The sequence below is a fragment of the Myodes glareolus genome, chromosome 25 (genome assembly GCF_982192425.1).
Source record: "Myodes glareolus chromosome 25, mMyoGla1.1, whole genome shotgun sequence".
Taxonomy (NCBI): domain Eukaryota; kingdom Metazoa; phylum Chordata; class Mammalia; order Rodentia; family Cricetidae; genus Myodes; species Myodes glareolus.
Genome location: NC_142050.1, coordinates 26,844,938 through 26,915,507, shown reverse-complemented (window position 1 = coordinate 26,915,507; position 70,570 = coordinate 26,844,938). Strand labels below are relative to the sequence as shown.

Genomic DNA, 70,570 nt, shown 5'->3' with positions numbered 1-70,570 from the left:
AGGATTGTAACTCTAGGTGAGGATACCTGATTTTGTCTTTGTTGGATTTTTTTTTTTGGTTTGTTTGTTTTTCTTCCTTGATTCCTGTTAGTTCTCAGAGTGTGATGGCTGTGTGTTGTCTTGTAGGAAATTCTTCTGGGATCATCACTGAGATCCCAGATAAAATGTGTTCCTAGGTATTGGGAGCAGACACTTAGGATTGGGGATGGGTTAGGAGGGGAGGTGCTGAGGAGGTCCCCAAGAGGAAGGAAATCAGGGTGTTCCACCAGGATCTGCTCAGTCCCCTGGGAATGGGGACAGAGAGGAAGGAGAGGCCATAGAAGGTGGTATCCCACAGAACTGGGGATGAGACTCGGGGATCATATTTGAGTGACAGAGAGAGAGGTGAAGATCTCTAGGTAGCCGAGCTGCTTCCCTGGCTGAAGTGGCTGCAGCTTCTCAGGGAATGCCTGCTGGAGCTGGAAAGTATAGGGAGAAGAAGTTTGGAGGGGAAGATCTGGGTGATCTAATGGAGAAGGGACTGGGTGGCAGGAGGCTGAAGCAGACAGTCTGTTACAGAGCTGGGGACATGACTGGAGGGGAGGTGAAGATCTGTGTCTGCCTACCTGCTTTGCTCTCTTTGCTCTCTGAAGTCCTTTGAGCATGCCTAAAATTGGAAGGTGGGGGTGAAAAGCCGATCACAGACTCTGAGCTCGGTTGAGTGTGGTGGCACATGCCTTTAATGCCAGCACTTAAGAGGCAGAGGCAGGTGGATCTCTATGAGTTTGAGGTCAACCTGGTCTGCAGAACAAGTTCCAGGACAGTCAGGGCTACATAGAGAGATCCTGTCTCTAAAATACAAAAGAAAGCAAAAGCCCTCTGAGCTCACAGGTTGAGTTTGGTACTGTATGGTGATCCCTCTGGGCTGGCTTTGAGTCTTTGAAGAACTCTTGGGTCAGCTTCATTGAGTTTTTTTCTTGGCTTGTGGAATGCTCCAGAGTAGAGTTTTCCAGTCTCCAGCCTGAAGAGCGAAAGGGATGCGGTTGTATGAGAAGGTTCAGGATCTCTGCATTCAGCATTCCAATGACACCTGGGCACTAAATCCTTTTCTTTTGGGAATGGTGTCTAAATTCCTAGGGTGCCCAGGGCTCTGCCAGTCCGGTGCATCTTCTCAGAGGAAAACCCCATAGGCCCTACTGGGAAGGATGGACTGTTTCTTGGTGATTTCGAGTTAGGGAAGAGACCCAGGGATCTAATTGTGGTTCGATTGTCTTTCCTTCAGTCCAGGCTCCCACAGCTCCTGAGGGTTTTGGATTGCCCATTTCTGTGCTTTCACAGAAGAATGTGATATAAATCAATCTGACTCTCAGTTTCCTTTCTGCCAGTCAGAGACAGCGTTTTGCTCAGGACGGCTAAGTCAGTAATGCATGACTGCCTGCCATCCTGCCTCAAGAGTTCTGTTGCTTTTGTCTCCTTTCTTGCTCTTTCCATCCTAAAGTCTTCTTATTAAAGTTTTATTATGGTTTTGGGAGGGAGTGAAATTAGAGGAATGAATTCGGTCACCATTTTAACCAAGAGCCCTACCCTCCCTTTTCAATATCTTTGTAAAAATTATAATTCTTGGGACCAACCCTACTTGGTCATGGAGGATTGCAATTTGAATGTACTGGGATATGTTTATTTCTGTCTTTTCACTTAGAAGTCTTTAAGTGAACATGATTAGCAAGAAATGAGGCTTTCTGCAAGGGAAATTTAAAGAAAATGTCTCCAGTGGGACAACTATTATTACGCATATGAAGAAAAGAGAGGCAGAATCTTAATACGTCGCCTCTGGGCAGCCCTTGGTGGACGGGGCAGTGGGGAACAAAGTACTGCCTTCCCATAGGGAAGTAGGGACACCTACACATGCGGCATGTCTTTCCTAGTGTTTTGTTTGGGGACTCAAAATAAATCCCAGACTGCATCATTGGCTGACTGTAAGAGCGTGTTTGGAGGCCTGATCTGATCTTGTATCCATTGATGGGATGAGTTCCGTGATCAGAAAATGAGTCTCAGATGCTTTTCTGAAGTGTGACACAATGCCCACCCCACCCCACCACCCTCCTCACCCTACCACCCTCCTCACCCCACCACCCCTCCCTCATCCCACCACCCTCCTCACCCCACCCCCTCATCACCTCACCACCCTCCTACCCTACCCCTCCTTGCCCACCACCCCCTCACCCCACAACCCTCCTCATCCTACCACCCTCCTCACCCCATGCTCTCCTCACCCCATCACCCCCTCACCTCACCACCCTCCTCCCTCACCCCACCCCCTCCTCCTCACCCCACCCCTCACCCCATCACCCCTCTCACTCCACCCCCTCCTCACCCACACCCTCCTCACCCCACCCCCTCCTCACCCCACTCCCTCCTCACCCACCCCCTCCTCACCCCCCCCCCCCCAAATTACTATGCTAGCTCTCTGCTTCCGAGGGCAGGACTAGCAAATTCTGTCTGACTGTTTTTATTGGGACTGGTTCTCTTGTTCCTTGGGCTGTCCTCAAAATCCCTATGTAGCCAACCAAGGCTAGCCTCAAACTTGGGTCCTTTCATCCTTACCTCCTAAAGGGCAGGGTGACAGGCCTTTATCATCATACCCTGCAGAATGGGGAATTCTTTTGTGGTTTTGTCTGTCTGTCTGGTTAGTTGGTTGGTTTAGTTTTTGAGAGATTCTTGACCTGTAGATCTGGTTAATCTCAAACTTTCAGTCTTTTTGTCTCCCAAGTGACAGAATTACAGGAATTTGCTATCATGTCTGTCTGTCTGTCTGTCTCATTGTGTGTTGTCTGATTTGGTCTTGAACTTGGGTTCCTCCTTCTTTCACTCTCTTGAGTAACTAGGATTACCTAATGTCCATGCAGTTTCTCCTTGCTGCCTAGGTAGTTTCTTAAACACCTCGCCCAGTGTACCTTCTAAAGCAGAGTGAGGGGCAAATGGACAGGAGGTTTGGGGTCACACTCAGGACTGCAACCCCACAGTACTTCTCCCCTCTGTGGCTTGTGATCCCTGATAAGGGAAAAGACTTAACATTCTCCGTGGTGCCTGGCACACAGTAGGACTGATGTGTGCTGTTGTCACAGAAACTTTGGATAATGCATGAAGTCTAGGTTGGCCTGAACATCCTATGTAACTGCGGATATCCTCGAACTATAATCTTCTGCCTCCACCTCATAAAGGCTAGGATCCCAGGCAGGTGCTCAGTCTTCTGACACTTCTGGAAGAAGGAAAACATGAAGGGATTTAGAGACTCCAGACGAATAAACAAGTCGTAATCATTTAGCCAGTGCTACAGCCTTTCCCAGCTTAGTGACAGCTCAGTGTTGGTCCCCACGCTGAGCCAGCCTCCGCCTGGCTTGATGGAGGAGGGTTATCTGTCTATTGTGTTATTTTCATTGGTCAATAAAGAGACTGCCTTGGGCCCTTGATAGGACAGAAAATTAGGTAGGCGGAGTAAACAGAATAGAATGCTGGGAAGAGGGCTATGAGCCAGACGCCATGGAGCCAGCCACCAGGTCAGACATGTTGAATCTTTCCCGGTAAGCCACACCTCGTGGTGCTACCACGAGATTATTAGAAATGGGTTAATATCAAGATATGAGAGTTAGTCAGTAACTAACTCTCTAGAGATAATGGGCCAGGCAGTGCTTAAATGAATACAATTTGTGTGTTGTTATTTCTGGGACTAAGCTAGCCATGCGGGAGCTGGGCAGGATGAAAAGCAGGCCTGCCCGCAGCCCCTCACTACAGATGGAGCCCACGTGGATAACTGAATCCACAGAAAGCTTGAGAAAGCTTGGGAAAGAATAGAGTAAAGCATGTTTTCTTGGTAGCAGCAATTTCTCGGGTCTGCTTGCTAGAGGCAAGCAAATGCTCTCGTCTAAGAGAGGCTTCCTGACTCAGCTTTAGCTGCAAAACTCTGCAGCTCTTTAAGAGGTCCTGCCACGAAACACTTAAACGGTGTTGATCAAAAGCTAAATGCATGCTTTTAGGTTTTCAGCCATAGCAGGAAAAAAGCTGTGCTGTTTTAAAATGCCATCTTTCTGGGCTGCCCTGCCAGGGCAATCTCTGACTGTTTCAGGCAGGCAGTCCGACTGAGTGTGGTCTGTGAGCAGAATGCTGCAGCTTGTTTGCTAGCAGGGACCTTGAAATGCCACAGAGTTGTGGCAATAAAAATGGCTTCAGCAGTACCTCTACCATGAGGCTGGAAAACTAAGAAATGGCCTAGATCCAGCCGTCAAAGCCACGGTTTTAGGCTCATGTGGTCAAAAAAAGGAGAGATATACAGTAAAGAGAGATTCAAAGACGAAGAAAACCTCTAAATGGTTTATAGTGTGTTACAAATAAATGCAGGATAAAAGTTAAAGTTCTTAAAGTAAAAAGAGAGTAGTTATGTGTGGTGGTACATACCTTTAATCCCAATGCATGGGAGGTAGAGGCATATTGACCTCTGTGACTTCAAAGGGTAGAGGTAGATTGACCTCTGTGAGTTCAAGGTGTGGTAGCACACGCCTTTAATCCCAGCACTGGGGAGCAGAGACAGACAGATCTCTGTGAGTTCAAGGACAGCCTGGTCTACAGAGTTATTCCAGGACAAAGATATACAGAGAACCTGTGTCAAAAAGTAAAAGTAAAAATAAAAGAAATAGAGGTTAAAAATAAAGCTGCATAAAGATGGAAAATACACAGAGAATCTTGATACTGTATGCTATTATGCTCTCTTTGAATTGTTTGAATGCTGAGGAAGGAGCAACAGCTACTAAAAGATATTTGTTTATAAATGCTGCTGAACTAATCCAAGATAGATATGTTCAAAATACCTTGACTTCTGAATTTGGATCTAAGGATATGATACTTTGGAAAGGAGGTTCTTCTTTTGTTTTCACAGAGGATGAGACCCTGTGGATTGCTTCTATCCCAATATGGTATGATAGACCACGCCCTCCTGAAAGGTTTCTGTGAACACCCTCAAAAAATTTCTTCACTCAACTGCCGACTGAGATGAACCTGGCAGACAGGTTATACCATGAAAGACCTGATTAACTGTGCCCCTATACAGCAGGAAGAAGTTTGGAGAGAAATAACTACGCCCATATTCCCAAATATTGTTTATAAACGTTCTTTTACATTTAAAGGGGGATATGATATAGATATGAATAATTTGCTTTGTTATGGATTTTAAGGTCAATTTTGTTATATGTATATATATTTCTGATCTTGACTGATGTATTGTGATTGTGTAGTTCATTTTAAAAATGTAATGTATAATTAGAAAATATAGGTTGTTAATGGATAATTATCGATAATAGTCAAGCTTGTAGTAATGTTAGTTTGGTTTTCTAGAGGTGCATAGATATATTTCAGATATGCATTTTTCATATCTTTCAAAGACTACAGAACATGGCATTTAATGTTTTAATAACTTAGGGCTTTTCATGACAATGAGACACGTCTGCTCCTGGCAGCACCAATCTACTTCAAGAGGAAGATGGGCATCAAAGAGGCTCCTTATGGAGTTGGTTAGCCATTTGGGCAAGAAACTGCTCTTGCCTGGACTGTTATATAAACTGGACACAGAGAACCTGCAGAGAGAGGACTGCTGAACTTGCCTAAAGGTGAGATGATATTTCGGAGTTCCTGATTCATGAAAGAGTCTGCGAGACATTCTGCAGGACACAGCAGATAGTGACTGAATTGCCTTTGAAATTTCCTGCTTCATGGAAATGTCTCTGGATATTATGGGCCTGAAGGCTGAAGATGGATGCCCCAACGATACAGAGGAACTTTGGGTGACTGTCCAGGCAGCGAGATGTCTCTGTCATTTCTAGAGTTTTGGAAGTTGCTTACTTCTTGTTTACTTAGGTAATATATCCTTCTGGAGTCTTTGATGGAGTTAAAGAATGGATAGTAGTAGTTATAGTTTTCCATTATTATGATATAGTTATAAATATTGTGACTGTAATTCTTGCTTGATAACTGTTTTGTTATGTGTAATTTTACTATGTTAAAATGAAAGCCTTTCTTTTTGGTTTAAACAGAAAAAGGGGAAATGATGGAGGAGGGTTATCTGTCTATTGTGTTATTTTCATTGGTCAATAAAGAGACTGCCTTGGGCCCTTGATAGGACAGAAAATTAGGTAGGCGGAGTAAACAGAATAGAATGCTGGGAAGAGGGCTATGAGCCAGACGCCATGGAGCCAGCCACCAGGTCAGACATGTTGAATCTTTCCCGGTAAGCCACACCTCGTGGTGCTACCACGAGATTATTAGAAATGGGTTAATATCAAGATATGAGAGTTAGTCAGTAACTAACTCTCTAGAGATAATGGGCCAGGCAGTGCTTAAATGAATACAATTTGTGTGTTGTTATTTCTGGGACTAAGCTAGCCATGCGGGAGCTGGGCAGGATGAAAAGCAGGCCTGCCCGCAGCCCCTCACTACACTGGCTTCTCCTGCGTTCCCCTGAGGCTGGGTGGTCTCTCTCATCTTAGCAGAGACAAGCTGTGACCCACCTCACACTTGTCTCACTATTCTTTCTCACAGTCGTTTCTGAAGCTGAGTATTTTGAAGAGATGAGAGAGAGTGAAAGAGAGAGAGAGAGAGAGAGAGAGAGAGAGAGAGAGAGAGAGAGATGTTATGAATGGGAATTGAATTGACTTTTGGCAGTTGGTCTACGAAGCGTAGGAGGCCCTCCTCGGTGGTTGTATAATGTTTGCAAACCACCAGGTGGTGGAGAAGACAGACACAGAGCTGAGCAATCTTGGTAAATTTGGTAAATTCTGGGGACTTTCTTTATCTGTCTCTAAAATGGGAACATAATGTTGTGATGCGGCGTTTTTACCCATTGTAAGGCTTAGCTGAGTGGATTTTGTTGCCTAGGATTTTATTGCAAGGCTACTGTTGCATGTGTGCATGCATTGCATACGTGTGCATGTGTGTATGTATGTACGTGTGCATGTGGTGTGTCTGTGTGTCTGGTCGCGCGCGCGCGCGCGTGCTCGCCCAGAACCCTCACCGGAGGGTGTTTCCCGGGAATGGCGAGCTTGTGGGTGTGTGTGCTGGGCGGCCCTTGGAGCGTGTGGTTGCCAGCACCAGGCTGAGAACCAGGCGCCGGCTCTCCCGCCGCTGATTGGCAGCACTGGGTGAATGAGTGCGCGTGGGGCCGGGGCAGCAAGGCGGCGGTGGCTCCGCGCTGCTGTGCGCGCCCGCCTGCTGACCGGGGTAGGGGCGGACCTCGGGCGGCGGGCGGCGGACCGCAGGCGAGCTGGGAGGAGGGAGAGGAGGGCGGGCGCGGGAGGCGGCGGGGCGGGCCGTGAAAGCCCGACTGTCGCGGGGCCCCGGCGCGGGTGTTGGGCCGGGAAGCGGGGCTCACAGCCAGGAGGCGGCGCCGCGGGGAGGGACCAGAGTGCGGAGCACGAGCGGAGCCCGGCAGCCCACCGCCTGCTGAGGATCGCTGTGGGTCGTAGACCGGTCGGGGACAGTCCCTGAGCTTCGGGTCGGCTGTGATCGCCCGGCAGTCAGAGGCTCTGGGCTTGAATCCCCGCACTGGACGCAGCGGAGATCAGGCGAGACTTGCAGAGCCTTGCCCAGCTGGGGCCCGCTGAGACAGAACGTCCCTTCTCCCGGGAGTTGGCCCCGAGGACCCGCCGGAGCGAGAGGAGCAGGTCCGTTAGTCCGGACTGGGGGAACGGGAGTGTGGTGTGTGCGCAAGCGCGTGTGCATGTGTGCCTGCAAGGGGTGGGTGTGTAAGGGGCGTGGGGGCTGATGGAGATGATGGTGTGTGGTGTGCCAGTACAGTGTGTTAGGGTTGTTTGTGCTTCTGACAGCAGAGGAGGAGGGAGGGAGAAAGGGAGGGAGGAGAGAGAGAGAGAGAGAGAGAGAGAGAGAGAGAGAGAGAGAGAGAGAGAGAGAGAGAGAACCTACACAGGAGGGAAAGGGGCTCACTCAGTAGGGTGGAGCGTGTGTGTGTGTGTGTGTGTGTGTGTGTAAGAGTGTGTGATGTGAAGGGTGTGTGGGTGAGTGTGTCACGGGTGGTAGGTGCGGCTGTGTGTGTGATGTAAGGGTATTGGGTGCACGTGTGTCCCTGGTTCACCCTCCCTTCCTCCACCAGATGTGTTCTGGGGAGGGGGCGGTAGCCTTCCGCAGCTGCCCCTTGCCCAGCTTGCCTGCCTGATATCCTCTCCCAGTGAGCCTGAAGGGGTTATCTGGTCCCTCCCTCAAGTACTCCTAGGGTCAGGCGGAGGGTAACAGCAGGCTAAGCCCCCAGAAAGAGGGAAGAGGCTCCAGAGATCAAGGCCAGCTTGTCACCCTGCTTCCCTGGTATAGCCTGGGTAGCCTTCCAGCTCAGATCACTCTGGCTTCTGTTCTACCCTTCCCGAGGGCCTTGTGCTCCAGTGGTTTTCTCTCACTGGGACTGGAGATAGGGGACTCAACAGGGAGTGTTTGCTCTTTTTGCTGCTGCCGTATTACTGGAACAGGGGTTGACACGCAGTGGATCTCTGTAGATACTTATTTGATGGAGGAAGAAAGCAGGGCGCTGGGCGCGCAGGGGAGACGGTGGCGGCAGAGGATCTGCATCTGGGATGCCAAGTTGGTTCTCTAGGCTCTGATTAAGAATGAGGCTACTGCCTATAGTCAGACTTCACTTCCCCTTGTGGAAAGGCTGGGTGCATGTAGAGGAGGGGGTGCGGAGAAGAGATTTGTACTGGAGCCTGCGGGTAGTGGATAGGGCTGGCAAGAAGAGCTGCTCCTCTCCAGCAGAACCTTTTGCCTCTTGCTCCTGCGCCTGCTTCTCTGTGATTAGAACCTCTGCCTAGGGCGTCTGATCCTGGGAAAGGAAGAGGGTGGTAGAGACCTGGGCTTACAGGGCTTCTCCTCCCTCTAGGACCCTTGAGCTCACAAAGCGTTCAAAAAGTGAACCTCCTGCCCACCCGGGCTGCTGCGACAGGTGGAGCCATGGCAGGCCGCTGCTACCTGGAGCTGGGGTTGTTCTGCTGGGTCCTGCTTGCCGTTCCTGTGGGTCCCCAGCCTGCTTCCTCTGCGCCAGGTGACCCTCTCATCACTCTAACCCCACCACCTCAGAGTGAGGCCTCCATGCTGTCTCTCAACCTGGGACTGAACTTCAAACTCCATCTTCGGGGACCTGCTGCTGTCTGGGGGAGCCCTGTCACAGAGACCCACCCTCTTTCTCCTGGGCTAGGTCAGGAGTCTGAGGGAGAGGTGGAAGGCGACTTGAGGACCGATCCCCTTTGGGAACTGCTGGTGGGCTCTCCTGGGAACTACCTCCCTGAGTGGGGTTCTGCTGATGGCAGCTCTACACCCTGGGCCTCCTCCCTGCCTCCTGAGTCCACACCCCCCCTCTCAGGGCCCACCAAGCGGCCCACTGCTCCCTCTCAGCCTAGGCTGGGCACTGTGACCTGGGCCACTGCTCTGACAGCTACAGCACCTCCAACCAGTCCTCCCAGGCCTCATCAGAGTGAGCTCGAACTGAAGTTTGGTGTGGCACTGAGAGCAGGTGCAGCCCCCACTCTTGGTCATCGGTCACTGCCCCTACTGCCCAGCCTGCGGGCCAGCCTGGCAGAGATTGCTGGGCGCCTGGGACCCTTTGGTAAGTAGCCACCCCATGTGAGGCGAATCCCTACTGGCATTAGTTGAAAATATCCACTGTCCACTAGTAAACAGGAGGCAGCTTTAGCCCAGACTCTTTTTGCAGGGTTCTTTGGTGCTACTCTGTCTCCACTCCGGAATTTCTCAGGCCACAATTTCCCAGGCTCAACAGCACATCCAAGCTCTGTTTCTCAAGTGTCAGATTCTCCAGGTGAGAATTTTGCTAGTGTTATGAATTGTAATGTAAATATATGTGTTTTCCAATGATCTTAGGTGACCCCTGGGAAGGGGTCGAGACCCGTAGGTTGAGAACCACTACTCTAGGACAAGGGCTAATGCTCCCTGGAGAAGCAATCTTTGCTATATTGACTCTGATTTGGTGCCTGTAGTTTAAGTCATGGTTTGCATGTGGCTACAGTTCCTGGGACAGTGATTTCCTTGGGACAAGCTCTGGAGGAGGATAGAACTTTCTCCAGAGCCCCCAAAGCCACTGCCGGCTGGTAGGATGACACTTGAGCCCTATATGCTCCTGTTACAGGACTCTTTGGTACCACTCGGTCCCTACCCCCTCCTCTTCGGGAGAGAGAGTTGTCAAACTCAAGCCTGCCAGATTCAGAGGCTTCCCCAAGCTCTGCCTCAAACAAGACAACACCCACGCAACATGGTAAGCAGACAAGTCATTTGAAATAGACACGCTACATGTCACACACTCAGCAGTGTCCTGGGACCTTTCTACGTCATTGTCCCCACCGTTCCCTTCGCCATCACTATGGAGAAATTATACCTTAATGATCTAACAAGGATTGGTTGGGAAGGTGCCACATGGCATTAGGTGAGGTTCTCTGAGACATTTGCTGTCATAGGCAGAGCAGGACAGGAAGAGAGGCCAGGGCTGCTAGCGCAAGAGTTGCTTCATGATTTCCACAGCATCTCCATGCATCCCAGCCTCCACGCTGGCTGCCTTTCTTCCTTCCTACCACCATCCCACCCAGCCTTGGGGTTTTCTCCTCTGCCGTTTGATCTGCCATGACATGCTGTCAGACCTGGGCAGAGCTGAACCCTTCACAGAGGAGACGTTAAAGAGGAGACGTGAGCAGACAGATGCCACCTGCGGTCAGGGAGCCTTTTAGAACATGCTCCTAGACAGGGGGATGATGCGGAGGAAGCATTTGCCCTCGTTGAGCCCAAGTCTTCTCAATTATCTAGTGTCTCATAATGGTACACTTTTTTTTTTTTTTTTTTTTTTGTAGAAACCCTGACGTCTTGAGACTGTGTAAACCCTAGCTGGATACCAAGTAGAAACTCATTAAACAGTAGCTTCTTAACTTGTACTGCACCCCAAATACACACTCAGACTCAGCCTTTCAGATACCCTGGCCTTGACCCCACCTGATGATGGGATTAACAGAGTTCCCAGGCAGAGAGGCTCTGATAAATGAAGCCATGGGCACCATGAGGAGGGTCTCCTAGCCCACCTCTGCTCTACTGAAGACTTCCGGTGTCTGTGAAGCATCAAAGCCACCCCGTACTGTGCTCAGTCATGGATGCCCTGGCTTTCCTAACAATGCACTGTATTTTATGGCTTTCTTCAGCCATTGTTATAGTGCTCCCTCTGAGGTGTAGAAGGAACGGTCACTGCCCTATGGAGCTAGTGTGCAGTGATGGCAGGATCTGCTGTGGTGGGGGGCAGTTCTGTGCCTCAGGGGATAGATGCTGGCTGGTGCTCTGTCAGCCTAAGTGACAGTGCTGGCCAGGCAGGTTTAATGAGTCTGGACAGTATCAGAGGCAGTCCAGCCTCACAACCCCCATCTCCCTATCCCCGCCTCACTGGTGGCGGCATGAACCCAGGCTCTTCTTACTGCTACTCTTACATAAACCCAGAAGCCTGTGTCAATCTTGCTGAGAGAGAGAGAGAGAGAGAGAGAGAGAGAGAGAGAGAGAGAGAGAAAGGGGGGGGGAGAGAGAGAGAGAGAGAGAGAGAGAGAGAGAGAGAAAGGGAGAGGAGAGAGAGAGAGAGAGAGAGAGAGAAAGGGAGGGAGAGGAGAGAGAGAGAGAGAAAGGGAGAGAGAGAAAGGAAGAGAGAGAGTAAGGGGAGAGAGAGAAAGAGAGAGGAGAGAGAGAAAGGGAGAGAGAGAGAGAAAGGGAGAGAGAAGGAGAGAGAGAACTTATTTTTGTTTTTTTGTTTGTTTGGTGTGTGTGTGTGTGTGTGTGTGTGTGTGTGTGTGTGTGTGTGCTTTAAGATAGGACCTCATGTAGCCCAGGCTGGCCTCAAACTGGCTTTGTAACTGAGGCTTGCTTTGAACTCCTGATCCTCCGGCCCCTACCTCACAAGTGTGGTGTTTCAGGTGTGTCCTACCATACCAAGCACCCAAGGATCTTTCTAACTGAGGTGACATTTCCATTGTGCCACATAGACATAGGGCTGCTTTGCATTGGGCCCCCTTTTCTTGGACCATAGCTTATATTCAACCCACCTACACATTGACAATCATGGGTTCTACCGTATCCAAGGATTTCAGGCCCATTGATAAGTCCTCCCTGCTCTCCCTCTGCTCCCTGACCATACTAGCAGGCCTGGGCTAATCCCTGGGACATCTACTTATCAGATATTTCCAGTGCCACTGCTAAGAGTGTCAGTCTCCACAATGCCAGAGTTGAGGGTAAGGAGAAAGACGCAGCCAAACCCTTAAATGGGCTGCAGCTTCCAACCTCCAGAGTTGATTCCTCGGTCCTTTGATCTTGGTGCCTGGTGGAAAATCAGACCTGGCTTTTCCAGGACCTAGCTTATCCTTCCCATCCCCCACCTCGGCCAGCCCCATCTCACCGATTACTCATGTTGACATCCCTTCTTTTCTTTTCTCTCACCCCTGAGGTCAAGGGGCCACAAGGACAGGGTGGAACTTCCCCTGAAGGGGTGGGCTGCTTAGGATCCTTCTCCTGGGAATGCAGGGAATATAGGATCACTGAGCTTTTAGGGAAAGCTCAAGGCATTTTGTTTCATAGGGAGAGAAAAGAGATGAGGTTGAGTGGACTCTCCACAGGCAGCAGCTAGGCGATCTCCTACCTGCCTCCATCCACACTTGGCCTAGTGGGCTCTCTGGGCAAACGCTGGTCCTCAGGAATGCTGTTCCAAACTCTTGTTTTTTTACTTTGTTACTTGAGGTGTTCCTTGTACTTTGTGCATTTTCTGTACTGCATTTTATAAACGTTGACCTTTGCCCTATTGACCATCGTACTTGAGGACACAGGTGGGATGTGGGGTTTTGTGTGGCTCACAAGTGAGAAGTGGATACGGTTGTGGGAGCACGTGTCTGTGTCGTAGGCAGGAGAGAGGCTGAGGATGCCAGGCTGGAGCAGACTGTGGGCTCCTGGGCAGGGAAAGGCCAAATGAAACCAAAGTAATCCAGTAACTCAGTGGCAGCTGGTTAGATCAGGGCACGAGAAGGGGCCAGAAAATGAGGAGAGGGGTATATTAGTTTGATGTACTGAAACAAGGCTGAAGCCTTCTCTGACCAGCCAGCTACCTTTCCCAACTGAATGGGTATTGGGGAGAGTTTAGGTTCTCAACCCAGTGTCCTTCAAGCAACTCAAACTGAGATCATAGATTGACACTAACTCCCTGGACTTCTGCCTTTCTAAACACATTTAGGATGTGCTAGGATGTTCCACATAGATCAAAACCTTAAGTTGTTAAACCAAGAACTAATTCGTGGGGCTGGAGACACAACTCAGCAGATTAAAATACATACTGCTTTTGTAAAGGACCCAGGTTGGTTCCCAGCACCCACACTGGATAGTTCATAACCATCCGTAATTTAAACTCCAGGGCATGTAACCCCCTCTTCTGACTTCTGTGGGCATGTGTACTCAGCTGTAAAAACCCCCAACACACGTAATTACAAATAAAACAGATCTCGAGAAAAAGAACTAATTTGAGGCCAGAACTGATCGCATACAAACATAAACTGATGATTGGTCAGAGGTGAACATTAACTAGCTCATGACACTGGCCAGAATTATATATTGATAAAGTTTTCCCTTACGCATCTCATTTACCTTCATGGCTGTTCTGTGTCTTTCCCAGTTCCCATCGGAGGCATGGACTGGAATGGGGACCAGAGTGCCTGCTGCCGCTTGTAGCTGGCAGGGAGGGTTTAATTTGCTGGTTGCTACCTCCATGCCTTTCCTCGCTGCCAATTCTTCTTTCCTTCACTCTTTTGAGCTGCCTGGGACTTCGCTCATTTTTCTTTGGTCTGGTTTTTGCAACTTTCAGCATGAGGGATAAGAGTCTGGGGTGGGTGTTCCTGGTTTCCCTCTATCATTCAGCCTGGGCACGGCTGGGGCAAGAGTGTAACTACCAGAAGCCCCTCCTACTCTTCAGCACACACCTGTCTCCTGCCCCCCATCCCCACCTCACTGTCCCTGTCCTTCACTGCTACCTTTTCTTCCTCTGCTCTTGCCTGCAGCTGCCGTGCTGAAACTTTGAGGTGCAGGAAGAGATCAACTTTTATCGCCTCCCTTTCTGATTGGCCATGGGATGATCTCTGAGTCTAACTTTTTTTTTTTAAGCTCATTTTGCTGTAGGAGAGCAGAACCAAGGGTCTCAATCCTTTCCACTCTTCACCGAATTCCCTTCCCCCAAGAGAGGTGGGAGATGAAGGGGGCATAGGATGAGTCTAGAGCCTGAGTTAGCAGACCCCAGCACGCTCAAGGGGTTCACTTATTTAGATAACATGATACCCCACTATGATCTCCCTAATTGTTCCTTTTGGGGAGCTCAAGGCCACCCTCTGAGGCCCAGAGAAGTTCATCCCAATACTATCTTGTATAAAATGGGAGTAGGGCAAAGAGGTATCCATAGCAAGAGCCTTACACTAGAGGGTATGAATGTGGTTTTGTGGGAGAGCATGGGGATCAGAGGAGAGAGTATTTAGCATGATCCTGGCTTAGTACTTTATACTGCAGCTCCAGCACCCAGCAAGATGCGGCACAATGATTGTTGTGAGTTAAGAGGGCAACCTGGTCTACAAACTGAGACCCTATCTCATAAAAAATAACAAAACAAACAACAAAAAGTTCTGTGGATAAGTCAGGGTGGGAGGGGGGGTTACTGCCCTTCACTGGCTAAGCACTGGGGTGTAGTCTGTGGGAAGGACACTTAGTAAGAAATTGTGTTCTCCTTAGAATACTAGGGCAGGGGAGTCTTCTTCCCATTCTTCATGTGCATGTATGTGTTCATGCATGTTCACTGAACAGGAACAAGAGTGAAGGACTACTCTAGTCCTAGACGTGGTTAGGAGTCAGGTGTGTGTGTGTGTGTGTGTGTGTGTGTGTGTGTGTGTGTGTGTTGGGGGAAGAGCAGCCTATTGGTACTGTAGAAGAGTCTATTGTGGGAAGGGATACAAAGTGATGCTCAGATCTGGGTTCTAGAACTCCGACTGTTTGGGACCTTGGGAAAGTTCTTTTGCAGAACTTCAGTTTCTTCGTTTGGTAGATAGGGGATTCTTTTATTGAATGAAAACTACTCAGTATCTCCCACATGCCACCAACCATTTAAGCATGGAGATTCACATGTGTGCGAAGGAAATGAAAACTCCTTTCCTTGTGTGGGGATTGTTATGGAGGGGGCAACCACACAGTTCCTTCCAGTTGCAAACTTCAGTAACTTCTGAAGGTTTTCTTAAGAAAACCCCTCCCCCAGCCCAGTAAAATCAAGAAGCAATGGGAGGGTGAGCAGTGGATAGATGGGAGGAGAGTGATCGCAGAAAGCTTCAGCCTGGAGGGTGGGTTTCTGGGAGGAGAAGGGGAGAGATGAAAAACAGGCTCCTTAAAGATGCACTCAGATTTCTAGTTGAGGGCTGGCGGCGGGTGTGTTGGGGCGGGGGGGGGGGCGGGGCGGGGAGAGGGAAGCAGGCTACTAATGGCTTCAGTCAAATGTCTTCTGTTCACAGACCCCACTGTCTCCACTTCTGGTCCCTATGAACCCTTTTCTGCCAGTTCCGGGAACCCTTCAGAACAGCCTGAATGTGAGCCAGATTCTTGTAGTGAGCCAGACTTGCCCGATGACTTGGGACATCCTCCTGCCTCCGCTCTTCCTCTTTTCTTCTTGACCCTGGAGGCCAACTGGGCAGAGGCCAAGGCTCGCTGGGGCCTGGCCTGGGAAGCCCATGTATATGGGGCAGGAGCGCTCTTTGGCCTGGTGGCCCTGTTGGCTCTGTTGGCTCTGGCCCTTTTGCCCTGGCGTTGCCCTCCCGGCACCCCATGCCTGGCGTTGCTGGATCTGCTGCTGCTTTCGGCCGGGACCACTCGGGCCTTCCCTCTCTTCTACGACGCCTACGGGCACCGCGACCGGCTGCCGACCGTCGCCTGGCTGCTGCTGCAGGACCTTCCACAGCCCTGCCTAGCCGCAGGCCTGGGGCTGGCTTGCGTGCTGCTGGCCCGGCCGCGCACGCCTCGGTGTCCCGCCGGCTTGGCTGCGCTGCTGCTGCTGGGGCTGGGGCTGGCGGCCGCTGCCACCCTGGGAAGCGCCGTGCACCGGCCACTGCGGCCGCTGCGGCTCGCCTCCCGAGGGCTGCACGCTTTCCTCGCTGCCTTCCTGTCGGCTCTCCTGCTGGCCCTCTCTTGCTGGGGCGGCCGGCGGCGGCGACCCGGAGCACCCCTGGGAGGGTCCGGCTTCAAAGGCGCTACGCCTGTCCCGCAAGTGCGCAGCCCCTTCGCCCCGCGGGAGTCTTGGAGGCGCGCGGCGCGCACAGCCCCGGTGGCCGGTACCTTTGGGCTGCTGAGCGGAGCCCTGCAGGGCTACGAGGTGCTTCACGCCCTGGGCTACGGCGCCCAAGCCGGTTTGGAGGGGCCCTGGCCCTGGTGGGCCTTCCAGCTAGGGCTGCGTCTGGGCGAGGTGGGTGTCGCACTCCCCTTGGCACTGCTGGGCCTCTACCCCGCGCTCTGCAACCCGCGTGTGCCAAGGCGCTGCTGGGCCAAGCTCTTCCAATTGTCGCCGGGACACGCTGCTCCGCTGCTGCCAGGAGGCTGGGTCCCTGGCACCCGGGACAAGGAGCCCCTGGGTAGCGCGATCGCGCGTGGGGACGCGGAGCTACTGCAGCTGTGTGCCCTAGCGGGCCCGGGCCCCGACCTCCTACTCCAGGGTGGCGGCTGCCGGGGCTTCGAAGGTGCAGGGGCCAATGCAACGCAGTCACCAGCCTCTTCCCCTAGCAGCGATTGCACGGTGGACTTCTGCCCGCCCTCACCTATCAACCTGCGGCGCAGCATCGAGGAAGCGCTCTGCAGTGAGGCGCTGTTGGCTCCTGGCCTCTTTCAGGGCACTGCCTTTGGGGAAGCCCTACCTGGACTCGGCCTCTACCGCACCGTCTCACTGGGGAACAAGACAGGAGCCAGACCCGGTGAGAGGTCGGAGAAGGTCACTGGATCCCCAGCGCCTCCTGAGCTCCCTTCTCCGGGGGCCTGGCCCGCAGGCAGCAGCGCCTCATCTGGCTCTCTGTGTGGACTCTCACGGGACAGCTCGTCCATGCTTCTGTGTTCCAGCCCCGACAGGCCTCCACGCTGTCCGCTAGTTTGCGTTCTCAGTCCCCCGCGGCCGTCGGATAGCAGCCCCAGCCTCCCAGCCTCAGGATCCTACCAGGCCCTGTCCCCACCCTCCCGTGACTCCCCTGAACATTCTTCTGAGTTGCAGGCTGAGGAGGCATTGCTGCATGAGCAATTCCTGGATGCCTGCCGACAGATTGATGAGCTGAGCGTGGGTAGCGACACCATAGACCTGTGAAAAGGCGGCTGTCTCACAGCCAACAACCCGTTTGCCCCCGCTTTTTTTTTTTTTTTTTTTTGGCTACTAATCTGCCCAAGACCTGCACACTGTAATCATTCCCCAATTCTGCCTGGTTCAGATACCTCTTTTTGATTCCTCCTCATCCAGGGGCCCCTGGGTGGGTGAGTCAGCAACCAGGCTCTGTGGATTGGGAATCAGTGCCAACTTCTCTGGAGCCGTGGGTGCTGATGCCCCCAGCTGCAATTTTAGGCTGGCAGGGTCTCACTTTCCTTGGCCTTCACCAGCAATAAAGCTCCAAGGTGCTCCACTCCTGACCAATCCCACTCCTACCCCAGTGCTGAGTGAGACAGCTATCCTCAGAAGACCGAGGGCCTTGTCTGGGCTCCGTCCCCACTTGTGCCATCTCCTTCATGGAGTCATCATCCCCTGTAGCTCATCCAAGAGAACTTACAGCAGCTGGGTGGGAAATGGGCATTTTCAGAGTCGATGTATCAATAAAATATTTTCAGAGGAGATTGTTTCCACCTTCTTGGAGGCGCTTAAAGGGGGCTACAACTTCAGCAGCTCTACCAGAAGCGGAAGTGGAGTGGGTCTGCCTCAGACTCCTAGGGACCTTCCCACCAAAGTGAGGATTCTTGTGGTGAGCGAGTCCTGAGAGCAACCCCTGGAAGTGGACCATCTGACTGCCTGGCCAGTGTCTTTTCCTAGAGGATACCGCCCTGAGAGGTGGGGGCAGGGCACTTGAGCCCTCGGTGAAATGCCTTTGCTCCTCATAGCCTGGAGTCAGGAGCCGGCTTCCTGGGAGCTAGCGAGCAATAAAGACCTTCATGGAACATGGCCACACCTGTTAAAGGGCCCGAGTGCCTCAGGTTAAGCCATCCAACAACCTGCCTGACAAGTTCCCCTGAGAATTTACAAAGAGGAAACTGCCTTTTCTCATCAACAGGGCCTCTTAAACTGGGCTCAGGAGAACCCCGGGCCCCCTTTCCCACAGAGTTCTCATCTCTGATCCTCTGAAGAAAATCTGTCTCCACTGCCCATCTCTTGCCACCGCCCTAGGTTAGTCCTCAAAGCAGAGCTCAGGACGCAGAGCCATGAGCACATCCAGCCACCAGAAGGAAGTATCCTTCCCTCCCTGGAGCGATTAGCCTTCAGTCATACTCACTCTGCCTTTGTTGTTTGGTTAAAATGTAATGGCTCATGGTGACACAAAGTAGGGTCTTGGATCAGGTTTGAAAGTGAAAAGCTGGCAGTGTTTGGCAGACATCCTGCATCTCACAGAGAAACCTGCAGGGGCATACACATTAGGCTCCAAGTGGGAAAAAAAACAGGAATCTTAGTGATTGCACACACACACACACACACACACACACCTCAAACTTGGATCATCGGTAATGGGGATTGGAGCAAAAAGGCTAGGAGCCAAAAGAGAAGCAGGAAGGAGATGAGAAGCCTGAGGCCATTGTTCCCTGCAAACAAAGATCTGTCCTGACTGAGGAGAGCATCAGGGTCCCGGACCTCTGTGGAGGTCCTCAGAGGGAGGAGGTCCTCAGAGGGAGGAAGGAAGTCAGGGACGTCTGAGGGAGAGTAAGAGTCCTGGTGGAGAAGAGAAATGGAGGCAGCGGTGCAGATGAGGCTGAGGTATGAACCTGGAGCGCTCGCGACCATGCCTCCTCCATCACCTGGCTCAGCGGGGCTCAGAAGTTCTTGCCGCATCCTCACTCTGGGCTGTGGCCCAGAGAACTGCCAGCTTCCTAATTACAGGCATTTCTCACTGGTGTCATAGTGGCTGCAGTGGGCTCAGAGCGTTGGCACTGCATTGCGTCATGCAAGGAATGCTTGCTGCTCGGGAAAACTGGTCTCCTTCTCACCCCATTTCCCCTACCAGCCACTTGCTTTTCATCTGCATTCGCCCAGCTCCCCTGTCACCTCTTCCTCATGCTCATCCTCCCCAGCTGCTCACTCTTGCTCATCCTCCTCACTGAACCCGACTGGCTTCATGTACTCCCCTCCCCTGAGCACCCAGTCCAAATCTGGAGCTTCCCCATTCAGTCTGTTTGTTTCTCTCTCAGACACTTGGTTTTGCTCTGAAAGCTCTGAATGCAGCTGATGAGAAAGGAGGCTAAAGGAATATTTCTCATTACTCACCAGATCCAACACTTTGTCGGTTTTCCTACATAAGAATTACTACTAGGGTTGGAGAGATGGCTCCGCAATTAAAAGAAATTTCTTTGATTCCAGAGGGCCTGAGTTCCATTCTCAGTGCCCACGGTGGGCTGCTCACAATCGAAAGTAACCAGTTCTAAGTGATCTGATGCTCCCTTCTGTCCTTCATGGGAAGCTCTCTACTACACGTATTGTGCACACACACCCCTACACTCACATGAATAAAAATAAAAATAAATCTTAAAAACATTTCCTTTAGCCCTTTCACTTACAAAGAAGCCAAGGCTTCGATAAGCCCCACCCTTTTATCTCAGGCCTCATGCCTTACCCAAAGCAGGCTTCTCAGGGGGAATACAGGTTGATCCTAATACAGATATCCTGGAGCTCCAAATTTTGGTACTGGGAGGTACTGAGAGACAAACTTTCATTCATTCATTCATGAGTTCATCCACTCCATATCCAAAGATATTTGTCAAGCTGGGCGGTAGTGGCGCATGCCTTTAATCCCAGCACTTGAGAGGCAGAGGTAGGCGTATCTCTGAGTTCGAGACCAGATCTAGGACAGGCTTCAAAGCTTCAGAGAAACCCTGTCTCAAGAAACAAAACAAAACAAACAAACAAAAACTCCAAAACAATCCCCCAAAACCCAACAACAACAACAACAAAAACAACAAAATGCGTTTGTCAAATGTTCGCAATATGTCAGGTAATGAGGACAAAAAAGCAAACAAGGGCAGAAGCCATGTATATGTGACATTTGAGGTCTTGTGGAGGAAAGGCAAGCGTTAGTTACAGGAAGTCATTAATAGCACAAGCAATTATTACAGTTGTGAGAAGTGGAAAGAACAAGAGCTAATATTTTAGAAGGTTTGGCTTATGGGGAGATGGAGGAGTGGAGCCAGAGGGATGGGGCCTGAGAAAGGCTGGCTAAGAACAGCCCAGGCTTCTCTTCCCTCCTTCTCAGGCTTCCACACATTGATGGATGAGGGATAGGCCGGCAGCTTATTTCCCTTGGAAGCCACCTCCCAGGGTCCCATGACTCCTGCTATTTAATAAAGAACCCTGCATGTGTCCTGAGCAGATGGATGAGCAAATATTCCTGACTGAAGAACCATGCGCCCTCCCTGATATGAACGGATAGAAGGGGATGGGGCAGGAAACAGACGGGGGTTCACATCTGAGTAAAGGGGAAGACAGACCGGGTCAGTTTTACTGTGTATTCGCCCAGGGACATAGACCCTGCACTATGGGTGTTTGCTGCCCCCTGATGGACATAGGGAGTTTAGTTTTTGCTCTTTAAGGAAAAATTGAATTTAGGGTATTTAGAACATTTGGGGGAGGGGGTTCAAGTGGATATGAAACTCCCCTATACCTACAGCAGCAATGACTGGTTCCCAAAATTTACAATTTAGTATTTGAGGATAGAATTTCGATTCTTAACGGCGGTGGTGGGATGGGGGAAAGAAAATGGAATCTCAAACCAATTTTATTTAAAAGATTCTACTTACTTCTTTTGCCCATTTTACTATTTATATTGGATAAGGTTGGCTTAGTGGTAGCCTTGACAATCTGTTTTTGTATTTCAGTGCCTTTTCTCTTGATTTATCTATTTAAATTTAACTGTGGTATGGGTTCTTTTTCCAAAAGCACATATTATTTATTGAAGCTAGCTAAGGTTTCATAAATTTCATGCTTAGTGTCCCCCCACCACCACTACCAATAAGTCATCCATTCATCTATCCAAAATATACTGAAAGTGGTGTCTCTGGGGAATTTTCACTGTACCTTCCATTCTTTGTGGTGTTTTCTACCTACCATGTGGCTGTAATTTTAAAGTAAAGTTTTTAAAAGTGCATTGGGTGTTTTTTTGCAGCTAGGTATTTTGCCAGTGCAGCAGTTTTCCATATAGGACAGACAGTGAGCACACCTGAGTGTGCAAATCCTGCAGTTAACCCAGACTCTGTCTGATGAACAGCCACAAAGGAAGATGATGCTCTTTCTCTGGGCAGCAGTATGTTCTAGGTCTGTGCGTGTAGCTGGGTGTTATGTTTGCCTTGGATGTGCTCTGATGTGATTTTTTTTTAAATGTATACAACATTCTGCTTCCATGTATTCCCACATGCCAGAAGAGGGCACAGATCTCATTACAGATGGTTGTGAGCCACCATGTGGTTGTTGGGAATTGAACTCAGGACCTCTGGAAGAGCAGTCAGTGCTCTTAACCACTGAGCCATTTCTCCAGCCCACTCTGATGTGATCTTGCAGACATTTTTTATAGGAGTTAAAAAAAAATCTGTCTCTCGCTCCAGACTATTTTATATGAAAACAGAGGCCCTCCCTCTTTTCAGGCAACCGGTTTTTATCCCTAAAGCCTGGCATATAGTAGGGGCTCAATAAAATTAATTATTGAAAATATAATTTTGTAACATTTGCTCTGTTCGAATTTTAGTAGACACAATTTGTCTCTGAGGCCAGGAGACCTTTTGTCTCATGTTTCTTGAGGACATAAAAATTGTTCAAACAATGCATGTTACATCCTTGTGTCTATGACGTTTTGACTGAGGTTTTTGCGTGTAATTTGGGGAACTGTGGAGACCCTTCAGACAAATTTATTGAACACCCACTCTATGTCAGATGTAGGCAAGGCTTCGAGGGAAAATGACTTCTGTCTGTTTTGGTGAATCTGGGTTCGATCTCCTAAAACAAAGATTTTTTTAAGAGAGGGTAAATTGTTGACGTCACGTTTCACTTAGTGTCAGGGACGGTGCTAGGTTTGCACGTAGAGGGTCGCTCAAAAAGCTCCGCCCCCAAGACGTCATTTCTTGTTTTTCATTCCGGAACTTTTTTCTTCCCCACTGCGCTTTCTCCCCGGACTCTTTTGAGCCACGAGTGCTTCCGGTGTCTCCCGGCAACTTGGCGGGGTCTTCCTGCCGGAGCTCGTCTCTGGACTCGCTTGCGTTGGTGAGCTTCCCTCGTGGCCTCTCACGCTTGTTTCCCGGTCTCATGGCCGGTCTGACTCTGTTTGTGGGCGGTCTCCCGCCCTCGGCTCGCAGTGAGCAGCTGGAAGAGCTGTTTAGTCAGGTGGGTCCGGTGAAGCAGTGCTTTGTGGTGACTGAGAAAGGTAAGGAGTGGGATGGCGGAAAAGGCTTGGTGCTCCTGGGAGCTAGAACACGCCGAATTTCAGGGAGCTATGTAGTTACGGTTTGCTTGTTTTGAGGCAAGGATCTTATTCTGTAGCCCAGACTGGCCTTGAATTCGCTACCAGTAGCTCTCCTGCCTTAGTTTCTGAATCCTCTGAGTAAATGACAGGAGCCAACCCGGCTCTAAGCATGCAGTTCTTGCCCCTCTCCGAAAGTTCGGGACCGGGAACTAGTTCTTCTCTAAACTGACTCTGCAGTACGTTGGCCAGTAAGGTCGATTTATGAAAGGCAAAACACCCACTTAGCGTTTCTGTTGAGTTTGTTACACGCATTCAAATGTTCAAATGCTAACCTGTTTAGCCTGGCATAATTGCTGTACTCCCCGCATTTGGGAGGCTGTGGTAGGAGGATTGCTGGGAATTCCAGGACTGCGTGGTCTGTGTAGCAAGTTCAGGCCAGCGCCAGCTTGGATTACATAGTGAGACCCTGTCTCAACGAACAACCCAAACTAACATTTAATAAAGCGCCAGTATGTCCTATTGAGAATCAGATGATTGGCAGGCAAGGAGGGTGTTTAGTTTGACATAGGTTAACTTATTTGATGTTCTCAACAATCTTATATGGCAGAGAGTCTCAATCCCAATTTTTAAAATACAGGACTATAAGCTTTAAAGGACATTTAGCCATTTGAAGTTTGTATGGTAAGTAGATTTTATTTTTTTATTATTTATTTTATTTTTTATTTTTTGGTTTTCGAGACAGGGTTTCTCTGAGTAACAGCCCTGGCTGTCTTAGAACTCACTTTGTAGACCAGGCTGGCCTAAAACTCACAAGAGAACCGCCTGCCTCTGCCTCTGCCTCCTGAATGCTGGGATTAAAGGAGTGCACCACCAGCACCCTGCTAGAGAACTCAGTTTGATCAGCACATGTGGAGCTCTTAGTATGCTGTTCATTCATCTATTTATTTGGCAAATATTTCTTGAATGCCAACTAGTCCAGACCATTGTTGGCTGTCCTTGGGGTACAGCAAATGTGTGACGCTAAATCATTAAATCAGAAGTCCTGTTCTTATATATTTATGGTTGGGATGACAAATTAAAAAACCAGATTGTATGTTGATAATGGTGATAAATGCTAAGGAGAAAAATAAAGAGGGGGATAGGGAGTGTGTGTGTGTGTGTGTGTGTGTGTGTGTGTGTGTGTGTGTGTGTGTAGGGTGGCTAGGAAAGACCCGTCTGAGGAGAGATTGAACTTAGAATTTATAAGGAATAGAACAGTCTGGATTCAGGAAGCAGCAACCTTGATATTAAAGCAGGTATGTCCTTGTAGGAGAAGAGAGCAGGGGCCAGGTGACACAGGAAGTGAATAAAGGGAGAGAATTAGAAAACGAGGACCAGAGAACCAGGTCAGAGAGGACCTTGCGACCTTTACAGCTTTTTGTTCTCCTCTGGGGAAGTCATTGGTTTTAAGCAGAGAGCAATGGCTGGTCTTTTAGACTTAGATTTTGAAAAACAATGGCTGCTGTGTGGTGAATCAATGTTTAGCGGATAGAAGAGAGAGGACCAGGTGGTAGGCTCTAAGAGTAATTTGGGGAGAAATTGTGCTGTTGGACCAAGATAATAGCAATGGAAATGGGGGGAGTTGTTTTGTATATGGACATTGTTAAGGATCTGCTGAAGCATTAGATGTGGAGTGTGAGCAAAGAGGAGTAAGGGAGTCCGGTCTGATTCCAAGGATTTTGGCTTGAGTCACTGAAGGGGTTCACCAGCTTGCTATATGCTTCCCATTCTGTTTGGCATGCATTGATTACCTAGTACGGGGAGTTGGAATGGCCTAGTGAAGGGATTTTAATGATTTTCATGTAGAAGCATTTTTTTTTCTCAACAAGACTTGCCCGGGACACCTGGATAGATGCCTTGTTACCTGGAACATACATTTACCTCCATTTGAACTCAGCAGGCATCTGTGTAGGTAGCTGTCTTTGCCTTTCAACATAGCAAATGGTAAGAACTGGCATCTGGTGGACTCTCCTTTCCCCTCCATGGTTTCTGAGTATGTGACTAGGGAACCTGGTAGATGCTAATAACCACCCCATGTTTAGCTTCTATTTCAGTAACAGAAGTTACAGTTAGAGTTGTAAATGTGGCTCTGACTGCTGTGTAAACTGCAGCATCTGCCTAATTCTTTGTCACTCTATGTATAGATACAGCAGAAGGAGTGAATAAGAGTGCTGTACATTGACGTTTCGTTTTTTTAAAGAATGAGCCAGATTTCTTGTTTTCCAGATTCCTTTCTTGCCTTTAAGTACTCTTCAATGACACTTTGGCCTGAGATTCTTTGCCATAGTCCTGTAGCCACTGTAGCCAGCTACTTTACACGTCTACCCCTTCCCCTAGTTTCTCCTTGTCATTCTCCTTGCTTAGGTTGAGTTGGTGCTCAGTGTAAAGGGCCTCCACTACTTTGACATACATAGGCTCATCACAGTTGGGTGCAAGCACAGAAAAATGTTAGCTTGGGCTATATAGCAAGACCCGACCTGTCTTTAAAAAATGGAAAGCAAATAAACTGAAGTAAAATTAAAATTCTTACAAATACTCCTCCTTTACCATATATAGATGTACTTTTATATTTTTAAATTCTAGTCAGTTGCTACTGGGTAATAATCTGCAATTTAAGAAACATTCATCTGGGGCTGGGGAGATGGCTCAGTGGTTAAGAGCGCTGGCTGCTCTTCCTGAGGACCTGGGTTCAATTCCCAGCACCACATGGCATTCATAACAGTCTGTAACTCCAGTTGCAGGGAATCTGACGTCCTCACAGACATGTATGCAGGCAAAACACCAATGAACATAAAGTAAAATTAAATTAAAAAAAAAAAGAAGCACTAATGTTGAGCCAGAAGTAGTGGTGTGTGGATAATTCCAGCATTTGTTATTTGGAGGCAGGAGGATCAGGAAACTGAGGCCTACTTGGGTTATATAAGACTCTTGTCTCAAGAAAAACAAAACAAGAACAAGAAAGAAACATAAATGTCTTTTTTCCTGCTGCCATTGCTGAGTTCAGGTGCATTCCAGGTTCTGCAGCACAGCCGAGGAAGGCATGGCTGCTGGAGGTGGAATGGACATCCTTGCTGCTTTCCCAGCTGCACCAAAGCCTTAGACAGGTGCCGAGTCCGAGTCCACTCTCTGGGGGGACTATTAATTTTGTGTACCCTTACCTTAAACCTTGTGCTCTTGGTCTAAATCCTTAACAATCTCTCTTGTCTCGTTTAAGAAAAGTTACGGACTTTCCTATCCAGACAAGTGAAGTGTACTAGAAATGAGTGTTGTACGCCAGTGGTAGAGGAAGAGAGGACGTGGAAGTGGGGTGGGGGACACCATTCCCTAATGGTGTCAGCATGCCACCTCTCATGATTGTCAAGATTCTGTGTGTCAGTTTTTTGTGGAGGTATAATTATTGTTTATGTCTTTACTGGGACATTAAACTCCCCTGCCCCCTTTTGTTTTGTTTTCTTTTGATTTTTGAGACAGGGTTTCTCTGTGTAACTGGCTGTTCTGTAACTAATTCACTGTATAGACCAGGCTGGCATCAAACTCAGAGATCTGCCTGCCTCTGCCTCCTGAGTGCTGGGATTAAAGGCTTACGCCACCACTGCCTGACTGAACTGCACTTTTGAGCAGCTTTGTTTTGGTTGTACTGATTGAGAGGAGGGTCTTTTTTGTTCTAATTTCCTGCAGGATGAGTTTGGACATTTCAGGAGAAAAGAAATCAGTCTCCATGTTGCAATTTGCTTTCCTGGTGCCACCTGTCAGCTGTGCAACCACCTTATATAGATTACCGTCCTGTGTTATATAGGCTCTACAGGAGGTGTGAGAGTGTTTAAAGGGGAGCAGAATGCAGGAGTTATTTCTTCTGCAGGTCATGGGTAGACATCGCTATTGATACTGTTTTCCTTTTTTGTGCAAGAAACTAATTACAGTTTTACTATGATGAATGTTTATCTGTCTTTTTGGTTCTGATATTCTTCTGTGTGGGGTCTCATGAAAGACCATAAGGCTGGCAAAGAGGGATTAGCATAGTTCTTTTAAAAATGATTTCTTAATTTTATGTGCCTTGGTATTTTGCCCGTATGTAATCCTGTGCACCATGTGTATTCCTGGTGTCCTGGTGCCCTTGGAGGCCAAAAGTTGTCGCATCCCCTGGGACTGAAGTTACAGATGGTTATGGGCTACCATTTGGGTAGTGGGAATTGAACCCCAGTCCTATGGAAGAACAGTTCGTGCTCTTAATCACCGAGCCATCTCTCCAGCCCCTTAACTTAGTTCCTTTTTGTTTGTTTGTTTGTTTTTTGTTTTTCCAGGCTGGGTTTCTCTGTGTAGCTTTGGAGCCTCTCCTGGAACTCACTCTGTAGACCAGATTGGCCTTGAACTCACAGAGATCCACCTGCCTCTGCCTCCTGAGTGCTGGGATTAAAGGCATGCACCACCACCATCCTGCTTTAGCTTAGTTCTTACTACTGTTTTGACATTCATTTACTTCTCTCTATCTCAAATTATTCTTTGGAAAGGAGTGGTAATATCCATGTAACCGATCTTGGAGTGTTCTGAAGATAAAATAAGGCCAAGGATTTCTTTGGAAATATTTAATTCAATACTGAAATGTTAAAGTCTTGATGACATTTTTTTTAGGCTCTTACTCATTTATTGCTAATATCTTCTAAGATTGTATTATTATAATCTGATTTTTCAAATCTACATATGTATTATTCCTACCCTTTCTGGTGATCTTTCATTGTTAATATTGAATTCTTTGAGGGCCTAATGTTTTTCAAGGGTCCTCCATATCCCTAAGATTATCAAGTCTGGGGTAAGAAGAGGCAATAACATCAAGATATCAGATTGGTAGAGAGAAGAAGCCTTATAGTTCTAAATAAAGTAGGGAAAGATCCTAGCCTTATTTCTTTTCTTTTTGAGACTGTATCTTTGATAGATTGCTCACAGGCCTTCGCTCTCGTTCCCTTACTTCTTGTCTTGCTCTAGGGAGTAAGGCATGCCGAGGCTTTGGGTATGTCACTTTCTCCATGCTGGAAGATGTTCAGAGGGCGCTCAAGGAGATCACTACCTTTGAAGGTTGCAAGATCAACGTGACTGTTGCCAAGAAAAAACTGAAGAACAAGTCCAAGGAAAAGAAGAAAAATGGTGAGTTTCTAGTAATTCTCCAAGAGTAAGGAAGTCACTGAAAATGAGAGGTGGCCAAAGACCTAGGAGTTTTCTTTTTGTTGTACCCCTCCCCCACACCACCCCAGAATGCTTTGATAGTCATTTACATGCATCTCAGGCTGGGAATCTGGTTATTCCGATATTACATACTTGGCCCATGGCAAATACTGTCTGTATTCATACCTTTGCACTTAGGTCTAGCCTAGAAGTGGGTTTGCAGACTTATCTTGTGTCTCTTACCTTTTAGAAAATTCAGAGTCCCCAAAGAAGGAACCAAAGCTCAAAAAAGCCAAAGTGGCAGATAAGAAAGCCAGATTGATTATCCGGAACCTCAGCTTTAAGGTGAGCGATGGAGCTAAGTGCCTGTTTTAAAGGACATCAGTGGAGCTCTTCACCACAGCGGGAAGTAAACCTTAGCGTGTTGAATTGAAAAAAAGGGGGGGGGGTCTGTTTGTTAAGGGGCAAGCCTGTGGCTCAGTGGTAAAGGTTCTGCTGCCAAGCCGTACGACCTGAGTTTTGTCCCTGGGTCCTACGTGGTGGAAGTAGAAAACTAGCTCTTGCAGGTTGTCCTCTGATTTCCACACACATGAGCTTGTGTTGCCTTCCCCCAAATAAAATAAATCATATAATTTTAAAAGAATGTATTAAGTCCACTAAGTGTGAAGATGCTTTCCTTTGGAGGAAGCTACCACTGAGAAAGAGATCTGTGTGTTCAGCTTCTCCCTTCTTCCCTTTTTGCAACAGGGTCTCTGGTAGCTCATGTCCAGCTCCAACTTTCTAGCTAAGGCTAGCCTTTAGCTCCTGATTCTTCTGACTCTGTATCTTAAGTACTGGGATTGCAGGTGTGGGACACAGTGTCTGGCTTTTTTCTGTTTCTTTCTGTTCATAGTTGTTTGCTGTTCTGGTCTTGAGAGTTAAAAAAAAAAAGGAATAAATTTAAACTCCCTCTAGGAAATGACCTTAGTAGTTGATGTTTCATATTTATTTGTTATAATAATACTTCTTGTTTTCCTTTTGGCTTTAGTGTTCAGAAGATGACTTGAAAACAGTATTTACTCCCTATGGAACTGTTCTGGAAGTGAATATCCCAAGGAAGCCAGGTACTTTGCACCTTCATTTGGTGTGGATTTAATGAAGACAATGTAATGTAAATTTTCCCATAGTCAACCAAAAATAAATCTTTTGTGATGTTCTCTGTGGCCCTTGAGAGTGATATTTGTAAAGTACTTGACAAGTAGTGAAGCCCAAATGCTAGTGTTAGTCCCTTGTTTTTAGGTAGCTCAGACTTAGTTCCTCTGGTATTGACTGATTGCTTTGCTAAAGCTGGAGTTATAGAGAATATAAACTGTTGTTTTGGGACAGGGACCTCTTGGCTGATGGGCAGGCTGTGGACAGCCTGACTATTGAGATCTTCCTGTTCTGTTGTCTACTGTTGGCTACCTCCTGCTACCTTTAACGTTTTTGTACATTTTCTCACAGATGGAAAGATGCGTGGTTTTGCTTTTGTGCAGTTCAAAAATCTCCTTGAAGCAGGAAAAGCTCTCAAAGGCATGAATATGAAAGCAATAAAAGGTGATTCTTCTACACTCATACCGTGACCTAGTTATGTCTGTGCTTGAGTGAATTAGCACAGTGACCGCCTTTTTTTTTTTTTTTGGGTATGTTCAAAAAATGTTTCTATTGCTTAGAATCTCATTGTTAAAATGGTAGCTCATATAGCCCAGGGTAGCCATGAGTTCCCTAACTCACTGAGGAGCAGCTGACCTTTCTGCTTCCACCTCTGAGTTCTGAGATTACAAACATGCATCACCACACAATTTTTGGTGAACATTTTTAGTATTTTATCTTAGGCTAAGCTTGAAAGCACTCATATCAGGAGCCTTCCCCTCATTTTTTTGAGTGTCTTTTGGAATTTCTTAATGACAGTCCTGGGCGGAACTGCTGATAAAATGCATGTTAGTACTTACATTCCTGTTTTGGCTGGACCACGCTTTATCAGTACCCATGGGCTGTTAAACTGACAGTCTGCTCTTGGTGTCACCAGGTTCCAGGCTGATGGAAGGGATCAGTTTAGTTCCTTCCTGACTTCTGAGCAGGATCTCCATTTTCCTGAAAGTCTGCTTTGCTTCTTGTCAGTGTAACTGGAAACACAGTTCTTTGTTTATCTCGTATTATCCAGGGTGTGATGGCTGCGTAAAAAAGCTGAATTTCTGTTGTGAAAGGGTTAAGGAATGAAAAGAGCTGCTGTAGGCAGAGTTTGATTGGGACCACCAGCTCCCAAATGACCCCACAGAGACTTATTAATTGTAAATGCTTGGCTAATAGCTTAGACTTGTTATTAACTAGCTCTTAAATTAACCCATTTCTATTAACTTATGTGCTACTATATGGTTCATGGCTTGTTACCTCATTTTCTACATGTTTTGCACCCTCTGTGTCTGGCTGGTGACCCCACCCTCCTTCGTCCTTGTTCTTTTTGTCCACAAGTCCCACCTAACCTCTACCTGCCTAGCTGTTGACCATTTAGCCCTTTATTAGAAGAATGAAAGCCACAAATATTCATAGTATACAAAAAGATTGGTTTACTGCAAGTTATTGAGAACATTTTTAATTTTGTTTTTGTTTTGAAACATTATCTTACAAGGTAGTCCAGGCTGGTCTGGAAGTCGATCTTCTTGCCTCTCTATCTTTAAGAACCAGTATTCAGGCTGGAGAGATGGCTTAGCAGTTAAAGGCTAGGCTCACATCCAGAAAAACCAGTAGTCTCAGAATTGGCTTTTCTTTTTCTCCACTAATGCTGTAGCTGTCTATTAATGGGTGGAAAGTAGGGATATTAAGTAGAAGAAAGTCTCCCTAATGCCACCTCTCTGTTTGACAGGACGGACTGTGGCTGTGGATTGGGCTGTGGCAAAGGACAAATACAAAGATACCCAGCCTGCTTCTGCCCAAGGTAAGTTGTTAGTGTTAGGTAGGAGGGTTGGGCATGTGGAAACAATTCTCGTGTTGTTTTTTGTTTTTTGATTTTGAGACAGGTTTTCTGTATGTAACCTGGGACTTGCTATGTAGACCAGTCAGCCCTCGAACTCACAGAAATATACCTGCCTCAGCCTCCCAAGTACTGGATTAAAAGTGTGCGCCAACATGCCTGACACATATTGGAGCTTTCATGTGGAGTGGGAGTATTGAGTTGGAGATACCCAAAGCTTAATATTAGCATCCTGGAAAATCTCCAAATTCCTCTGGGCTCAGGGTTGCTTGTCGATTCACATTGGACTGTCTGGTGAGCTGATTCCCAAACACAAAATCTTCTGAACATGAGTGAGGAGGAGCCTGAGTTTGTTTTTCTTCCCTCTGTTTCCTTCCTTCTCATCCCATTATAATGGATTTTTAAGAAGAAAGAGCAGGGCTGGAGGACTCATTGGTTAAGAGCACTGGTTTCTCTTCTAGGGGATCTGAGCACCCACATGGTGGCTCCCAGTCCTGGGGATCTGATCCCTTCTGACCTCTAAGGGCACTGCATGCTCTCGGTACAGTCACATATAAGCAGACAGAACACCCATATGCATAAATTAATACTTTTAATTAAAAATGAGAGAGAAAACTTAGAATGCTTTTAAGTCACCAGAATGTCAGAATATTGCACATTGAAGCTAAAGTTCACGGAGTGCCGGAGAGCAGTGTGTCTGCTGTGGTGTGGAAGTGGTGGCCTGTCTGAAGAGTTTTGGTTGCTGTTTCTCTCTCCCTGGGGCAGGTTAATCTTCAGGTTAACAAGAAAAAGAAGCAACTAATCTAAGTGTGACAGCTTTGCTTTTCTTCTCTCGTATTTGCTGGTATTGTGTGCTGTCATCTTTTGGGGTCTCTGAGGAATTGATTCACAGATGATGCTCAGATATCCTAATCCTTGGGTACACCAATCTTGTATAGAATTAATGCAATCCTTCTGTACATTTTGGTTCCTCTCTAGATTATTATACTAAACTGTCCAGGGAATGTTGACAAAAATAGATATTCTGTAGAGACACAGCTTTTTTAAAAAGTCTTCTTTGATCTGTGGGTGATTGAATCTGAGGATGAAGAACTGATAGAAATGAAAGCCTGCCTGGATGACAAGAAAAAATAGGAAGTCCTGAAAAGCTAAAGGAACCAGGGACTTGAGTTATTAGTCATTCCTGTTAACATAACCTTGTTTTAGATACTAAATAAATTCCTTTCTTTATCTTCCTTCACAGATGAAAAGAAGAACAGTGAGCATAAGGAATCAGATAAAAAGAATGACAGGGTGGAAGAGCAAGAAGAAGATGATGATGATACTAGTGATGAAGATGATGATGACAGTGATGATGAAGAGGAGGAAGGTAGAGAATCAACCGTGACCACACCTGTGAAAGTTCAGAAGAGGTAGGCCCATCCTGAGACACTAGGGGAGGCAGCATTTTCCCTGAGAGGAAAACACTCGCCTCTCCCGCCCCCACTTCACTGTGAACTTGGATAATAAAGCTCAGTCGCTGATGTGTCAGCCCGGATGATGAGATCTGAACTGTGCTGTTGCAGAGCAGTCAAGAGAGCAGCTCCTGAAGAAAGCACTGAAGAAGACCATTCTGATGAGGACAGTGGCCTGGAGGAAGGAGGGAGCGTTGATAGCGAGGGACCGCTGCAGAGTGGGAGCAGTGCTGACGAGCAGGAGGATGGAGGTTTGCTGGACTCTTCATGAATGCCTTTCAGCTTGGAATAAATTACTGAGACGCGCACACCGGTTCTGCCCAGGCCTCTTTTCAAATAGTTTTTCTATCAAATTTTTATTAGCTACTAAAAAAGGAACCTTTATTTTTATTTTTTTCTAATGCTTTTCTCCCCATATCCTCCTTCCCCCTCCCTCTCTCCCTCTCTTTTGAGACAGGATCTCATGTAGCCCAGGCTAATTTGACGATGAGCTTGGACTTGGGATCCTCTTGCCTCCCCCTCCTGAGTAATGGGCATGCACCACCACTCCTAGTTTATGTGGTGCTGTGGATCAGACACAGGAAGGGCCTTGTGCATGCAAGGCAAACACTTTACTAACTGATGCATCCCCGCTTCCCTCTACCCCTCTTTTGAGACAAGTCTCCTATAGCCTGGGCTGGCCTCAAGCTCAGTACGTAGATAAGAATGACCTTGAACCAACCCCTGTGACTTCACTGTGATCCCGAATGCTGGGATGACAGGTGTGTTCCCCCCATCCCCCCCGCACTGTGTCTGGTGTATGCAGTGTTGGGGTTTGAACCCAGGACTTCATTCATGCTAGGCCAACATTTCCCAAATGATCTACATTCTGAGTCTTTTTGTTTCTTAATTATTCACTTTATTTTAAAGATGAATTTGGAATATTTGTGAATTTAGAGTCTTTATTAGGGAATTAAAAACCTAGTTTTAATATTGAGGATGCTGCCACTTCTACTTGTCTAAGTTGAATGAATAACTGGATAAACAGACTATATTACAGTGAGAAATGGCTGGTAACTGCTTTGTCGAGGTGGGTGTTTTTACTTACTTAGCTGTTTGCTTCCATTTCTATAAGTTTGGTGTTTTGGTTTGGCCGGCCACATAAGAGAGAGATGAAATAATTTTTTTTTAGTTCATGAGGATGAAGTCAAGGCTTTTATATTGAAAGCACAATGAGACCTACAATTTGGATTCATCTGCCTTCTGTTGTTTTCTTTTTTGAATCTGAAAACCTAGTGGAACTCAAATAAGAAGTTAAAGAATATAGTACAAAGGAGCTTTTGTTGTTGTTAAATATCTATCTATCTATCTATCTATCTATCTATCATATAATATTATTATTATTTATTTATTATGTAATGTTATGTATGCAATATTCTGTCTGTGTGTATGCCTGCAGGCCAGAAGAGGGCCCCAGACCTCATTACAGATGGGTGTGAGCCACCATGTGGTTGCTGGGAATTGAACCTTTGGCACTGCTCGTAATCACTGAGCCATCTTTCCAGCCCTCAAAGGAGCTTAATGTAGAAATCAAAGGTTCTTTACCGATCCAACAGTTCTCCAAAGTAATCATTTTTTCTAGAAATTTGTTTGTATGTACATAGCATATAAGGGTTTTTTTAAATTTCTCAAGTGCTGGGATTCCTAGCATGTGCTACCACATCTACCTTAATGTTTACTCTTCAAGTGCTGGGATTCCTAGCATGTGCTACCACATCTACCTTAATGTTTACTCTTCAAGTGCTGGGATTCCAAGCATGTGCTACCACATCTACCTTAATGTTTACTCTTCAAGTGCTGGGATTCCTAGCATGTGCTACCACATCTCCCTTAATGTTTACTCTTCAAGTGCTGGGATTCCTAGCATGTGCTACCACATCTACCTTAATGTTTACTCTTCAAGTGCTGGGATTCCTAGCATGTGCTACCACATCTACCTTAATGTTTACTCTTCAAGTGCTGGGATTCCTAGCATGTGCTACCACATCTACCTTAATGTTTACTCTTCAAGTGCTGGGATTCCTAGCATGTGCTACCACATCTACCTTAATGTTTACTCTTCAAGTGCTGGGATTCCTAGCATGTGCTACCACATCTACCTTAATGTTTACTCTTCAAGTGCTGGGATTCCTAGCATGTGCTACCACATCTACCTTAATGTTTACTCTTCAAGTGCTGGGATTCCTAGCATGTGCTACCACATCTACCTTAATGTTTACTCTTCAAGTGCTGGGATTCCTAGCATGTGCTACCACATCTACCTTAATGTTTACTCTTCAAGTGCTGGGATTCCTAGCATGTGCTACCACATCTACCTTAATGTTTACTCTTCAAGTGCTGGGATTCCTAGCATGTGCTACCACATCTCCCTTAATGTTTACTCTTCAAGTGCTGGGATTCCTAGCATGTGCTACCACATCTACCTTAATGTTTACTCTTCAAGTGCTGGGATTCCTAGCATGTGCTACCACATCTACCTTAATGTTTACTCTTCAAGTGCTGGGATTCCTAGCATGTGCTACCACATCTACCTTAATGTTTACTCTTCAAGTGCTGGGATTCCTAGCATGTGCTACCACATCTACCTTAATGTTTACTCTTCAAGTGCTGGGATTCCTAGCATGTGCTACCACATCTACCTTAATGTTTACTCTTCAAGTGCTGGGATTCCTAGCATGTGCTACCACATCTACCTTAATGTTTACTCTTCAAGTGCTGGGATTCCTAGCATGTGCTACCACATCTACCTTAATGTTTACTCTTCAAGTGCTGGGATTCCTAGCATGTGCTACCACATCTACCTTAATGTTTACTCTTCAAGTGCTGGGATTCCTAGCATGTGCTACCACATCTACCTTAATGTTTACTCTTCAAGTGCTGGGATTCCTAGCATGTGCTACCACATCTACCTTAATGTTTACTCTTCAAGTGCTGGGATTCCTAGCATGTGCTACCACATCTCCCTTAATGTTTACTCTTCAAGTGCTGGGATTCCTAGCATGTGCTACCACATCTACCTTAATGTTTACTCTTCAAGTGCTGGGATTCCTAGCATGTGCTACCACATCTACCTTAATGTTTACTCTTCAAGTGCTGGGATTCCTAGCATGTGCTACCACATCTACCTTAATGTTTACTCTTCAAGTGCTGGGATTCCTAGCATGTGCTACCACATCTACCTTAATGTTTACTCTTCAAGTGCTGGGATTCCTAGCATGTGCTACCACATCTACCTTAATGTTTACTCTTCAAGTGCTGGGATTCCTAGCATGTGCTACCACATCTACCTTAATGTTTACTCTTCAAGTGCTGGGATTCCTAGCATGTGCTACCACATCTACCTTAATGTTTACTCTTCAAGTGCTGGGATTCCTAGCATGTGCTACCACATCTCCCTTAATGTTTACTCTTCAAGTGCTGGGATTCCTAGCATGTGCTACCACATCTACCTTAATGTTTACTCTTCAAGTGCTGGGATTCCTAGCATGTGCTACCACATCTACCTTAATGTTTACTCTTCAAGTGCTGGGATTCCTAGCATGTGCTACCACATCTACCTTAATGTTTACTCTTCAAGTGCTGGGATTCCAAGCATGTGCTACCACATCTCCCTTAATGTTTACTCTTCAAGCTCTGAGTTTGCTTTTCACCCAAATCATTAACTCCTAAGTCGTTGTTCTGTTTCTTGTGCACTTAGGGAACGTTTGAACACATTTATAAGCAGAGACACATGCATATCCATGCAGTACAGTACAGTAGTGAGTGTGTGTGTGCATGCTCTCTCCTCAGGGGTTCTCACTTATATGGGAATTTTTCCTCCCATACCTTGAACACATTGGATTCTATTCTTTCTTGTTTTGCTAATTTAGGTAAACATTAGTATCTTTTTTTCTTGAACTATGCCCTCTTCCCCCTTTTCTCTCTCTCTTGCTTCTGGGGATTGAACGTATGTCCTTGTTTTTGTTGGACACACATTCTGCCCCTAAGCTACACCCTTAATGCCTCTGCTTTGCTTTGCTTTGAGTTTGAGTATCTTAATATATTTAGTTGTTACACCCTTTGTCCACTTGAAGTTTTAAAAATCTGTATCAATATTAGCCCTTTGTCATATGACATGCATTTGTCTTTTTGAGTTTGTTGTTTTTGTCTTGTTGTTGTTCTTTACATTAGATGTCCCAGTCTCAAAGAAAAAGAAGAGGAAATTACCCTCCGATGTGAACGAAGGGAAAACTGTTTTCATCAGGTATGCCTGCCTTGTGTGGAACTGTGCATCCTTCGCGGGTCTCATTGCCTACCTTGCCTTTCCCTCGGCCCCTGGTTCTCCTCTCCTCCCCTTCGTCTTGGCTTCCTCTTTTCCTTTCCTCAGCACTGAGTTAAACACCGTGAGACTGTCTAACACATCTGATCTGAGAGACAAACCAGTGAGAAATTTAGAAGCAAGAACTTAAAACAGGAGGTAACTGGTAGTTAGGGTCCTTGTCCTTTTAGAGTTCATGTTTTATAATTGGGTGGCAGCTTTTGAAACATTTCAGCTCTTAACCGGTCCTGACCTCTTTAGGAGACACACTGAGGTGACGCCGTTTGCCTTGGGTAGTTCTCTCTTCATGCCTAACTTCTCTTTTTCTTTCCTCCTTTTTGTTTTTTATATTTTTGAGACAGGGTCTCATGTATCCCAGGCTGGCTCCAAACTTGTTAAGTAGCTAAAGATTACTTGAACTTCTGAGTCTCCTGCCTCCGCCTCCTGAGTACTGGGACTGCAGATGTATACCTCCATGCCTAATTTATGTGGTGCTGGGAATCAAACTCAGGACTGTATATACTAGGTGTGAAGAATGGTTTTTGTCAGCTTGACATAAGCTAGAATCATCTGGGAAGAGAGAACATCAGTTGAGAGATCGCCTCTATCAAATTGGCCCATAGGCAAATCTTTGGAGGGATTTTCTTGATTAATAATCGATGTGGGAGCATCCAGCCTCTGGGCAGGTGGTCCTAGGTGATATTAAGAAAGCAAACTGGTAAGGTTAGAGGGATGACTCATTGGTAAGAACACTAGCAGCTCTTCCAGAGGGTCCAGGTTTGATTCCCAGCACCCACATGGTAGCTCCCAACAGTTTATAGCTCCAATTTCAGGGGATCTAATTTGGATCTCTATAGGCACTTATATACATGGTGCACAGACATACTTGCAAGCAAAACATATGTACAAATAAAACAAATAAATTTAGAAGAAAGAAAGAAAACTGAGCAAGCTATGTCGAATAAACCAGTAAACAGCACTCCTCCATGATCCTTGCTTCAGTTTCTGGCTCCAGGTTCCTGCCACGAGCTTCTGCCATGGCTTCCCTCAATGGGGGACTGCCAGCTGTCCTTTCTCCCTAAGTTGCTTTTGGTTATGGTCTTTATCACAGTAATAGAAAGGAAGTTAGGACACTAGGCAGCACTCTGCCAGCTGAGCTACGTGCCTAGACCCTAACTTCTCTTTTTTTATTGTTTTTGTTGAGCTACACTTTTTTCTCCACTCCCTTTCTTTCCTGTCCCCTTCTGCCCTCTCCCGTGACCCCCATGCTTCTAATTTACTCAGGAGATCTTGACTTTTTAACCTTACTATGTAGGTCCATGTATGTCTCTCTTTGTTGTCCTGTTTCTCTGGGGTTGTGGCCTGTAGGCTGCTTTTTCTTTGCTTCATGTCTAAAAGCCACATATGAATAAATACATAATATATTTGTCTTTCTGGGTCTGGGTTACCACACTCAATATGATGTTTTCTAGATCTATCCATTTCAAGATGTCATTTTTTTTACTGCTGTGTAGTACTCCATTGTGTAAATGTACCACATTTTCTTTATCCATTCTTTGTTTGAGGGGCATCTAGGTTGTTTCCAGGTTCTGGCTATTACAAATAATGCTGCTATGAACATAGTTGAGCACATGTCCTTGTGGTATGAGTGAGTGTCTTTTGGGTATATACCCAACAGTGGTATTGCTGGGTCCTGAGGTAGTTTATTTCCTAATTTTCTGAGAAATCGCCATACTAATTTCCAAAGCGGCTGTACCAGTTTGCACTCTCGCCAGCAATGGAGGAATGTTTCCCTTACCCCATGTACTTTCCAGTGTAGACTGTCATCAGTGTTTTTGATCTTGGCCATTCTGTGACAAGTAAGATGTAATCTCAGAGTTGATTTGATTTGTGTTTCTCTGATGACTAAGGATGTTGAGCATTTCCTCAAGTGTCTTTCAGCCCTTTGATATTCATCTATTGAGAGGTCTTAGCTTAGGTCTGTACCCCATTTTTTTATTGGATTATGTGCATGGCAATAGATATGGATCTATTTTCATTCTTCTACATGTTGATAGCCAGTTATGCCAGCACCATTTGTTGAATATACTTTCTTTTTTAGATCTTATCTTTTTTGCTTCTTTGTCAAAAATCAGGTGTTCGTAGCTATATGATTACTATCCGGGTCTTTGATTTGATTCCATTGGTCCTCCTGTTTGTTCTTATGCCAATACCAGGCTGTTTTCAGTATGGTAGCTCTATAGTAGCATTTGAAATCTGGGATTGTGATGCCTCCAGAAGTTCTATTGTTGTACAGGATTGTTTAGGCTTTCCTAGGTTTTTTGCTTTTCCATATGAAGTTGAGTATTGTTCTTTAGAGGTCTGTGAAGAATTTTGCTGGGATTTTGATGGGCATTGCATTGAATCTGTAGATTACTTTTGGTAAGATTGCCATTTTTACTATGTTAATTTTACCTACCCAAGAACATGGGAGATCTTTCCATTTTCTGGTGTCTTCTTCAGTATTTTTCTTCAAAGATTTAAAGTTCTTGTCATACAGGTCTTCCACTTGTTTGGTTAGAGTTACTCCGAGATATTTTATGTTATGTGGCTATTGTGAAGGATAATATTTCTCTGATTTCTTTTTCAGCCCATTTATCATCTGTGTACAGGAGGGCTTCTAGTTTTTTTGAGTTAATCTTGTATCCTGCTACATTACTGAAGGTATTTATGAGTTGTAGGAGTTCCCTGATAGAATTTTTGGGATCACTTATGTAAACTATCATATCATCAGCAAATAGTGAGAGTTTGACTTCTTTTCTGATTTGTATCCCTTTGATCTCCTTTTCTTGTCTTACTGTTCTAGCTAGAACTTCAAGTACTATATTGAATAGATATGGAGTGGACAAACTTGTCTTGTTGTTCCTGATTTCAGTGGGATAACTTTGAGTTTCTCTATTCCATGACAGAACCAGATTTAAACAAAACCTAGCCACAAATCCAGCCCTATACAAAGTACTAGAAGGAAAACTCCAACCCAAGGAAGTCTGTTACACCCACAAAAACACAGACAGTAGATGATCTCACAGCAGAAAACCCCAAAGAAGGGAAAAGCACACACAATAACATCAGTTACAACAAAATCTAAAATGAAAGGAACTGGAAATCACTGGTCATTATGTCCCTTAATATAAATGGATTCAACTCACCTATAAAAAGACACAAGTTAACAGATTGAATATGAAAACAGAATCCATCTTTCTGCTGCGTACAAGAAACATACCTCAACCTCAGAGACAGACATCACCTCAGAGTAAAGGACTGGAAAAATTTTTTCCAATCAAATAGACCTAAGAAACAAGCTGGGCTAGCTAACCTGATATCTAACAAAATAGACTTTAAACTAAGATCAATCAAAAGACACAAAAAAGGGCATTTCACATTTATCACAAGAAAAATCCACCAAGAGGAAATCTCAGTACTGAACATCTATGTCCCAAATACAAGGGCACCTACATATGTAAAAGAAGCATTACTGAAGCTTAAATCACACATTAAGCTCCACACACTAAGAGTGGAGCTTACCACTGGACAGGTCTGCCAGATAGAAACTTAACAGAGAAATAAGGGAACTAACAGATGTTATGACTTTAATGGACATTTATAGAGCATTCCATCCAAACATAAAAGAATATACCTTCTCAGCGCCTCATGGAACCTTCTTAAAAATTGATCACATACTTGGTAACAAAGAAACCTCAAGGAAATTGGAATAACCCCCTGTATCTTATCGGATCTCCATGGCTTAAAGTTAGAATTTAACACCAACACTAATTTCAGAAAGCCCACAAACACGGAAATTGAACAATGCTCACCTGAATCACCAGTGGGTTAAAGAAGAAATAAATTAAAGACTTCTTAAGATTCAATGAAAATGACCACACAACATACCCAAACTTATGGGACACAATGAAAGCAGTGTTAAGAGGAAAGTTCGTAGCACTAAATGCCTACATAAAGATGCTGGAAGCATCCCACACTAGCAAGTTAACAGAATACCTGAAAGTTCTGAAACAAAAAGAAGCAGACTCACCCAGGAAAACTAGACAACAGGAAATAATCAAATCGAGAGCTGAAATCAACAAAATAGAAACTTAAGAAAAGAATACAAAGAATCAATGAGACAAAGAATTGGTTCTTCAGGAAAATAGACAAATCTTTATTCAAACTAACCAAAAGACAGAGAGGGAGTATCCATATTAACAAGATTAGATATGAAAAGGGGGACATAAGAACAGACACAGAGAAAATCCAGAGAATCATCAGGTCATACTTCAAAAACCTATACTCCACAAAATTGTACAACTTAAAGGAAATGGATAATTTTCTGGATAAATATCACTTAACAAAATTAAGTCAAGACCAGATAAATTAACCTATAACCACTAAGGAAATAGAAACAGTCATCAAAAGTCTCCCAAGCAAAAAAAAAAAACAAAAAACAAAAAAAACAAAAAAACCCCAAAAAACAAAAACAAAGAAAACAAACAAAAAGTCCAGGACCAGATGGTTTCAGTGCAGAATTCTACAAGATTATTCCTCAAATTGTTTCACACAATAGAAACAGAAGGAACATTGCCAAACTCCTTTTATGAGGCTACGGTTACCCTGATACCTAAACCACATAAAGACACTATTAAGAAAGAGAATTACAGACCATGAACATTGATGCAAAAATACTTAATAAAATACTGGCAAACAGAATTCAAGAGCACATCAGAAAAATCATTTACTACAACCAAATAGGCTTCATCCCAGAGATGCAGGGAATGGTTCAACGTATGAAAGTCTTTCATACCATACATATAAACAGACTGAAATCAAAAACCACAGGATCACCTCATTAGATACTGAAAAACCCTTCGACAAAATTCAACACCCCTTCATGATAAAAGTCTTGGAGAGAGCAGGGATACAAGGAATGTATCTAAACATAATAAAGGCAATATACAGCAAACCTAACTTCTTTTTTAAAGTAATGTCCAAATACAGAAAGTCACACCTTCTGTTTTCAGGGGAATATACGTACGTACGTGTGTGTGTGTGTGTGTATGTGTGTAGCCAGTTGTTGCTATCTCAGCCTTACTGACTATTAGATGGACATTTTCATAGGTCGGGTGGTTAGTCTTACCATATTGCAAGCAGGCTGGTGAGTGAGATGGCTCAGTGGGAAAAGGGGCTTGCCACCAAGACTGACAGCCTGAGTCTGGTATTCAGGACCTACATGGTAGAATTGAAGAACTAGATTCTTGTAAGTTGTCCTCTAATTGTCATGTCTCATGGTACATGTGCACATACACATGAAAAATTTAAAAATATATTAAAGCTTTAGGTTCTCAGATTAAGGCTATTCAATGTATAGTTCCTGTTCATTCTCTTTCCCTTTCCCCTTTCTCCCTTTTATTTATTTTTTTCCTTTTTTTTATTGATACTTATTGAACCCTACATTTTTTCTCTGCTCCCCTTCCTGCCTCTCTCCTCCCCCCTTCAATCCTCCCCCAAGGTCCCCATGCTCCCAATTTACTCAGGAGATCTTGTCTTTTTATACTTTCTACTTCCCGTGTAGATTAGATCTATATAAGTCTCTCTTAGTGTCCTCATTGTTGTCTAAGTTCTCTGGGATTGTGGTTTGTAGGCTGGCTTTCTTTGCTTTATGTTTAAAAACCACCTATGAGTGAGTATGTGTGATAATTATCTTTCTGTGTCTTGGTTACCTCACTCAAAATAAAATGTTTTCTAGCTCCATCCGTTTTCCTACAAAATTCAAGATGTCGTTATTTTTTTCTGCTGTGTAGTACTCCATTGTGTAAATGTACCACATTTGAAACTTATCCATTCTTTGATCGAGGAGCATTTAGGTTATTTCCAGGTTCTGACTAAAACAAACAAAGCTTCTATGAACATAGTTGAGCACATGTCCTTGTGGCACGGTTGAGCATCCTTTGGATATATACCCAAAAGTGGTATTACTGGGTCTTGAGGGAGGTTGTTTCCTAATTTTCTGAGAAATTGCCACACTGACATCCAAAGGGGCTGTACCAGCTTGTACTCCCACCAGCAATGCAGGAGTGTTCCCTTTTCCCCACAACCTCTCCAGCATAAGTTGTCATCAGTATTTTTGATCTTGGCCTTTCTTACAGGTGTAAGATGGAATCTCAGAGTTGTTTTGATTTGCATTTCTCTGATGACTAAGGATGTTGAACATTTCCTTAAGTGTCTTTCAGCCATTTTAGATTCCTCTGTTGAGAGTTTTCTGTTTAGGTCTGTACTCCATTTTTTAAAATTGGATTATGTGATCTTTTAGTGTCCAATTTCTTGAGTTCTTTGTATATTTTGGAGATCAGATCTCTGTCTGATGTGGGGTTAGTGAAGATCTTTTCCCATTCTGTAGGCTGTCGTTTTGTCTTGTTGACCATGTCCTTTGCTTTACAGAAGCTTTTCAGTTTCAGGAGGTCCCATTTATTAATTGTTTCTCTCAGTGTCTGTGCTACTGGGGATTATATTTAAGTAGTGGTTCTCTGTGCCAATGCGTTCAAGTTCACTTCCCACTTTCTCTTCTATAAGGTTCAGTGTGACTGGCTTTATGTTGATATCTTTGATCCATTTGGACTTGATTCTCCCTTTTATTTGCCGAGTCTTCTTTACTATGTTTTTCTTTTATATTGTTTTGGAAGGATTTTCTTGAAGAATTTTGACTGAACCCCAGATTTTATAGTTAACATGGAGAGGAATATGTCTAATTCAATAAAAGAAAGACATGTTTCTTATTAGCCTGCTGTGAAAATTTCTGGTTGTAGTAAAAAACTAATTTTAGCCACGTTACAGGAAGACAGCACGGTTGGATGAATACTGGTTTGCTCACAGATTCAGTGTTGTCAAGGTGCAGATCTCAAGTAGGAGATGAAAATCTGGGCAGTTGTGAGACTTGCTGCTTGAGGTTGTGGGTCTTTACGGTATCGTTTTCAAAAAGTAAAGGCACAAGGTATTTCTGTAAGGTTTATTCGCTAAGGGTACAGCTAAGCAGAGTTTTCATGTGTACTAACTACCAGTTACTTCACATAACTACCAGGTCACAATACAGCATATCTGAATCATTCCTTGGTCAGCTGTGATGCTTCTACTCTGAAGGCAGTCTGTATCTACAACTTTTAGTCTTTTTATTTGTCTGTTGAGTTTTAAGTTCCCTGGTGAGAGAATCTGGGAAATTTAAATTAGTAAGTTGGAAGAAAGGTACAGAATCATATAGCAGAGGCTTAGCCACTAGGGGTCACTCTTGTGTACTGATGCTATTTTTGAACAAGGAAGAATGGTTGTGAACAGGGAGCCATCAGAGTTGATATCTAATTCACGTACCTCATATTGAAATTCAAGATCTTGCTTTCTCATTGAAATATTTGTGGCCTGGTTTTGTTCCATAGAAATCTTTCATTTGACTCAGAAGAGGAAGATCTTGGGGAGGTCCTCCAGCAATTTGGTGATCTGAAGTATGTCCGGATTGTCTTGCATCCAGACACAGAACATTCTAAAGGTATTTACCCTCAGCTGAGCAAGCCCAGCATTAGGAGAGAGCATTAGTTAGGCCATTCTGGGTGTTACACAGTTTGTCTAGTCTTTTTCCTGGCTTCCATAAAAACCCAAGGACACTCTGAAATTGTCTTCCATGATGTGAAAATCAGCAATTTAATGGCTTTGCCAGCCTTAATTTTGTCTCAGCCTTTAAAACTCTTGCTTATTTACTTTAAGATAATGGATTCCATTTGTTGTTCTCCTTAGCATTTCTAATGTGATAGCATCTCATGGGTATTAATATTCCACACTGCTCAAAATTAATGGGAATTTTTTTCTTTGCTTTTGTTAGAGATAAAATCGACAGAAACTTTGTTGCATGGCAACAGTCAGAAGGAAAAGTATGTAGCAGGAGTGGTGCATGAGATAGTTTCCCCTAATGCTGTGTATTCTCTACTCTGAAGGGTTAAATATTCATTCCAGCACACTGCTGTGTAGTAGAATGTGAATGTAGACACATCCCCAGCATCATTCCACTTACAGTCTTTGACTTCATGGACTGCATTCATTCTGCTCAAGCTGCGTATTTCTTAGCTTTCCATTATTGTGTCCAAAATACCTGACATAAAGAAAGCAGGATTTATTTTGCTTTGCTTCAGAGAATTCAGTCTGTTATGGTGTGGACATGGCAGAATAGCTCAGCTCTTCCATAGTGGGCCAGGAAGCAAAGAAAGGGTGAGGTTGAATTTACCCTGCTCCTAGACCATGAAGTGCCACTGACTTTCAGGGAGGATCTTTACTCTCAATCTTTTTGGAAACACCCTTACAAATAGCCAAAGAGTATGGCTTCAGCCTCCATGTATCCAGTCAGGCTGACATGAAAGACGAGTAAGCATTGAGTTAATTGTTTGGGTTCTTGATTCCTTTGCGCTCCAGCAAATGCCGTAACCCCTCTCCTCAGAAGAATGCTGTTTCTGAGGGTTTGCGGGCTCTCAAGAGTTTATCCATGGTTACGAACTTCCATTCTAAACCGTACTTTTCAACTGATAAGAATCAGTCAGATAAGACTTGATCAGTTTTTACTTTCACTCAGTTAAAATAGTTTTTCTAGAGTTTCTTAGCATGCCTATGATACTGTTTTACTTCTATCTCGTTTTGAGTGTAGCCAGCTATTTAATATCTTTTTTTGGTTTTTCGAGTTTTTGGGTTTCTTTGTAGCTTTGGAGCCTGTCCTGGAATTCACTTTGTAGAACCAGGCTGGCCTCGAACTCATAGAGATCCACCTGTCTCTGCCTCCTGAGTGCTGAGATTAAAGGCGTGCGCCACCACCACCTGGCAGGTCTATTAATCTTAACTGATTTTAAAAGCATAATTTAACACATGCACACACGCACCTACACACACCTACCTGTAACAGGGTTTCTCTGAGTTGCCCTGGCTGTCCTGGAATTCACTCTGGCCTTGTACTTGGAGATCCACTTGCCTCCCAAGTGCTGGGATTAAATTGGCATGGGCTACCACCATCCAGCAATAATTTTAATATTATAGTGTATTGTCATTTACTAACTCTAATTTGCTAAAGTTTTGACACCTTTTCTATGCTCCTCTTGACAGTTTGTTTCGCTTGGCAAAGCATTTTACTACCCAAGAGAGCCACATGTGGTGATCTACAGACTTTAGGGCCATCAGAGACTGAACCCCAGTACTGATCCAGTGATTAAATTCTTATCCTTTAAGGGAGAGACAATACTTATACTTTTGACTTTCTTTCATTCTTTATGAGACAGGATCTCACTATGTAGACCAAGCTGGCCTGGAACTCATAGAGATCTACTTCCCTCTACTTCCTGAGTGCTGGGATTAAAGGTGTACGCCACCACACCTGACCTAATTTTCTTCATATAGGATTAGGCTAATTTGCAAATTAGAAATCTTTTTGTCCTTCATCTTGTATTACTTTCATCATACTTGTCCTGCATCACCCATTCTAGGACCATGGCAATACCAACGTTTGTGAGTTTTCAAGTCCTTCATATAAAATGACAAGTGTTTGCACATAGCCTATGTACTTCTTTCAATATACTTTTTGTTTGGTTTTTGTTTTTCAAGACAATGTCTCTTTGTAACAGGCCTGACTGTCCTGGAACTTGATTTATAGACCAGGCTGGACTTGAACTCACTGATCTTGCCTGTCTCTGCTTAAGTACTAGGATTAAAGTCATGTGCCATCACAGCCTGGCTCTTCCCATATGCTTTAATCTCTAGGTCACATCCATGCATTAAGGAACGAAAATAAAGCAACTTCCTTTTGGATTAGTTTGGCCAAGAATGAGCCCAGTATGAATTCTCCACTTCTGTGTCTGCTGGCTATTCCTAATAAAGGACTTCTCCTTGTATTTTTTGAACAGCACAGAAAACGTGGCCTGGGGAAGTAGTGGGGGATTCTTAATGAAATTCTTGACAGGGAAGAAGTAACTCTATTCCTTCCAGCTGCAGCAGATGTTATCGGCCCACATCTGCACAGTATTCTCGCTTTGTGACCTAGTTGTTGTTGCTGGTTGCTTCCAGCCTGTTGGCTGTTTTCAGCAAGGATCAGTGCATATGTAGACACTGTTCTGGGCAGGGCTATGGAAGAAAACATAATTTAAGATTAAAGCTGTGCATCTAGCTTAGGTTGTGAAACCTGTGTAGGAAATCCAAGACATAGGAAGGTTTGTTGCCTGTTTTCTTCAAGGTGGTTAAGCTTAAAGAGGCTGAGTGCACAGTAGGGGTAAGTGCAGAGTCTTAGATGGCCTCAGGCATACTGACTCCATCGACGTTCTCCTTGGAGTTAATAGATGCTGCTATTATACAAATGTGTCAGTATACACATACCCCTAAGAAAATAAGTTTTTGTTAGGTTGTTTGTAGAGAATGCCAAGTCCGTACGTGTTCCGTGTAGACGGTTTCCCCCAAGTGTTCTTGTTCTGTGCACGGCTGACTTCACTACTGCGTAGCCCATGGGTTCTGAGCTTGAACTGTGTTTGCTTCTCCTGACTAAAGTGCGCCGTGCTGTAGAGAGCAGTCCAGATTCCTGCAGTACTTCTTATTTGAGGAATATGCTACCTGATCAGTGCCTAAAGGATGTGAATAGAGGGTGGGAGGTGTTGGGAACCCAGAAGTAGAACACTTATCTCTCTAGATGGTAGGCCTTGGGTTAACCTATTGTATGTGTGTTTTAGATTAATCTGCCTAGAATCATTCCGGTACAGGGCAGAAGATAATGCCCTAGCTCTGGGAGACATGGTAGTGTTGTCATATGAGAGAATTCTTTTTTGAAGTATACTAGCAATGTATTATGAAACATTTGTTTTGAAATTTACTGTGAGGTGAACTTGTGCAAAGTTTCTTTTAATCCATAGTAGAATTTCATTTAGATAACTGGCCCTGCATCTAACCAGTGAAAGGCATGCTTTATAAAGATCCTAGAGCAGAAGCCAACAATTAAGCTCATGGCTGTTTTCCTGTGGTATTCATATAATAGAAGCCTTTTTTTTTTTTTAACCCCAACAGGCATATTTGGTGTTATTTGATGCCTCCTAGGAGACTCTAAGACCATGAGATGTAATTTCAAGGTTAAATAGTTCTGCCTCATCTCTCACACTACCACTAGGGACTCTGTGATGTTGAACTAAGTGGTCAGCCAGAGTCCTCTGTCGTTTCATGTGGGTATCATTAAGGAGGTAGTTGATGAGACCAAACGCTAAGAATAAGATGTGTTTGCTGTGGTGTGTAGCTGTGATCCTGTACCACTTAACAGTACCTGCCCCATAGACACTGCTTAGCCCTTCCATTTGTTTCAGGCCGTGGATACTTTCAGTGTTGTCCTTGCTCTCTGTGGAAGCGAGGAATGTCTGACTGAATTTTGTCTTGTTGCAGGCTGTGCATTTGCACAATTCATATCTCAGGAAGCAGCTCAGAAATGCCTTGCAGCTGCCTCTCTAGAGGCCGAGGTAAGGAGAGTATGTTCTTCCCCGATGCTAGGAGATCTCACCCTTGCACCAAGTTTTATTATTATTAATAAAATGAAGACTTGAGTACTTAGTGTATATTTAGCACTGAGCTTTGTATGTGCTGCCTTAATTATTTATCCATTGAAATGAGTGAAATTACCCATATTTCTTAAGTGAGGAAACAGGTTTGGTATCTGTAGTATTCATTGCTGTTTGTGTATCCATCTCTAGTCTAGGCTGTGAACATGAAAGACTGAAAGAAGGTATTAATGCCACCTGGGACACTAATGCACATTTGATAGACAAAGTATAGGCACTCAGAATTTTTCTGTGGTTTTTAAATGAAGTATGTAGTTTTTGAGATTTTTTTTCCTGTATTATTGTCTTTTAAATACTCTTGTTTTACTAGCTTTAGAATACTAAACATCTGTTTATAGAACATTTTCCTCAGTTTAGGCTTGCTTTAGAACTACTGTAAGGTATATTCCTTAACAGCTGATTGTCTTAAGTACACACATGTTACATTTTGTACACTTGTAAAAACTAGTGTGAGACTCAAGGGTCCACATGTAGCCACCAGGCAGCTGTGTCCTGTGGCCTGGCGTTCACTGCACGATTACCGTGTGCTGGTTCTCGTTCCCTGATACTCCTGGTTTGTGCTTTCTGCCTGCTAAGTATCTGAAGAGAAGGTTACAATGTGTTTCAGGGTGGTGGGCTTAAACTGGATGGCCGGCTGCTCAAGATTGACTTGGCTGTGACCCGTGATGAGGCAGCAAAGCTCCAGACAAAGAAGGTGAAGAAGCCAACTGGAACCCGGAACCTTTATCTGGCCCGAGAAGGCTGTGAGTAGTGGAAGAGTTAGGAGCCAGGCATCTGAGTAGTTGTTTTTGGCACACGAGAGTGAGCCAACAATTCTATTTTGAGATGTGTTTCCAATAAAAAGTGAAATTTCCTCCTTTCCAGTGTTCTATTGCTATACCACTTCAATAGATGTAGCTTTGTTAGGACCCTTTATTCGTTTTGCAGATTGATCAGTCCTATTCTCTCTTCTATCTGGTTGCCTTATATATTTCCATTATAGCGTTAGAAGCACAAAGGGGAAAAACTGAAATGACCTCCTTTTCGTCTTCATTTTTTTTATTTTTTTAAATATTTATTTATTTATTACGTATACAATATTCTGTCTGTGCGTATGCCTGCAGGCCAGAAGAGGGCACCAGACCCCATCACAGATGGTTGTGAGCCACCATGTGGTTGCTGGGAATTGAACTCAGGACCTTTGGAAGAGCAGGCAATGCTCTTAACCACTGAGCCATCTCTCCAGCCCCTCGTCTTCATTTCTTATGAGTTTTTTTTTTTTTTTTTAAGATGTTGAGAAATAAAACTGAAATTACTTTTTTGGATTATTGATAGATTTTAAATGTTTACTTAGTACCTTTCTCTTAATGAAAATAATTAAAATTTGCTTTAAGTTACAAACAATTGTAGCATTTCTGGTGTTTATCAGCCTACCCCGTGTAGATGCATAGTAGCAACTGTTGATGTCAGGCCATCAGCCTCTGGTGCGAAGGCCTTGAGTCCATAGCTCTTCTCTGTGGTGGTCATCTGATGGTTGAGTGATTGGCTCAAAGTGCATGAGGAGCAGCTGTTTCAGGGCAGGTTGTTGGAACATTCTGCGCTCCAGATACCTGGATTATAGCCACTTTCAGAGCTTCTTCCATACCGTTCAATTTGTGGCATGAATATGATGCTGTTTTTCAGGCAGAAAGAAACAAAATCACAAAATGTTCAGAGTTTGTCTTTAGAGCAAGTTTAAGTCTAGAACTTAGCCCTGTAGCTATTTTTGGACCTAACTAACTGGCCAACACAGTCCTCAGGGCCCTGATCAGAGAGTTTGCATCATTCCAGTCACATTCTTCCTGTTACTCAGTGAACATTCCCTTGGTGACATCTTGGCCTTTTTCCTTCTTTCTGCAGTGATCCGTGCTGGGACGAAGGCTGCCGAGGGTGTGAGTGCTGCGGATATGGCCAAACGAGAGCGGGTGGGTAGATTAGGCACCGGCCTTAAGCTTCTTCATGGTTCTGCAAATGAATCAGAAACAGCGATTGCTGCTACTTTTGCTCGTGAAGAGCTATGTATAAAGACCATATTTTACCTTGTTAGAAGCACACAGGTGAAGGAGAAGTAACTGGACATTACTCCTAATTTTGTATGAGCATTCTGCTCCATTGCAAAAACTCAGTCTTTTTCTTCATTTTTCTAGTATTCACGTATGGTGAGTGACTTGCTGCTGGACAATGCAGGAGGTGTGGAGAAGGAGGGGCTGTATGCAGTTGTTAGCATAAATGTAGAAAGGAAGCTCTGTGGGCTGGGCTTACTAGGAAAGGGAGGGCATGTGGGTTTTGGAAAGAGAAGCCACAATGTCATTTGGGATGGCTTAGTAGCCCCAAATTATACAGTTATTGTGCAACAACTTCATAGTATAGGTTTTCTGTTGTTGACTGACGCCTTTGCTGCTTAGTAATGCTCTCAGCAGTCGTCACTTTTGTACATATAGGAGCTTGCTTTTGTTCTGAGATGGTCTCCCATAGCTTGGACTGACCTTATTGTGTAGCCAAGTACTTCTGAATTTCTGATCCTCTTGCCTCTTCACCTCCTGCGTACTGGGCTTTTAGGCAGGCTCCATCGTGCCCAGTTTACATGTGCTGAGAATTGAACTTCAGAAGCTGTGTGTGCAGTGCAGACACTTTACTAGCTACGCTGTAGCCAGCTCATGCAGCTCACCTTTTAAGGCAGCCTAGAGCCGTTGGGCTGGCCCAGTGGGTAAAGTGCTACTGAGCAAGCCTGACGACCTGAGTTGATCCCTCTGAAGTTGTCCTTTGATCCCACCTCATGCACAAGTGTGTACACAATTACACATGGACACACACCTAATAATAAAATTACAAATTAAAGGATCAAAAGCCAGCTTAGAATGGTAAAGATACAGAGCAGCTGTGGAGCCTTAGAGTTGAGGAGATGGTGAGCAGCAAATGCACGTTAATAATAGGTAGGAATGAAACGTCTTTCCAGCATGGTTTTGTAGTAGTGTTCTCCATGTTACGGTATTTGGGGAAGTAGTGCAATAAGGTGTACTGAATTTTAGGATTAATTTTGCTAGCCAAATCTTGCTAAGTTATATATGTGCCTTATAAAAATAAGTTTATTTTCTTTAGGAAGGAAGTCCTTAGACTTAGTTGTTGGGTGGGTAAGGACTGAGTATAGATGCTAACTTCAGTATTACTTAGAAGAATACTTGTGCTAAGCTGGGCGGTGGTGGGCGCACACATTTAATCCCAGCACTTGGGAGGAGAGGCAAGCAGATCTCTGAGTTCAAGGCCAGCTTTGTCTACAGAATGAGTTTCAGGACAGCCTATACAGAAAAATCTTATTTGTAAAACCAATAAAAATAAAATAAACTTTTTAAAATAAAGAATACTTGTGCTGGACCACATTTTGAGCTATGCAGTTTTTAAATTTTATTTGGTTTCACGTCATTGTTGAGAGTTAAATATTGATCTTCAGTTTCATTTTTATAAAAATTTGAATCTTAAAATCTTAAAATATTATTTGAATTCTCTAGTTGGATGACATTTGGTTCATCTCTGACTTGCCTCCCTGAACCTGCCTATTTGGGCATCAAGGCAGCCGGTACACCTGTGGCTGGGGTGGGGTTATGATTCTTTTCTTTTAGAGAATTAGGAGCCTGCCTAATGGGTATATTGTATGTTAAGAGTGTGTCTTTTTCTCCTCTCCCAGTTTGAGCTACTGAAACATCAGAAACTCAAGAACCAGAATATCTTTGTCTCCCAGACCAGACTTTGCCTGCATAATCTGCCAAAGGCCGTGGATGACAAACAGCTGAGGCAGCTGCTGCTGAGTGCCACTAGAGGCGAGAAGGGCGTGTGCATCAAGGAGGTGAGAGACGCCCTGCCATGCACAGCTGCAGTCATGAGCCGTCATTTCAGGCCATGGTGCCAGTGTGCCAACAGATTTTCTTTTGGATACATCAGCATGCAAAGTTGGGTTAGGCTGTTTTCTTATTTTTGTTTTTTTTCTTTTGGGAACCGCCTGACGGAATTGCAGCAAAATGTGAGGAAATCTCTGTCATGAATTGATTTAGCAAGCATTTATTCAATACCTGCTGTGTTCTCAGCATTATATAGATGTTGTAATGTGAATTTTGTTGCAGAGAATACAATTTATGTGGTTTGTCTCCTAAAAGAATGTTGTGTGTGTATGTGTGCACGCACGTATGTAAGAGAGTAGGGGAGAGGAGGAGGGGAGGGGAAAGGAGAGAGAAGAGGAGAAGAGAGAGGGAAGAGAACACGAGAGCCCGTGCCAGGGCCAGGGCATACTTGTCCATGTAGCATTTAGATGACAGCCTCGTCTCAGTCGGACCTCACCCTCCACCTTGTCTGAGGCGGGCTCTCCTGTTTCCTGCATGCCCATGCTTGCTGTTCCCACAGCATCCTACTGTCTTTCTATCCCACCATAGGAATGCTGAGGTTCCAGACACACCGTCATGTCTGGCTTTTACATGCATGGGTTCTCGACATCTGAACTCGGTTCTCATGCTTACAAGGCAAGCATTTACCCATTCTGCCATCTCTCTGGCCTCTAAAACAGCATTTAACTGTGTGAGACTCTTAATACTCTGCAGTAAGCACAGAGAACTATGCATGTCTTCAGTTTATTCGAAAACTCAGGGTTCACACTGGTACTTGGTTCAGCTCTGTCTCTTTTGAAGCTCCTACCATTTATACTGACCTGAAACTTGGTTGTTTCTCCAGACAGACTGAACTCTTTGAGGATAAATATCTCATTATCCCCAATCCTGGATGTAGCACATGGCATAGAGTAGTCTATTAATCTTTATATTTAAAAATGCCATTGCCTATATTTTAGGTGATTTGCTGATTCATAACTAAACTGTGTGCCTAATATCTAAAGCCTCTTTAAAATATATTTCTTGGTATTGAGGAAATAGCATGAGAGAATGTTACAGAACATGTCTGACAGCACTGTTAGTAATGAGTATAATATTTCATGTGCGCCTATTGTGAACCTGTTACAGTTTAATGCACTTCTGTACTTTGTACAATATGTGCATTGGTTGTGTGAACATTTTTCCCAAGATAAAACCTCAACTTTAGACAGAAGGTTGGTTGGTAAGCTTAGGAAGTAAAAGTTCAAAGGCAGTCCCTGAAATTGACCAGATACACGCTCCTCAAACATATATAAGAAGTAAGAACTGCTGAGAGATGCTCTCAAGCAGGCTGATGTGCCTAGAAGACGCTCAGACCAGCCAGGCTACTTGGTAGAGGCAGAGACCTGATGAACTGCCTGGAAGAGGCTACCTGGGAAAGATACTCTAACCTGTTGAGCTGCGTTCAGGAGTACAGTGTACTACAGGCATCCAGCTTGTGAGCTTTTCCCGGGAAAGGGGGGCTTTGGTGCTGCAGCTGTCTGTGAGTCATTCCTGTTTCTCTTTGGTTCCCTATCATGTCTCCTCAGGAACCGTGCCTCACAACAGCATTATATTAAATTTTGTTCTTAATTCTTTTATTTGTATAAGCACTGTGTCTCTATAAAATGTCTTGAATGACATTTTAAGTGAATGAGCATCTTGAAATAAGGAATTCACTCCTTTTCTGTAGTGGAAAGAGTAGTGTCTACGCACAGAGTAGTGTCTACACAGAGTAGTGTCCACACAGAGTAGTGTCCACACAGAGTAGTGTCCACACAGAGTAGTGTCCACACACAGAGTAGTGTCCACACAGAGTAGTGTCTACACACAGTGTCCACACAGAGTAGTGTCTACACAGAGTAGTGTCCACACACAGAGTAGTGTCCACACACAGAGTATACATGTGTGTTTCACACTCCTGTGACAGCTCTGGGGAGAAATACTGTGCAAATGGTGAATTTTCTCAATGCTCTTCTATGTTCTTCGTGACCCTAGGATGCTTACTGTATCCTGTCTAGTGCTTTAGAGAAAAACGTGTGTGATAGAGTTCTGACCCTAACCCAAGAGAGCTGACACTTGCTGTGTTCTGAGGCTTATTGAGGGTAAAGGGACAGCCTTTCCTGTGCTGGGTATATCTTTCTCATCTAAAACCATCAGGTTTTCTTTCCTCCCTGCTCTATTAATTTCCTTTCTGGAGACTTTCTTCAGTGCTAGAATCTTTGGATGGTTCTCCATTCTCAGCAATAACTTGCTGACATTCTAGAGAATTATGTATCTTTCAGTTACATGTGTTCTGAACAGTTAGCTGTTCCAAATTTTCCTCAGGGTGTTGGAGAGATGGCTTAGTGGTTATGACACATATTGTTCTTGCAGAGGACCTGATTTTGCTTTCCAACAGTCATATCTGGCAGCTCACAACTGCTTCCAAGTCCAGTTCCAGGGAGTCCATCGCATTCTTCTGGACTCCATGGGGACTGCATTTAGGTGCACATGGGTATACATGGCCACACACATATGCAATATTTTAAAAACAAATAAATTTTTCTCTGGAAATTTTTATTTCTTATTTTTAACTACTGTTTTATTTTTCTCTTTTTCTACTCACAGTGTAGAGTGATGCGGGACCTTAAACCAGTTCATGGAAAAACGAAGGGTCAGTCCCTGGGCTATGCCTTTGCAGAGTTCCAAAAGCATGAGCATGCCCTCAGAGCCCTCCGCCATATCAACAACAACCCAGAAATATTTGGGTCTCAGAAGGTGAGCCCCATCCTTCAGGGAGACCCCATTTTCTGAGAGTTTAACTATCCAGTGTCCCTGATATTTAATGGTGGGAAAGAGTACCAAAAGGACTGGGTGAAAAAGTACCAAAAGGTGGGGAAGGCAGATGGTAGCTCTAGGCAAGAAGGTGCTTCTGAAGTATGTGGACTGGATGGTCTGCCTGCAGAACCAATGCTGTTAAAGACACAGAAACAGCCTCGGTTTATGAAGAGGAGTGGATGGAAGGAACAGCTAGGCTTACTGGACTCGACAGATTACAGAGTCTTAGGAGTGACATTCTGTCTCCCTCACAGAGACCAATAGTGGAGTTCTCGTTAGAAGATCGAAGGAAACTTAAAGTAAAGGAGCTGAGGATCCAACGCAGCCTGGTACTGAACTTAATACTGAACCTAAATGCTTGACTGGGTTTGGTTTTGTCCTGTGTGTGCTTATGTGTATGTGCCTGCGTGTCTGCCATTACTTCTGGAGGTCAGAAGACAATTTGGGGAAGTTGGTTCTCTCTTTCTACCATGTGTGTCCTGGGGATTGAACTTGGTGGCAAGTGCCTTTACTTGCCGAGACATCTTACTGGCCCTTGTTTGTTTGTCTTTGGTTGTTTGTGACAGAATCTCACTGTGTAGTTCTAACCCAGAATTCACAGAGATGCCTCTACCTTGGCTACTAAGATTAAAGGTGTATACTGTCATGTCCAGCATTTTTTTCTTTTCTTTTCTTTTTTTTTTTTTTAAAAGAGCTTAGTTAAATTTTCCTTTTTTAATTTGTGCTTCTGCCAAGTAGGATTTACTCTGTTTCCTAAGACTCCCTGGTGTTTTCTTCTTTGCTGTCCCTCTCCCAAGAGCTGCATAGGAGAAGGGAAAGGGAAGAAACAGAAGCCAATGTTTTGATCCATCATGAGTTCCTGTGTGGTGTGTAGGGGCCGTGTTAAACCTAGTGGCTCAGGTTATGTTTCAGAATCATCATCATCTGAGATAAGGTCTCTCTTTGTCCTCCAAGTTGCCTTGAACTCGGTCTTCTAGTCTCAGCGCAGGACACCTGGTGGTTTTAGACCATTTTAATTGGTGTGGAGAGAGGAAGAACAGGCGCTGTGTGCTCTGCTTCTTTCTTAGCTACATGTTCCCTGGCCAGTTACTTCTTCTCTGACGTCAGTTTGTAAAGTGGGTTTAGTCACAATTCCTCCTCTAAGGATGAAAGGAGCAGATATACCAACTTGTAGTCAATACTCTGTTACCCAGCTTCCCTAGATTATTCTGAGGTTCACAGTTCTTACAGTGCCCATCAGCACTACACTACAGTTTGCATTGCAGTGCCCATCAGCACTACACTACAGTTTGCATGTGCAGTACCCATCAGCACTACACTACAGTTTGCACGTGCAGAGAGCACTCAGTGTTTGATGTGTACTAAGGCATGACAGACAGATAAATGACACAGTGGCTAAAACTGTGGCTTTAATTGAGAACCTGGGGTCTTATTCTTTTGCATGCTAGCTTTTTAACCCCAGGTTAACTGCCTTTAGCCAGTGCTTCAGGGGTGCCTCTGAAGCTGCCTGCATTTTCTTTGAGTTCTTTGTTGCCTGTGTTTATGTTCATACTGCACTTCCATTATAAAAGTGGTCCTTTGTCTAACTTTGCCTATTCATAGCAACGGAGCCTTCCCACTGTAAGATAAGTCCCCATTACACACTTTCATCAACTTCCTTGATTATCTTATTTTTTATTTTGTTTTGTTTAGGTATGTGTCTTTTTTCAGTTATTCTGTTGTTATCACAATGTGATAAGACATCGTGAACAAAAGCAGCTTAGGAAAGGAAGTTTATTTGGGCTCAGGCTTCCAAAGGGTAAGAGCCCATCATAGCAGAGAGGCATAGCAGCAAGCATCAGGCATGGCCACAGAGGAGGATCTGAGAGCTCAGATCCTCAGCTGCAAGCCCAGAGCAAAGAGAGCAAAGTGGAACCAGGGCAGAGCTGTGGACTCTCAAACTGATGTGCTTCCCCAAACTGTAGCACACCAAACTGTAGCACCAGTTCCCAAATCGCAGCACACAGACTTAGTAGTTTTGAATGCTCAGCCTAGCTTAGGCGTGTTTGTGGCTAGCTCTTAAATTAACCTGCCTCTTCTTATCTACCTTTTGCCTTGGGGCTTATTAGCTCCCTTCTTCTGTATGTCTTACTTTCACTGCTTCTCTGTGTCTGGCAGCCTCCAGACTTGTTGCCCCAGGTGTGTCCCTCCCTCCTCTCTTCTCCTTCCTCCTGTGTATTCTCTCTGCCTGCCAACCCTGCCTGTCTTTTCTCCTGTGGCTGTTCATGTTTTCAATCTGTGCAGTTTCCCTTCTCTGGAGGAATTTGTTTAGCATTTCTTGTGAAGCAGATTTCGTGTGTGTGTTTTAAAGTCTGAGAAAGTTTCCTACTTTTGTGGAAGATAATTTCATTGGTTAGAGAATTCTGGGCTGATAAGTTTGTTTGTCTTTTGAAATTTGAACCACCTCATGGTTTACTGCACTGTACTGAAAATCTAGTTCTGCAGCTTGGGCTGATTATTTGTCAGTTTGGCTCTGCTCTAAGATCTCTGACTCATGTCTGTCACTGTCCTGAATTTCCTACCTCTATTATGTTAAGTATTTCTTAATTGCTTTGTTTCTGCTGCTGGCATCCCCCTTTTTTGTCTGTGACACTTGGGGGGAAGGGAAGCAGGAGTTTTTTGTAAAAGGATCTTAAATAATCCTGATCCTTTCTTTCTTCCCAGTGACTGGGATTCTAGGTGTGTGTTAAGCCTGGCCCAAGTTTCACCTTTCATAGTTGTTCCTTCCTACTGGTTTTTGAATTTTGGGCTACTGATCGTTGTTTCTGGGTGTTTTTGTTTTTTGGTGTGTGTGTGTGTGTGTGTGTGTGTGTGTGTGTGTGTGTGTGTGTGCACATGTGTCTCCAGCCTAGTAGCCATCTGTTACTAGGCAGTGCCTGTAAACTGCTTGTATTTACCTTGCTGGAGTCTCCAGCTGTGTGAGGGAAGCGGTCCTCTTTCAGCATACTTACAGGGAGGCCCAACCTCTGCTGAGATTCTTCAGCAGGTAAAACCTTATCCAGAAACCAGGTGGCAATTTCTTGTTTTCTGCAGCAAAAAATGGAATCTAAGCCTGTAACCAGTAAGCCCCAAAAGGAGCAAAAAGAACTTGGAAAAGACAAGCAACAGAAAGCAGTGAGCCCTACACAGGATCAAAGTCAGGCTTCTGGAGAGCAGAAAGGGAAGGCCCGCCCCACGTCGTGGACAGGGTTCCAGACCAAGGCTGAAGTGGAGCAGGTGGAGCTGCCTGATGGGAAGAAGAGAAGAAAGGTCCTGGCGCTCCCTTCACACCGAGGCCCCAAAATTAGGTGAGATGAGGGGAGTCATACAGAAGAGGGTGCTTTTAAGTGCATTTGTTTTGATGTAGCTCTTTCTTTGTAGAATTTGATAGAGAGGGTGTTGGTGCTGCCTTAGTCCCCCATAGGAAGTTAACAGGAAGGTCTCAACACCAGCAGAAATGTTACCGCGGATCAGATGGCAGAGGGAACCGCGGAGGAACCATCAGGGCAGGCTGCATGCCATTCTTGCCTTTCAAAGCCTTTTCGTGTCAGTTGAGATTCACCTCTTGTCACTGTTTGGGACAGTGGATTAGTGCTGTGTACATGTAGTGCCGGACAGTGGATTAGTGCTGTGTACATGTAGTGCCGGGACAGTGGATTAGTGCTGTGTATCTTAAAAGAATATCTTGGTAAGTAATTGAAGGTTTTTGTGATTTCTGTTGAAGTCTTAGCAAAAATAAATAAATGCATAGACAAACAAATGAATATATAACTGTTGTGACTTAGGATATGCTATTGTGGCTTCCACTTAAGAACGACTACTTCTAGGCTTAGAAACTGGGCAGTGGTGGCACACGCCTCTAATCCCAGCACTCGGGAAGCAGAAGCAGGCGAATCTCTTGAGTTCTAGGCCAGCCTGGTCTATAGAGCTAGTTCCAGGACAGCCAGGGCTACACAGAGAAATCTGTCTTGAAAAAAACAAATAAACAAACAAACAAAAAATAAACAGCTTTATAGAGAAGGAATTTGGCTTCCAAGCTCTTTAAGAGAGACCAAGGATGGGCTGGAGAGATGGCCCAGTGGTTAAGAGCACTGACTGCTGTTCCAGAAGACCCTGGGTTCAGTTCCCGTCACCCACATGACAGCTCACAACTGTCTGAAGCTCTAGTTCTGGGGGACCTGCCACCCATGGCAAAACATCAATGCACATAAAATAAACTAAATTAAGTAAATAAATGAGAGAGAGAGAGACAGAGACAGAGACAGAGACAGAGACAGAGTGACAGAGACAGAGACTAAAGATATTAGCCAGAGAAAGAATTTAATGCAGCATCTACCTGGCTGTCTTATTTCAGGTTGCGGGACAAAGGCAAAGTGAAATCCCTTCCTCCTAAGAAGCCAAAGACCCAGACAGGCCGCCGGAAGCAGAAGCAGCAGCAGTTACTTTCTTCCCTGCAAGTGAGTTTGGTGGGGCATGTGGTCTGGGGCGCTTTGGTTCTGTGGGGCTGAGCAGATGGTGAACTTTCTGGATAGTTGGGTAGATGGTAAGGCTTCTCCATGCAGGGCTGCAGCTCTTCAGACGGCAAGGTGCAGTGATAAAAGTGGAGAGGGAAGTAAGCCCTGTGACTTGTTTCAGCTGCTTGAGCAGTTATCGTGTGTTTCCTGTTTCCTGTACCTGTTCCCCCACTACAGTGGGGGAAGCAAATCCTGCTTTGCATGTAAATAGGTCTCAAGAGACAGATTGCTCAGAACTTCAGACTACATCTCTAATGGCCCAGTCTTCACACAAACACACACAAAATCATTATCATATCTACTGAGATGAGTCAGAAGCTCTTCATACTCTCTAATATATAGCCCAAATTAATATTTTCCTCATTGCCTCAAAAATGGTTTTTATTTTGGTTAGTACCAGTTAGAATGCTAGTTAATAGTCCACACATTACATTTGCATCCTCCTTCCTCCGTCCCTCCCTCTTCATCTGTGGCGTCTGTTCTGTCTTAGCACATTCCTTTTCCACATTGCTAGTTTGTTGGATAAACAGGCTGTTTGTCCTTGAGGAGGTATCTTACAGTGCGTTCAGCTGCTTCCTTATGGTGTCATGTAACTGTCCCCATGGCACCGCGTGCTGGCTGTCAGCTGGTGTAACAGTCTAGAGGTGTAGCCAGATGTAGTTCTCTTGGAAAGAGCACTTCCTAGGTGGTGAGTGTTCAGGGCTGCATTTTGGTTGTTCACTGTTAGTAATGCCAGGATCAGTCAGTAGGTGTCGGAATTCTCCACTGTATGTAGAAAATCCCCTACCAGCTTTTCAATTGTTTTTTAGTTTTTAGATTTGTAGTGCTAGGGATCTAACCCAAGGCCTTTTCACGCTTAGGAAGTGGTCTGCTATTGAGCGACATCCCTAGCTGCTTACCTTTGGTTTTCAAAAGCAATGGATTGTCTGATATTTCTGTATGGGTTACAGAATGCTGACTTTCCGGTTCAGACAACCCCTTTGTGCTTAAAAATAGAGTTCTAAGGATTCTAGAAAGGAGAATCTTACATCTAAGAAAGACAGGTTAGATGATTGATTTTTTTTTTTTCCTTTTCCTTTTCAGTTTCAGAGTAGTAAACTATTATCAACCTGCTCTGTGGCCTGGGAGATTGACATATATATATTAGTTTTATGAAATCCCAAATTTTCATATAACTCCTTGTGTTTCAGTCAAATGTAGTCATTATTCTTGTCCTGTCTAAGACAGCAGAAGCATCTTTGGATCAGCTCCTCATCCTTCTGAAATGATTTTTTCTGTCTTTGGTAGCATTACTTTCTTGTACGATGTTTCTTTCCCAGTTTCTGGCAATAGCCATTTTCCCAAGGAGCTCTAGTTCTTTTGTATTTTATTTTTGTCTGTGTGTGTAAGTGTGCACAGGTGCTTGTGTAGGCCAACAGGGTCAGGTTCTCTCCCAGCAGTTCCTAGCTGCCTGATGTGTATGTGTGTAAGTGTGCACAGGGGCTTGTGTAGGCCAACAGGGTCAGGTTCTCTCCCAGCAGTTCCTAGCTGCCTGGTGTGGCTGCTGGGAATTGAACTCAGATCCTCTAGAAAAGTAGTACATGCTCTTAACCACTGAGCCATCTCCAGCTCGCTCTAGTTCTTTTTAATAGAAGATAATGGTCCTGTACTCTTTTTTAAAAAAATAATTAAAAATATTTTTTTATATGTATGGGTCTCTTGCCCACATGCATGTTTCTATACTACAGACATGGGTAGTGTCCATAAAGAACAGAAGAGGTCATTGAACCCTCTAGGTCTGGAGTTAGAGGTGGTTTCAAGATACAGTATGGGTACTGGAAATAGAGCCTAGATCCACACTGGAGGAGCAGCCAGCGCCTTTAACCCCCCCAAGTCATGTCTCCAGCTCTGATCCTGGGTTCTTACACATTCAAGGTCAAACTTTTATCTCCCTTCCCTTTAAGAGTGGAGTCACTAGCATTCTGTCCTACCCAAGTCTGTCTCTGGGACATCACTGACTATATCATATTATACTGTAAAGATCTAGACTTTGAAATTTCATAAATGGAATTCTTGTGGGGGCAGGAGCAAACAAAGATGTCCAAACTAAGGTTCTCTCTGGAAATCATCTTCCTAGTGTACCTACTTAATCTTGGCAGGAAGGTGATATTTAGTGTTTGGCGTTGACTAGGCATGGTGGTGGCACTTGGAAGGAGGAGAGATAAGGCCAGGAGTTCAAGGTTGTCCTCAAGTGCATTGAAAGTTTCAGGTGTGCAGAAAAGAATGCAGGCAGGCAAGAAAGCAAGAGGGAGGGAGGGAAGGAAAGGAAAAGGAAAAAAAAATACTGTTTTATATCTTCTTTCTTTTACAGGTGCCTAAGAAAAAAACTAAGGAAAATAAGGCAGAATCCCACTTCAACCAACTGGTTGAGCAGTATAAGCAGAAATTGTTGGGGCCTTCTAAAGGGGCATCCCTGATGAAGAGAAGCAAATGGTTTGAGACTTGATGCCACCTGCAGAAAGCCATGTCTTTACTGAGAGAAAGAGCATCCCAGATGATACCCCATTCTTGGGGACTCTAGCTGTGTACATTCGTGGTCCCTTCTCCAGTATGGAAGGAAAAATACCTGAAGAACACCATGAGTTCTTACATTCTCCCCAGATTACTGCTGAAGCTTTATGTGTAATTGTGATTTCATTCTATTTTCTTCTTCGATGGAAACTATTGTAAAAAAGTACTTACTGAATTTTTAAGATGCATATTTTGTTATGGAGTCTGTAAATGAGGAATTGTGACTTTTGGATGTGTCTCATTTCTAATATACACAAATATATTATTTATGAGATTTTTTTCATAAATGAACATTTTTAACATTTTTAATTCAGTTGCATAGTCTGCAAGAGCTAAGAACGGAGAATACTGTTTATTACTATAGTCTCTGAACGTGGGGGACACTTGACTCGCAAACAACTGAAGGTCCTGGTAAGGGTCTGCCCCGGAAGGGCAATGGCGGTCTAGAAATCAGATTGCAGTGGCTAGACACTACGTGACCAAGGAGCACCTTGTCCTAGGGACCGAGAGCTCATGGACGATGTGGGCAAAAGCAGTGAGTGTGAGGCTGAGGTTCTACCCTGAGTGCCGAGGAGGTGGGAAGTCTTAGTTTAGGCATCCTAAATAAGGAGTCGAACTAAATGTTCTCCTGCTTGTTCCCTGCCCTACATACTTTTTAAGCATTCTTTCTTTTTTCTTTTTTAACCATGCTTTCTTTCTCTTTTGTAAAGAAAGCTGGGGTGAAGGGTGTGAATGTTAGAGTCAAGGACCCGTAGTCCTGGTGTCTGAAGAGCGGGCTGTTGTAAAAGTGCAAGATTGGTGGAGGCAAACAAGCCCCTGTGCTGCACAGCTTCTGACCCAAGGTGTGGACCAGATCATCGCTGTCACCTCAGAGCCTCGTGTCTGTCCCCTTGGCCTGGAGGGCGTTTCCTTAGGACCTGTTGTCTCTCGGATCCCCTTCAAGCCGTCAGCGTTGGTGGTGTCTCCTTGAGTATCTGAAGTGGGGCTCTGCTTCCTCTCCCCCCCCCCCCCCGCCCTATCCTAGCTGAACTTTCTTACCGTGTTTGCTTTCTGCTGGCTGTAACTGTCGTGTAAAATTGTCTCCGCTGTTAAAATGTCTGCTTTGAGAGAGACTTTCTCTTGTTCACCCTACTCAGATAGCACCTACTACTGACTCTGACACATGGTGGGTTTGGAATAAATACTTATTGAATGTAAAAAAAAGAAAGGGGAAGGAGCAACGGTTCTCTGTCTAGAAGAAAATGGCTGAGAACGTAGCCCAGCTTGCTGATCGCCTGGTCTACTGCAGTGCTTTAAAAGATGCTTTCCCAAAGCATCGCTGAGCCAGGCATAAAGCTGTTTCCTGACAGTATCTTGGGAAAACAGTGTCCAGAATGCCCTTGCTGGTGGAGGTAGTGAAGGGGGAATCGGGAAAGTAGTTAGACGCTTTGGAGGTATCCAAGGACAGGTACCGTTGCTAGGGTCAGTTTGAGACAGAGTGACAGAAGTTATACAATGCATCTGTCAAGAGAAGGGATAGAAAGCCTTATGGAGAGTGTCCGGATGGCCACAGCCTGCCAGCCAGTTGATCTGTTTTTCCTTGGCTGGCTCTGTCGACTCCGACACTTTTCCTCCAGTACACATATATCCTTAATATTTGAAAGTGTATCTTAACATTTAAGATTACCAAAAATTGCTCTTCTTTCGGAGTGTTGGCAGGTTCTCCTAGATCCAGATATTTCTCGAACGTCTTTAGCAGCCCTGTGTGTTAAAACATTAGTCAGTTGCTTGGCAAGTTCTTGCACAGTTCTTTAAATGAGTGCCGTGAGGATGGATTATCCTGTTTCCCAGTGATCAGACTCCATATGTGGTGGCTTCCTCTGAGACGCCTTCCCATGGGCTCCTCAGTGCAGGGAAAACTGTACTTCTGCTTCACTTCCTAGCCAGGTGTTTGAGGAAGTGGGTTTCTTATTAATAGGAGGGTTGAGCTCCACGTTGCTTAGTTAGTAAGGGTAGGCATCTTTGTTAACATCTGAGATCAAAGGTCATAGTGAGAATAACCAAGCTTCATGGAACTCTTGTTGGACTATGCACTAGACTGCCTCAGACAGAGAAAGACCTGTAAGTGGGGTGCAGCTTTTTCTTTGCCTTTTTTTTTCTTGGTTAGATGGAGGTTTTGATATTGCTTCTCTCGAGTCAGCCTGTGGCAGAGAATGTGCTTCAGCTATTGTAGAAACGACCCACTGTTCCCTCTGTTAGAATCCTAGAGCATGTGACTCCTTCAAAGACAGAAACGTCTCTGAACAAAGTGACCCCAGACGTGCTTTGTCACAGAGCATGCTCAGACAAACCTAGACAGTCATGACGATGCAAGGTAGTACAGCCTTTGGGACTGATGCCATGGGTGTCCTTCATTGACTGAAATGTTAAGTGCTGTACAACATCCTTGGATGTTATTGTCTTTTGTTTTTGTTTTTGGAGATAAGGTTTCTCTGTGTAGCCCTGGCTGTCCTGAGCTCTGTAGACCAGGCTGGACTGGAACTTGAGATCTGCCAGCCTCTGCCTCCCAAGTACTGGGATTAGAGGTGTGTGCCACCACCACCCGTCTGTTTTTGTATTGAAAATAAGTTTTTCTAACTATAATTCAGAGCCCAGAACCTCGAGGCTCCAAAGAGCTTCTTCTCATCCATTTGGCTTTCACTTGTCCGTGGAGGCTGACGGCCAAATGTGCCACAGTGAATGCTGACACTGTCACCTTAGGAAATGCAAGTCTGCGGTCTCAGCTCTCCAGCTGCCCTAGTTAGCCACTCAGTGTGACAGACAGTGTGAGTGACAGACACCCGTCAGTTCTGTCATACAGGGAGCCAGTCTGCCCATACAACTTGGGTCCTTCATGGCTGAAGCCACAATGTCATGGGACTGCAGGAGCTGAGACAAGGTTGTGTTTCTGTTTGTCTCAGCTCCTGCAGTCCCCTCACCTCTAGCTGGTGTGTTAAGAGCCGGGGTGGAATTTTTCTCCAGCCAAACAGATTGTCACATTTCTCCTTGACTGGTTAGAGGTCGTGCACACAGATTATTGCTTTTGTTTTCAGTTTATTCTGGTTCCACTTGTTCCCACGATCTTTCCCTGAGATGGATACCTTATTGGATGGGGTGTTACTTGGCAGTCCACTTTGGGTGGTATTAAGATATGGTCTACAATTACTTTGATTTCTGATTCTGAGCTGGTGATTGGCTATAGACAGATGATGCTTCCAAGCTGATGAAGGGAATATGCTGGGAAGACTGTTAACACTCCCTGGGAACCAGTTCTGAAGAAACTGCTGATTTGCCGAAAAAGGCCTTTTGGTCCATCCTAAATGTAGTGTCTTGATAAACATCAGATCTGGTGATCATTAAGACATGTCTGTGCTGCCCAGAACTCACTACCTTTTATCAGTAGTGAGCCTTCACTGCTGCAGAGCTGGCCTGAAAACTCACTGGACATTGATAGGGACATCATTTTTGTCCTTGAAGGCAAGGGTTATATTTTATACTTCCCTACAAACACTGACACCCAGCGTAGTAGGAGCTCGTGTGATCCTATGAGATCTCGAGAGGCCGATGGCTCCACTGCATAGCTGGGCTTGTGAAGGATGGCGGGATCATTTCCTAATGTCATGCAAGTAGAAGGGCCCGGGTAAAGTGGACGGCAGTGGTGCGCTGATCGCAGCTTGAATTGGCCGCCTGCTTTCTTCCTGCTATGGTTTGTCTATAGTGAGCGTCTTCATCGTTCTAGTTCAGGTTCACGTTCCTCTTCGGGGACCTCAGCTATCCCAGGGTGTAACGATCAGTCACTCTCAGTCACTGGCATACTTCCTGGTTGGCCTGTCACTCAACAGCAATTGCTACTGTGGCTTGCTTATCTTGTTTTTAGGTTTGTCCCATGGAAACTCACCTGGCACATAGCTGTTCTTAGTGATAGATTACTAAGGATGGCTACTGAGGTGCTGTGCAGTAATCTTCTACACACATGCACATACATATAGTCTCTATACACACACACACACACACTGTATGCTGTGTGTATTTTCTCCCTTCTTACTCAGCCTCATTCCCCTCGTATTAGGTACTTTTAAAACATTTCCTTCCTTCCTCTCCTGCACTGTTGTCTGGGCCCCAGTCTACCAGCAACTCCTTCAGATGTTGCTTAATTTGTCCGAAACGTTCATCCTATTTCTATCTTCCTGCCACCGAAAAGAATGCCAGCTCTTAAATACAGGGCTAGATGGTGAGGGCTAAATGCAGGCAACTCAGTGCCAAGTAACTGACTGTCAAGTGTCCCTTCTCTTAGTCTCCCCAGTTCTTCCTTTGTCCTTTTCTTCCCTGGGCCTGTCAACACACACCGTATGCTTCAGCCATGAGAGACTCAGAAGCCATGCTTTGGTTGCTACCACAGAAAACACGCCATCTTTGTGTTCTGGTCTGTGTGCAAAGATGCTGTCATAGCACGTGACACCTCAGATGAACAGGTCTGGAGCAGTGCACGCCCTCTGAGTTCTACAGAGGATGGGGTTGAGGCGTTCCCGCCCAATAAGAAGCATGTAAAAACATGCTAGGCCAGAGCTCGCCTAGTCCTCCAAGTGTTATGTCTTAGCACCAGGGTTCTGGGGGACATGGAGGCTTAGGTTATTTTAAAGGTGGCCTTTGCTACCAAGAAAATTAACAGCTCACCAAATCAGCAAGAGGCAAAACGTGAGGGCTGGCAAGTGCCCCTGGAGGCACACGTCCTGCCTTTCACGGGACTGCAGGTGACATCTCCATGCCAGCTGCACCCCCTGGATGAGACTTCTGATTCTGAACTTATCAATGGGAAGGAAACTCCTGGGGTTTTTCTTCCAGAAGGCAAATTAGTTCTGAACCATTTCACATGTCCTCTTCTGACCGATAGCCCATACCCATTCCGGGACTCGGGTGACAGATAAATGCAGTCGTAACCAAACATTAATTGTTTATTTGTATCAAGTCATGGAAGAATTGCATCCACAGGCTCCCTGCAGTCACAAGAATGGCAAATCACAAAGGCGTTCTGTAAAAATTGACAAAATTATACAAAATTTAAATGAAAAACAGTGTATATTATTTGTAAATTATATGCAACATAGTTTTTAAAAATTAAAATTTTATGGAAATATGTTTAAAATTACAATGAATTTATGTGCATGCATTTTAACTCCAGAGTCTCTTTTTAAACATTGAAATACCACCTGTGTTATTTTGGGTCTTATGTTGGGCTCGCTGGCTTAAAACATGATTCTCCTGCCTCAGCCTCCTGCGTGTGGGAATTACAGGCATGTGCCACCACAGCTGGCTGTAGACCTTTTTGTCTTCTGCTCACACTGAATCTGGCCAGCCCACTGCTTTGGGGTGTCAGCATTTCCATTTTTAGTTACACAAGTGGAGTTCTGCCTAGCCCTCCAGATGGGTTTTACCCTTCACTCAAGACCGTTGTATTAGGTTGGGGTGTGGCTCAGAGGTATTGGGCATCCCTAGTTTGTTTATGGAGCACCTAGTTTCAGTCTGCAGCTCCTCAAGGGGAACGAGTGTTTTGTTCTGCTGAAGTATTCCTTAGCTGTGCGCTTCAGATTGGGCCCTGGCTTTCTGAGCTTAGCTCCTGGCATGCGCTTGGGTGTTTAGAGGAGAGAGTTGATCCTGCCAGGTAAAACCTGTGGAGGCTCAGCCCTTTTCCTGACAGGTTCTTAATGCACTGAGTGTTGGAGGAAGTTCAAGTGAGATGCCTTGATGTCAAAAGAAACCTCCAGTCAGGAAGGGTTTGGGTGGGGCTTGGTATAGTCTCACCTTGGCATGAAAGGCAAGGTCCCTGTGATGTATGCTGAGCTGAGTGAAACCTGGTTGAACAGGGCTGCGTAGCTTAAAGCCCTTCATCGTTCATCTTGGGAGCGCTTGGCCTCAAGCCTAGCAAAGGACATTGACGGCGTAAGCCTGTCTGTGATACAGCAGGGAGAGAAGAGGTTGGTGCCCTAGTCCTCAAGATGTGCGACCTGGGCTAGAATAGCCCCACTGTCTTTAGGGTGTTGTCTCTATTTAAAGAACATCTTATTAAGTACCAAATGCTGTTAGGTTTAAGTGCTTTTTCTTTCAAGTTAGGTACTAAGGGAGACACTTCTCTTTTGAGACAAGGTCTCAAAGGTTGGCATTGTGCTAGCCTGACCTTGAACTTCTGATCCTCCCAAGTGATGGGATCATATGCATGCTCCAACCTGTCTTAGGATGGAGCCCAGAACCTCATGCATGCTAAGCGAACACTGCCAACTGCACTACACCCTCAGCCCCAGGAAAGGCATTTCAATGTCATGTTCTTCGGCTGGTAAAGCCTTTGAAAACTTCCCATATGTAATTAATTTAAAGTTTTTATTATAATTCTCAACTTAGGCCTGGAGAGATGGCTCAGAGGTTAAGAGCACTGATTGTTCTTCCAGAGGTCCTGAGTTCAGTTCCCAGCATCCACATGGTGACTCACAACCATCCGTAATGAGATATGGTGCCCTCTTCTGGCCTGCAGCCATACATGGAAGAAATGTTGTATACATAATAAATAAATAAATAAATAAATCTTTAAAAAAATAATACTCAACTTAAAAATTAAGCCCTCTGCTTGGTCAACTTCTTTTTCCCCTTCTCCCTCCCTTAAGTCAAAAGGTACCACTTACAGATATTTTTATATTTTTTCCCTTCTTTTATGCTTTCAGAAGTCAAACTCTCTCTCTGTGTGTGTGTGTGTGTGTGTGTGTGTGTACATGCATACGCATGAGTGTTTAAGATGTCTTTGAGCCCCGAATACGTTTGTTTAGAGATTTTCTTCACCGTGGCCAGGCTGTGTACCTTGGCTCACTGCAGAGTTGCTCATGCACAGCTGGTGTGGATCGGTTCCACTTGCTTTTATAACGCTTTCCCAGAATCCAGAATCCGAAGACATCTCCATTCCCCTGGAGGTCAGATAATGGCCGACGTCCATAGTCGTGAAAATCCACAGGGCGAGCCTTGGCCATTTGACAAGGGCTATTAAAGGGACATCAGGCTTCAAGTACCAGCAAAGGGAATCACATACCTCCGAGCCCTACTGCAAGATCTGTAGGACAGCTGCCAACGCTGGCCAGTTGGGAGTCTGGCTCTCCAGCCCTCAGCTGTGTGTGGGTGCTGCTGGCACCCAGCCACTGGAGCGAGTCCCATGGAAGGAGACAGGCTCTTGGGGGAACCGTTTGCTTCTACTTTCTCACTCTTCACACGAGGATAGGCCCTGCAAACTCAGCAGTCACTAGCAGCAGCCGCTATTGCCCTGCCTACTGTGACATGTGCTAGGACTGTCTCATTGAGTAAATTGCTTGCCCACCCCCATCCTCATGTCCAGATGCCAAAAGAAGAGAACAGAAAGCCTTGTCTGGAAAAGCAGGCAGTCCCTTCACCCCACCTTTTCCCTCTGTGGCAGGACCTCACCGCAGCCCTGCCTAGGTACCTCGTACATTTTCCCACACTCGGGGAACTCAACCAATCAGCAGAGGTTAAAGACCCTCTGCAGAGCCATTTGTCGTCTCTGGCTCTCCCCGCAAAAGATCTTACTGTTCTTATTCAGCTTAGTGTACTGGAAACAGCAGGTCCTTAACGGTAGTGCAGTGTTATAGGTCTCCACGGGAGGCCCCAGCACAGGGGTTCTGGGCACCCAGACATTTCAGGAGCATACATAGGCTGAAGTGTTGTATCTCAGATCAGGACAGGGCCTGAATGTGTTCCCAGGAACCTGCTACAGAACCTCTTAGATTTTGAGCCTTTTGGTAATACTGGGTCTTTTATTTATTTATTTATTTATTTATTTATTTATTTATTATTGGTTTTTTGAGACAGGATTTCTCTGTAGCTTTGGAGCCTGTCCTGGGACTAGCTCTTGTAGACCAGGTTGGCCTCGAACTCACAGGGATCCGCCTGCCTCTGCTTCCCGAGTCCTGAGATTAAAGGCGTGCACCACCACTGCCGGGGCTTTTTTCTTTTTTGAAATACTGGGTCTTAACTAGGATCTGTGTGCTTTCCTGGACAGGCGGGGCAGGGCTTCCAGTCCTCCTGGGACTGACACAACTTCTGCCCACCTCTGTAGCCCACCTCCCCAGGAAGCTATGGTGGAGACTACAGGATCTCCAAGGGTCGGGGTGTTAGACACCCCCCTCCCCCGTCTTTTTTTGTATGAGCTAGGGAGTGAGAAAGCCCAGATGGCAGTTGTTAGCAAGTTCTTAGTAAAATATCTGGGGTAAAGATCTTGGAGATACTGGGGATAAGAGGATGTGAAAAACTTGGGAGAAGGGCCTCTGTTGCTCTTTCCCCCAAGTACTCTGAGTGAATTCCCCAGAAATGGGAGAGGATAACCAGATAGGGTGATTCTCACCTTCAC

The 70,570-nt window shown here is 45.1% G+C and overlaps 2 protein-coding genes across 2 annotated transcripts; both read left to right on the top strand.

The window, feature by feature from the left end:
* Nucleotides 1-7,346: 7,346 nt before the first annotated feature.
* On the top strand, nt 7,347-17,920 carry Prrt4 (proline rich transmembrane protein 4). Its single transcript, XM_087901675.1, has 5 exons — nt 7,347-7,685; nt 8,906-9,628; nt 9,734-9,838; nt 10,166-10,291; nt 15,579-17,920. Exons 2-5 carry the CDS (start codon nt 8,977-8,979, stop codon nt 17,402-17,404), a joined length of 2,709 nt encoding a protein of 902 aa, XP_087757801.1. The 5' UTR covers nt 7,347-7,685; nt 8,906-8,976; the 3' UTR covers nt 17,405-17,920.
* A 4,557-nt stretch (nt 17,921-22,477) lies between these two features.
* On the top strand, nt 22,478-62,441 carry Rbm28 (RNA binding motif protein 28). The gene is made up of 19 exons (XM_048451024.3): nt 22,478-22,694; nt 27,753-27,911; nt 28,180-28,274; nt 28,957-29,032; nt 29,412-29,504; nt 30,811-30,882; nt 32,162-32,330; nt 32,484-32,623; nt 36,582-36,654; nt 44,166-44,275; nt 48,172-48,245; nt 48,952-49,087; nt 50,223-50,287; nt 52,045-52,203; nt 54,863-55,012; nt 55,327-55,401; nt 58,145-58,398; nt 59,445-59,547; nt 61,955-62,441. Exons 1-19 carry the CDS (start codon nt 22,577-22,579, stop codon nt 62,087-62,089), a joined length of 2,256 nt encoding a protein of 751 aa, XP_048306981.3. The 5' UTR covers nt 22,478-22,576; the 3' UTR covers nt 62,090-62,441.
* Nucleotides 62,442-70,570: the final 8,129 nt, after the last annotated feature.

What these genes read in the sequence shown, in the direction of transcription:
- Prrt4 (XM_087901675.1), top strand. Translation starts at nt 8,977, where the DNA reads ATGGCAGGCCGCTGCTACCTGGAGCTGGGGTTGTTCTGCTGGGTCCTG. An exon ending in TCAAGTGTCAGATTCTCCAG is followed by an intron (nt 9,839 to 10,165) that starts GTGAGAATTTTG and finishes CTCCTGTTACAG; the next exon opens with GACTCTTTGGTACCACTCGG. An exon ending in GACAACACCCACGCAACATG is followed by an intron (nt 10,292 to 15,578) that starts GTAAGCAGACAA and finishes TTCTGTTCACAG; the next exon opens with ACCCCACTGTCTCCACTTCT.
- Rbm28 (XM_048451024.3), top strand. Translation starts at nt 22,577, where the DNA reads ATGGCCGGTCTGACTCTGTTTGTGGGCGGTCTCCCGCCCTCGGCTCGC. An exon ending in CTGCCTCTCTAGAGGCCGAG is followed by an intron (nt 48,246 to 48,951) that starts GTAAGGAGAGTA and finishes AATGTGTTTCAG; the next exon opens with GGTGGTGGGCTTAAACTGGA. An exon ending in AAATATTTGGGTCTCAGAAG is followed by an intron (nt 55,013 to 55,326) that starts GTGAGCCCCATC and finishes TCTCCCTCACAG; the next exon opens with AGACCAATAGTGGAGTTCTC.